The sequence below is a fragment of the Papaver somniferum genome, chromosome 9 (genome assembly GCF_003573695.1).
Source record: "Papaver somniferum cultivar HN1 chromosome 9, ASM357369v1, whole genome shotgun sequence".
Taxonomy (NCBI): Eukaryota; Viridiplantae; Streptophyta; class Magnoliopsida; order Ranunculales; family Papaveraceae; genus Papaver; species Papaver somniferum.
This window is the reverse complement of record NC_039366.1, coordinates 7,417,024-7,486,409: the sequence shown is the minus strand read 5'-3', so window position 1 is coordinate 7,486,409 and position 69,386 is coordinate 7,417,024. Positions and strand designations below refer to the sequence as shown.

Genomic DNA, 69,386 nt, shown 5'->3' with positions numbered 1-69,386 from the left:
TTGCTTCTTCTTAATACCCCTGTCCTTGTTTTTCCCGTTTCAGAACTGAATCTAATATTTCAAAGATTCAGCTGTCTCTAGAGAGGGTGGCCGGATCAAGTCGGAGCACCAGGGACTGGAGACAGTTAGTTAAGACGGGAGAGAAGAGATAACATCATATCAAAAATGATGATGGATTCAGGAGAGAAGCGTCTCAATGAATTGGGTTACAAGCAAGAACTCAGAAGAGAAATGGTTAGTATGTTCAAGCCAACAGCTTGCCGGCTTCTTGTGTGATAAAATTTTATTTTTTTGTCCAATTTCCATTTGATAAGTTTTTAATTATCCTTGGTTTGACCTTCCTCTTAATCAGACGCTATTCAAGACGCTGGCGATATCATTTTCAACCATGACGTTGTTCACCGGGATAACACCTTTGTTCGGATCCAGCCTTCAATATGCAGGACCGGCAAGTCTTGTCTGGGGTTGGGTGGTCGTCTCCTTCTTCACCTGGTTTGTTGGTATTGCCATGTCCGAAATTTGCTCCTCTTTTCCGGTAAATCATCTAATTTTTTTTATCATACTCTTTATGTTAATTGTTTTCTTCTGCCATGATGCAAAATATTAGTATAAATTTATTTGCATGTGTAAATGGGTCAACGAGTCACTAACTAGCTGACTCACTCGACCGAGTTTGACTATTGTCAAACCAAGTCAAAGGTGTTTGACCACAATAGCTGGATCTTGTCTCCTGAATCCTGATGGTTAACGTTTTGCCAACCATGTAGACAACTGGATCTCTTTACTTCTGGGCAGCTCATCTTGCTGGTCCAAAATGGGGACCTTTCGCATCATGGTGTTGTGCTTGGCTTGAAACCATTGGCCTTGTTGCTGGAATTGGTACACAGGTGAAAAAAAAAACACATTCATTCAACTCACCATAGCATAATTTTGCACTAACTTGGTAAAATTGGAGTGCTAATCTAGTGTGTGTAAGTAGGCTTTTGCAGGATCACAGGTATTGCAGAGTATAATTTTACTAAGTACTGGGACAAACAAAGACGGAGGATACTTGACACCCAAATGGCTATTCTTGTGCATGTACATCGGATTGACCATAATTTGGGCAGTCCTCAACACCTTCGCGCTAGAAGTTATTGCGTACATAGATATCATTTCTATCTGGTGGCAGGTAATAGCATAATAAGCAACTTTCTTTTGCACATTATTGAAGATGCTCGGCTATCTCATTATAATTTTTGTGGTCGATTCATTGTCAGGTTGTTGGCGGCACGGTAATAGTAATTATGCTTCCTTTGGTGTCGTTAACAACACAATCTGCTTCCTACGTATTTACTCATTTCGAGAAAGCTCCAGAAATAACTGGGATAACAAGCAGCGCATACGCAGTTGTTCTATCTCTGCTAGTGAGTCAGTACTCTCTTTATGGGTATGATGCCGCTGCTCATCTTACAGAAGAAACAAGAGGCGCTGACAAGAATGGTCCTATTGCAATCCTTTCGAGTATAGGGATTATTTCGGTTTTCGGATGGGCTTACATCTTAGCCCTCACATTTAGCATTCAGGTATATGCTTAGATTCATTTTTCATCAGTACATTTCCAGATGCAAAAATGGATCATTCTTTCCTTCTTATTACTGTTTCTGATTGATGTATAAACACACAGGATCCAAAATACTTATATGATCCAAGCAATGAGACTGCCGGAACATTTGTGCCGGCACAGATATTATATGATGCATTCTATGGAAGGTATCAGAGTGGAACCGGAGCCATAATTCTGCTTTTCATAATCTGGGGTTCTTTCTTCTTTGGTGGACTGTCAATCACTACCAGTGCAGCCAGGGTGGTATATGCACTATCAAGAGATGGAGGGGTTCCGTTTTCTTCCGTATGGAGAAAAGTGCATCCAACACGCAAAGTCCCCGCGAATGCAGTTTGGTTATGTGCAGCCATTTGCATTCTTCTCGGGCTTCCCATTCTGAAAGTTAACGTGGTCTTCACTGCCATAACTTCGATAGCAACAATCGGTTGGGTTGGAGGGTACGCGGTCCCGATTTTCGCAAGGATGGTGATGAAAGAAGAGAACTTCAAGCCAGGACCGTTCTATTTAGGAAAAGCAAGAAGACCAATCTGCTTTGTAGCTTTCGTATGGATATGCTATACATGTTCAGTTTTCCTACTTCCCACTCTTTATCCTATAAGCTGGGATACCTTCAACTATGCACCTGTTGCAGTGGGGATATTTTTGACGCTCATTATGCTTTGGTGGGTGCTGGATGCAAGGAGATGGTTCAAAGGACCTGTTAGGAACATTGATCAGGTTTCTGATCACGATGATATCGATGTCCACCAGAATGATGCGATCAATGGTCATGTTCGTATGCGTAGTGGTGTTCATAATGGTTTGTAAAAAAAAAAAAAAAAAAAAAAACTGGGACTCATATATATACCCAGGTCAACGTGTTTGTCTACATCGGTTGTTGTAATTAATATTATCAAACACTCGGATCGATCTTTAAGAAAACACTTTAAAATCTGGTAAAGATAGATTATTCTTCATTTATTTTCTTGTTATTTTTGCTCCATCCACGGCCTAAATACAGTTCCTCAAGAAAAAAAAAAACAAAAAAAAAAACCGTCTCTTTGGCTAAGAAAATGCCATCCCTTTTCAATATGTCAAGGCGAGACTTAGCTTTATGGCACTGTAATAACTCCACAAGCACATGATTACCTTCTTGCTAATCCAGCCGATGGGCTTGGACACAAAATTGGGCCACACCAGTTTTGTGTTGTGCTTTCTTTGTTGTAAACTTGGTATTCCTTTGTTTGGTGAAGATAGAGGTGTGGTAATTGAAGAATGATTTTTCAGGGACCATGGTTTTTTTGAGGGGACCATGATTTTATTAGGTCACCTTCCCTATAGTGATAAGGGGTGTCCCAAAACGTTGAAATGACTAACCTACTCTTAACCTAATTTAATTTAAAACCAACCTAATAACCACCTATATATATAACCACCTCCTACCACCACCACCGATGATCACCACCACCACCACATCTGATTATCACCACCACCAACCACTGATTACCACCACCACCACCGATTACCACCACCACCACCTTCGATTATCACCACCACCAACCACCGATTACCACCACCACCTCCTCCCACCACCACCACCACTGCCTATTTAAGAAATGTAACAACATCAATGCAATCACAATTAAGTTCGGTTACATAATAATTTTATCAAGTATAAAAGACGCCAGCCGTAACCTGATTCTGCAATGGGACCACTACGGAGGTATTTTCCAACAAACCCTTCGCTTTAATTTGATTTTGATTGCTTCAATCGAATAGAAATCATCAAAATAGGATTTTAATAGGAGTTACATAGCCATGTTCGGTTAGGTCGATTTTCCAAAAAACCCTAGTTTACTAACCGAACTTCTTGAAAATGAAGAACACAAAGAACAGTTCGGTTCTATTGGATTTAAAACTAAGTCGCCGAACTCTCTGTTCAGTTGTTTCGCAAAAAAAATTAAAATTACAAAGTAACCGAACTCCACCCTTAGAACCGGAAAAAAAAACAAATCCAGTCTAACTGAACTGTGTTGTTGTGGCCACTATGTTGAGTTCCAAAATAACCGAACTTAGCCAATAGAGTTCGGTTTTTCGCAAAAAATTTTAAAACTACAAAGTAACCGAACTTAGCCAATAGACGCTGGAACTTCACATTTTTTTTGTTTGTTAAGTTCGGTAACTTCACAATTTTATCGCAGAAACCGAACTCAGAGTTCGGTTGGTTAGCTGTTAGGTTCAAGTTTGCGAAAAAACCGAACTTTGTAAACTTATATACTCTTTTATTACGTAAAGTTCGGTTAGATCAAAAGTGCATGCAGTTTGCGAACCAACCGAACTTTGTACACCAAAGTTCGGTTAGTTGAGAACCAACCGAACATAACGCTGTAAATCCTAGAATTTATTAGAGAGTTCGGTAACCTGCGTGTTTGGAACAAGTAACCGAACTACACTTTCAGATGAGTTCGGTTACTTGTTCATCTCACGGGGCAACCGAACTACAGCTTCAGATGAGTTCGGTTACTTGTTCTTCATATAAAGTAATCGAACTGTTCAAAATCTAGTTCAAATCCGGATCATTTTGAAGATTAACAAATATTCTAGGAGAGGATGGAGATGAAGAATCAGATGAGTTTTCATCATTTGAATACTCAAACTTAGTGAATTGGAAAAAAATAATTATTTTTCATGTTTTTCTCCTTCATCTTCTCTAACTCTACTCTCTCAATAATTCTACTCAACTAATAATAAACCCAATTTTAATTTAATCTCACTAATTGTTTTTAACTAAATCATTCACTAATGATAACCTAAAATTAATTAAGAGGGTAGATTAGGTATTAAATAAATAACTAGATATGGGGTGACCTAGAATTACTTCTAATGCCTTTACCCAAAATAAAACCATGGTCCCCCCAAAAAAACCATGGTCCCCAAAAAATCGTTCTAATTGAATATTTGTCCTTACTTTTGATGGACTTTACAAATATCCTTATCACACAATAAATATGTCTGTCTTTATCTATAAGCCCATCAGGGGTCCACTAACGTTTTTTCTCCTTTCCATATTTATCCCTCCCACTTTTGGATCGGATCAAGGTTTTATTTCTTCTGCTTTCTCTTCTTCCCTTCAACATTTGCAACTACCATCACCACCAACTCCTCCGTCGCCGCACCAACCTCCACTATAATCAGTTGATCTATCAATATGTTTATGTTCGATTTTCAACATGTTAATTAATGTTCTTCATCTTCTTAGGTTAAAATTGATTTTCTAGATTCAGGGATCGATAGATTTGTTTTTGGTTTTCGCTTTCATAATTTCGAGTTGGAGATTCAGGGAGATCTTTGCATGTTCGAATTATTGAAAGAAGATACTTATTTGGTATGTATGATTTTCATTTTTGTTGCTGAAATTTAAGATTTGAGAGATAGAGAGTTTTGTGATTGAAACAAATCAAACCAAACCACTCCCACCACCACCATCTTCATCGTCACCAGCTCTGCAACTATCAACACCTTCTTCGCTGCCAACTGGTTAGGGATTTTGAAGATTAATTTTCAAAATCAGATCTGACGAGATGGAGATTTGATTTAGGATTTGGTATTTTCTCAATTGGTTCAGATGGTTCGAATTGGTGTTGAAGCTTCATAGAAGACAGTGGAGGTTGCTGCTATGGATTATAAATGGTGGTTGATGGTTCTGTTGGTGGTTACTGCAATGAAGGAGATGAAGCTGTTGTTGTTTAATTATGAAGCTACAGGTGATGATCAATTGGTGTTGTTTATATGTTTTTATGGGATCAACTGTTGTTGTTGACCAAATTTTTTATGTGATCAACTACGGTTGTTGATCCATTTATGGGATCAACTCTTGTTGTTGACCCAATTTTTTGTTGGATTAACTACTGTTGTTGATCCTTTCAATTCCTATTGTTGGAAATATTTCCTTGGATAAGTATAATCGTGCTTGTATTTTAAATCATGCTTGTAGTATAAATCATGTAAATTTCTTCCAATGTTGAACTTGTGGTGCAATGGTAACATGACTGACTCCATGTCAGATGATGCATGTTCGATTCACGCCAAGTTCACTCCATTTATATGGATCAACTTTCATTCTTGATCCAATTTATGGGATAAACTACCATTGTTGATCCCCTAAATTGGATCAACTTCTACTATTGATCCCTTTTTTTTGGATCAACTACCATTGTTGATCCCCTAAATTGGATCAACTTCTACTGTTGGTTATATTTTTATTTGGATCAACTAGTGTTGTTGATACAAAAATATCTGAACCAGTGGTGGTGGCGGCGGCGGCGGACTAGTGGTGGTAGCGACGACGAACTAGTGGTAGTGGAGGACTGGTGGTGTAATGGTGGTGGTGAAGGAGTGGTGGTGGCGGTTGGTAGGTGGTGGTTGTTGAAAGGTGATGGTGGGATGGTAGTTGAATGTTGGTGGAGATGGTGCTAGTGGTGGTGAAGTGGTAGAGGAAGAAATTTGTTGCATTTTGAAATAAAGAAAAATATTATATGGGCGAGGGTATTAAGGGAATCTAATTTTAAATGGATAAGGTAATTAAAAAGTAGGGACATATTTATTGTTGTATAATGATATATTTATTAGGTGTCAAAAGTTGGGACATATAAATAATATACCCAGAATAGGGGAACGTTATTCAAATACCCCTCAAAGTCCACCCTTTGAAATTTACCCTTATTCAACTAAAAAAATATCAACTAGCACAGGTTGTTTGTAAAGTGAAAGTAACTAGCATAAATTGCTTCCAAAAGGAAGTGACTAAATACAACCCATTGGTTTAAATACAATCCAAATTACACAAATACGTTTTGACTAAATACAACCTGGAAAAATACAAACAGCATATATTGACTTTGAGAAAAAAAGACTCCATTTAGGGTTTCCCAGGAAAAATATGTTGGCTAGAGTTCATGTAAGGGAATTGAGATATCAGTAATTATTCGGGGTTCGCCATTATATCGCAGAGATTTTATAAATAAATTATGTTTCTTCAAAGAATAAAATTGAGTAGTTCAATGCCTAGAGGTTATTTTCGCTAGTATTTGATTCAAATAAATCATTTTGATTTGATCAGAGATGTTAGATCGATGATCTTCAAAACCAATCGTTTGATCAACTTTTATTTTACTATCATTCCCTAATAAAGGACAAATCATACTCTAATGTTCATCTTCCATTAACAAAATTAACAATGATGACCTGTATTTTACTATCTTCATCATCTTTAAATAAATAAAAATCGATGGAATCATCATCAATCTTTCCACACATGTTTCCATCTACAATTTATGTTCTTTAATCTTAACTTCAGACTTCTTCAAACCATTAATAACTTACTTCCCTCTGGTGTGTACAGGGAAGCCCAGCGTTTTTAGGGACCATTCAAAAGAAATTAGGGACCAACAATAAAACAAAAAAGGTCACCCAATCCTAAATTGTGTTCACCCCTTATCTCCCATATTTCGTAATGACAAAATTACCCTTCGATATTTGGTAGTTTGAGCAGGATTCGGGTGATAAAAATTTTTTTTTTCTTTTTTTGCTTTTTCGAACTTTGGTACAACCATAATCGGTAGTAAAGTGTGTTACTTTAACTTCCGAATGTATATTGGTCCCAAAATGAGATTTTTCCCAAATCCTTTAATTTTCGACTTTGGTACAACCATAATCGGTAGTAAAGTGTGTTACTTTAACTTCCGAATGTATATTTGCCCCAAAATGATATTTTGCCAAAATCCTTAAATTTTCGAACTTTGGTACAACCATAATCGGTAGTAAATTGTATTACTTTAGCCTCCGAATATATTCATTTTTTGAATCTTAGTACTGCCATAATCGGTAGTAAATTTAGCTTCCGAATGTATATTGTCCCCAAAATGAGATTTTGCCAAAATCCTAAAATTTTCGAACTTTGGTACTACCATAATCGGTAGTAAAGTGTGTTACTTTAACCTCCGAATATACTAAATTTTCGAATTTTAGCACTACCATAGTCGGTAGTAAATTCAACTTCCGAACGTATATTGGCCCCAAAATGTGATTTTGCAAAATCCTAAAATTTTCGAATTTTGGTACTACCATAATCGGTAGTAAAGTGTGTTACTTTAACCTCCGAATATATTCAATTTTCGAATATTAGTACTACCATAATCGGTAGTAAATTTGACTTCCGAATGTATATTGGCCCCAAAATATGATTTTGCCAAAATCCTAAAATTTTTGAACTTTGGTACTACCATAATCGGTAGTAAAGTGTGTTACTTTAACCTCCGAATATACTAAATTTTCGAATTTTAGTACTACCATAATCAGAAGTTTATTGTGTTAATAAGTGATGCTTATTATCTGCCGATTGTGTTCATGGCCTCAAATTCAAATTTTCAAAACTTAACAAAAGTTTCAAAATTTTCTACTTTCACAATCGGTAGTTAATGGTGTTCATTATCTATCGATTGTGCGTAACTTTTTGTACAGAGAAATTTAATTTTTAGAATCAAGAATAATCGGTAGATATCGATCAATTTACCTACCGATTATGACTGATTTTCTTAAGAAACGAAGAACATCAACCATAATCGGTAGGTAAAGTAGATTATTATCTACCGATTATGTTTCTGCTAGTGTAAATCCAAGAACATCAATCATAATCGGTAGGTAAAATAGATAGTTATCTACCGATTATGTTTCTGCTACTGTAAATCCAAGAAAATTTTCGGATCAAATTTTTGATTTCAAGTAATCAAATCCTAATTTTGAATCACAACTACTATCATCTATTCGTTTTGTTTGTTGAACTCCTTTTTTTTTATGTTCTAAGTTTCAATTTTAAGGTTAATGAATTTTGGGTTTTAATTTTAAACAATCAATCATAACATTTGTTTGATCGATGATCTTTGTTTTCAATCAAAATTAAAATGATGGAAAAAAATTTCAATGGGTGGGAAAGAGAAGAAGTGGAATGATATGATTATGAAAATAAAGGATATAGGTTTAGATTTAGTATAAAGGTGAAGGACAATATAGACAATGTTTTATTTTTAAGACATCTCTTAACCTCCTTCAATGGATGGGAATAAAAAAGTGGCCCCTAATTCCTTTTGGGTGGCCCCTAAAAACGCTAGGCAGGGAAGGAGCTGAAAAACAAATCGAGAAAGAAATGGAAGAAGGAGAGGACGTGTTTGGAATATGGGCTGTATTTAGCCTTTTCGTTTAGTAAAACTGAAAAGTAAAATGTAGGTTATATTTAACCCAAACATGGGTTATATTTAGTCATATCTTTCCAAAATGTGAAATCAACTTTCTCAAGTTGACTCCAAAACTGGAAGCAATTTTCTCAAGTTGATTCCGAAAAAAATTATATTTTACCCCTCAAGGTATTTGTGCAAGATCGACCAAAATGGAGGGTATTTATAGCATTCCCACTTTCCCTTTTGCTGGTGTGCAAGCATTTATTCCGGGTCTCGCCTTGGCTAAAGCCGTTGAGCGCAAGAGGGTTAAGTATCATGATATTTGTATAACCAATGGATATAGTTTTTGTACCTTAGCCTTTTCTACCTTGGGTGAACTTGATAGTAAAAGTATTGAGTTTTTAAAAAGATTGAAAAACTACATGGCTATGCATGATGTAAATATTAATGCTGGTAATTTTCTTTTCATGAGAGTAGATTTAGCTATTCAAAAAGGTGTTGGAACCCAATTTGTTGCTAGTCTTCCATCTAGTTTCTTGTAAAACACTCCTTTTTTTTTTTTAAACATCTAGTTGTGTTTAAAAAAAAAAAAATCTATTCACTGCTCGATGATCCATTGTCTCTATAGGCTAGTACCTAAATCTTGGAATATTTTGTTTTAGTGTCCACTGGCACGCTGCATGCGTGCTTCATGTTGCATGCATGCTTATGTCATTTTTTTTTTTTTTTACTTTTGAAGCGGCTTGTACCAGTCCCACTAGAAAAGACAAAAAGGGTGTAAGAAATGGCAATTGATCAAAATAATACCAGTAGGTAAATTAATTTCAAGTTGAATGAAATTAGGTGGAAAAGAGATGTCGATTTAAAACCAAGATAAGAAAAGTGATCGCACCACTTGAAAGTCTAGGATTACTGGAAGTTGCACTGCAGCTTCCTAGATGCCCACTACTCATTTCTGACGCAAACGTTATACCAACCAATTACGCAGCCTTAATTACGCAACCTTAACTCCTGTAAATTTCCTGGATATATCTCTGCATTTATCACAATCTAGACTTGTGCGCAATCGTGTGTGAACTGCTTGCACTATCTAAAAGATACCCGATCTTATATAAATACCAACCATTTGGCAGCTCTTGGTATCAACATCCATTTCCTTGGATTCTTCTATCTAATTAAATGGCGAGTGCTGAGGTTCCAAAGCAATCAGCAAAATGGTTGTCATCGTCCTCTTCAAGGTTCAAAACCAAGAATCTTAAACTATCAAGCATCCCTAGCCGTCTTAAAAGATCGTTTTCATCTTCTTCTTCTTCTTCTTTGGGTACACCGAGAAATACTACAACTCCACCGTTGTCACCCCTTCGAGATAATATTTTGTCTGCGAAAGAAAGAAATGGTAGAATTAACAGTAACAAAGAAGACAGGTTTAAAGAAGTTTTTCGTTATTTTGATGGAGATGGTGATGGGAAGATATCGAGTTTAGAACTACGTTCTTACTTTGAGTCGATAGGAGAGTATCTGTCACACGATGAAGTTCAGAGTGTGATAAATGATCTCGATAGTGATGGAGACGGTTTATTAGGCTTCCAAGATTTTATGGTTTTGATGATGAAACAACCATCATCACCACCATCGTCAAATGGTGCTAGTGGTAGTAGTACTTCAGTAGTAGTAGATGATAACGTTGAAGATCTGAAAATGGCGTTTGAGATGTATGAAGCTGAGAAAGGGTGTGGATGCATAACACCAAAGAGCTTGCAACGCATGTTAAACCGGCTTGGCGAGGACAAATCTTACCAACAGTGTGTTTCCATGATACAATGTTTTGATCTTGACAAAAATGGAACACTTGATTTCCATGAATTTCATCAGATGATGGTTTAATTATCCGAAAAGGCTTTTAATTATCTCTATGTATTTAGTGCAAGTTCTATATTTATAGATATGGTGCATCATTTTCAAAAGATAAGCTTAATCTATTGAAATAATGCAAGATCGGTTGGATTCCAGTAACAACTCTGGAAAAACCACTTACCAGTTACCAAAAAAGGATGGACTATGGCTATATTAGCCAAGGTTTGGCTCAAATGTTTTTTAACCGTGGTCAAACCTTTTAGCTACGGGAAAATGTACGGTGCTTGGCTATGTTCGGCCGGAAACTAAGTATCCGATCCGATCCGACCAAAACATTCATTCATTCGCAAAGCTTTTCTTGTTTTTAGGATAAACTAGTATAGGAAAATAGCAGGGCCTTCGTAGAAAAAGAAAGCATCACCTGAATCGATTTTCTGGTAGCATGTTCATTTTCTGCGGACTCTGATGTCACACTGTTTGTTTTTTATTTTGAGTCAGATCCGACTCGCGATCTGAGTCAGACCTAATCCCTGACTCGGACCCGTTTGAATCAGATAGTAATATACCCCTGACTCATGGGAACAAACCGCTGACTATTTTTTTTGAATCAGACGAGTCGGATCTGACTCAAAAAAACAAACATTTTGAGTCAGATCCATCCAGATGAGTCAGATCTGTGCCAGTTAGGAGAAAACAAACAATACTCATAACAATTAGGATTTTTCATAATTGGGAACACTCATTATGCTTTTCAATTATCGGAAACACTTCCATGCACTTTGGCTTCATAATTGAAGGTATCCCAGCTTATTTGCAATTATGCACCTGCCTGGTGGGTATTTTCTTAAGCACTCGTTATGCTTTGGTGGGTTTTGGAAGGAGATGGTTCAAAGGACCTGCTGGGAACATTGATCAAAGGTTCTGAACATGATGATATCAATGTTCAGATTCGAAATGGTTTATAGAAAAAGAGAGACCCAAATCAATTTGTTTGTACACATGTAAATAATATTCCTACTAGTTTTACAACTGAAAATTTTACCTATACTTTTGCTTCACCGAAAAGATACGAGTTAAAGACATCCCCTCCCTTAACATACCACCTATTATGGGCAGAATCAAGGTGTTGAGATGCCACAAATCTTTGAAAATGGCAGGGAGTCCGGGATCATCACACTGTTGCATCAGTTTTAGTTTAAACCACAGGAGGCGTCATTACAAAAGATCCTAGCTTTAATGGAGCATGACGTCAACTTCAAAACAGCTCATGACATCAATTTCTACTGATACAGAAATACCATGTGGAAATACCATAAGTACAACAATGGAAGAAGAACTGCTCAGATGCCTGCCAGGACCTAAAATATCCGACGCCTGTAAATATTTTACTAAGGCTATGGATGCCCCAGTATGCTTTAGCCATCCTCATTTAACAATTGGGTTTCAGATCTGATGATTCCAATGCAGACTGGTTCTTATTGATTTTATGTGTCCATTACAATATATACAAATGCTTTGTTCTAGAAACTAACGCGGTAAAAACAGAAAAAACATCCAAATACTGGAAATTATTCATGTTACAACATCTCAAGCAATCTAACCTTTCTTCCCCCATTTTTCCCCTCACAATAATGGGAATAATGGCAATGACTGATAGTCATGCAATCATATGGCCTATCAAAGAATGTTAAAGTTAGCTACGTACATGCATTATATATGTTTATGTGAATACACTATAAAATCTGTATTTACATATACATACAAACACATACATGCATTGTCAAGAAAGTATCCTATCAGGTGAGGAAAGCTAACCTAACAAAACTGGGTGAGCATGCACATCTGTACCTCCCATTTCAAGTTGGTGATTCTGCCAATACCAATGTGTGCCACCAGCCGCAAGCAATGTTCTTTGGGACAAAACCATCCAGTGGTACTTGAGACGGCATATTGCGGTCAATCACATCACCCAAGCCAAGCTGCACATTCAATGTCTCCCATGTAAGAAACTTCTAAAATAAGTAATAATCTCTACATTTTAGGGGTTCAATAATGAAAGAAATGCCCGAGAATCAGCACCTGACCATACTTGTTCCATCCCCAGCAAAATACCTTCCCGTCATCTTGAACAAACACAAACAAAGAACTCTGTCAGATGGTTTACCAGACAGCAATTTTGTCATCCCCAAATAAAAAGTCCAAGTGAATACCTGTCATTATAGCACTATGACGAGCACCACAAGAAACAAACTTTGCATTCTCATTTTCAATGCTTGGAGCATCCAAAACTTTAGGGACTATCTGAAACAGGAGAAATGCTAGGGCTTAGCTGGATTCCCAAAAATGTAATGCTCGATATTCTACAAGAGTACCATAAGAAACATATGGATGGACGAGAATGTACCTCAGCTGTATCTGCACCAGTTCCCAATTGCCCAAATTGATTTCCACCAAAAGAGTAGACACCACCTTCTGCTGAGATGCATAGTGTATGCCATAGCCCAGCAGCGACACCTTGAATCCTAATACCCAAAAGAGAGGATACACAAGTTGGACTTAACTCGTCATCAGTACTCCCTTGACCACACTGGATGAAAAACCAACACATTATTAGAACTGGGCCAATATAACTTCATTTGAGGGATGGGAGACTTGTTACAAGCAGCATAAAGAGGAGCAAAAAGGTTAGAGGTCCGGAGATGAGTTGGCAGCTTTCTTATGATTAACCATCTTGAATTCAGTGTGCTCTCTCTCCACCTTTTTATAGAAGTCCTACATGTTGATTCTAGAGATAGTTAATAGTTCGAAAGAGCATGGGACAATTCAATTGATGCACTTTATGAATACAGAGAATACTCAGAATAGAATGTCCGAACCATCTAATGACTTTCTCCAACGTACTTGCCGTGACTAGTATTACGAAGCAAGTTAAGTGAAATTAAGGAACATTCACTCGAGTTCTCTAGTACAAGCGGACAGCAGACAATCAGAACATCTCCGAAACAAAGGTTTACTCCTCGATGCACAAATTACTCCTTGATGCCAAAGGAAATATTTATGTCTGAGAGACTAAAGAAGCTAACCTGTCCATACAGACCCCATCCAAAAGTAATCACGGCTCCAGCATCTGTTGGTGCATAAAAGAAGATAAGTTGAAAGTACTGCACACGGCTATCAGTATGCATTTGCGTGGAATCAAAAGAATCACATGGTTCTATGCTCTTATAAAAAGATTGCGCCGTGTCAGATAGCTCGACTATAGCGACATAAAGTGCATGAATGTTTAACAGTCCAAAAATGCCAAACATGCTAGAAACCTAGACAGGGGACTAATATGTTATGAATATGCCATTTCTTAAGCACCGAGTCTGGCATGTACTTTGGAGCTTTGTTAAAGAACACACATAAACATGAGGTGGAGTTCTCCTTCCACCTCCTGGATAAACTAAAGATGAAATGAATATCTACTTCACAGGGCAGTAAAACCCGATAAGGAAAAATACACAATAATAACAAAGAATCTGAAATGACCATATTTTCACCTGTTATTACTGCACTATGCCGACCTCCACAGGCAATGCTTGTTATGTAAGTGCCGGGAACTTTGTAATTTGGTGTCTCAGAAATCATACTTCCTCGAGGAACAATCGATGAGACCCCTTTGCCATAAGGTTCTATGCAAGGAATAGGATGAGGAGAAGACACCATGCGGATCCGAGATCCCAAACCTAGTTGCCCTTCTCCTCCATAGCCCCAACCCCACACCTGTCCTATATCTGAAACATCAAGAAACACAAATGCTTCAGGGTGGTATCTAACATTTATCATGGTAACCCTTCTGCAGTTTTATCCCTTCCCCTTATCAAATGGAACCCAAAACAGGGAGCTAATTGCAATAACAGCACTATTAACTTGAGGCAAAATGGATTTACCTGACAGGGCTAAGGAATGTCGGCCACCAGCCGCAACAGTGATGATCCTTACTCCTGGACTCAGTGTAACCAGACATGGTAATGCCGAGAGATTCTCATCTCCAGATGTTGAACTATCGTTCGTCTGTTGCTTAGCTGATGATACTCTTCTCCGCTTAGGTTTTTCTTCTCCAACTCCCTTTGTTTCTACAGAGGATGAAGCTCCACCAGTAGTTCTGGTAACTTGGGACGACTTAGGAGGACTCACTACAACAACACAATCCACCCATTTACTGAATTTCTCCCAACAAAAACAGAACAATTCCAAATAGGCGTGTTAAGTAAATTTTACCTTGTTCGGTCATCAATGAAGTCTGCTTATCAAGAAATTCTTTCTCCTGATTCATCCCTCCTAAAGGTTGATCTCCTCCGATAACTTTCCCCGTAGGAACACATTCTTTCCATCCCCATGTGTATACTTGTCCATTCACTACACATCCAATAATAGTGAAATTACATATTTAATACTCAACAAATTCAATAGCAACGATTCAATAACACAAAATCAATTCCCAATTAAAATTACCAGACACTGCAATACAATGTGCCCATCCAGCTGCAGCCCTTACAATTGAAGCTTCATTTGGAAGAGGAAATGCCTCTGGAATTTCCTAAAATTGAATTCACCAAATTTAACTAAGAAAAACAACTCCAATTTGAAACATCATAATAATGAGAATTTCAATAGACTCCAGCTCAGTAATTACCCCATGTTTTCCAGAAGTGACATAGCTCTGTCCCATATCATCAGTCGAACCCCAAGTAATCAACTTCCCAAACTCTAATTACACACAAAATCAAATAAATCCCCAATTTTAAACAGTCAAATTCACACAGAAATTCACCAAAAATCACAGAATAGAGTTACCAGAAATGGCAAGGGCGAATCCGCAACCACCACCACAAACATCCTTCCACAAATCCCTCCCTCTAATCCCTCCTCCAGAAAAATCAGAATCAACAACAACAGTAGTAGGAAGATGAACAGAAGCAGGTGAAAGCAGTGGAGACCGTCGAGGTGTAGCTCCAGGTAAATATCCCCACATCAACACCACCAAACCGCCACCGCCACCGCCACCACCTGAAGTAGTCGCCGTGGTGGTGGTTGATTTCTCCTCCTCTTCGTCCTCCATTTTCATGAGATCATCAGCTCCTTCCTTCATCTCACTGTGAAAAACTCTGAACCCTCAACTTCTTCTTCTCTGTCTGTCTGGTTTTTGGTATGAGTTGAAATTTGAGTGGTGGTGGTGGGGGCAGCCCTAACCCTAGAATAGTTGTTGCGTATCATTTCCAGGCTTCTTTGTGTCTCCACGTAAGACTGCCAAATAGGTCCACCTAGTTACGTGGCACTTTTTACACCGCAGAGATTGTTCAGCCAATACCAACCAGGACTTTCCGCTGGAAACTTCCTAGTCGTATGTGGTGGTTTCCTATTGAGACACGTACGTGCTATAAAAGCCCACAATGATTGCGTTTCGACACGTGTTTTATTCTCAAGTCGACCAAAATGGAAATCTGGGACATGACTTGATTTGGACTGAAAATGGCTCGGATTGAGTGAGACCCCCCACTGCTGGGAATTTCCGGCGAAGAATTGGTGACCAGAAAATGTGGAATATTAGGGGTACGTTTGTTTGCGTCTGACTGGCAATCTGTGAGTCCTAATTCCACCCGAATGAGATGTTGGATCGTTTTGTTTTTCTTTTTGAGTTTGAGTCAGATCTAGGGCATAAAATTCCGCTAGTTCATGAGACGGGTTACTGGTTTGCATATTTTTTTGAGTCAAAATACATACATATAAAGTCAAATACAGATAAGTCGTGATTTTAGTTTGAGTCAGATTTGACAAACGCTCTGACTCAGACCTACTCCATGACTCGGACCTGTTCACATAATTTTGAGTCAGATGAGTCGAGTCAGGTCTGACTTGAAAACAAACATAAAGTCGAATCCGAAAACAGAAAAAAAAGATTATGATGATGGAGGAGGAGCTCATACAGCTATTTATTGGCTATAATTCACCAGAAACAGCATATAGTGAAACATAAACCAAAGTTTTCATTTCACCAAAAGGTTCTTATAATACAACATACATATCAAGAGGAGGTTACCGTTAAGCTAAACTTTCCCTTAGAATGTCACAAGTTACAGCCCGCCTTTTCCTGCATTCCCCTACTCCTGCCTGCTACAATTTTACCCTATAAGCTGCAGTCTTGTCTTCTTATCAACATACATATCAAGAGGAGGTTACCGTTAAGCTAAACTTTCCCTTAGAATGTCACAAGTTACAGCCCGCCTTTTCCTGCATTCCCCTACTCCTGCCTGCTACAATTTTACCCTATAAGCTGCAGTCTTGTCTTCTTATCAACATATCTACATTCCCAAAATGTTGATCAGCTTTTTACATTCTTAGATTACAACATGATATTAGTATTCAACACAGCAACCTGTTTCGGTTGTGCGGGAAATTTCTAAATGTTTAGCCCATTGATTGCTGCACAAAAAATATCCAGGGCATTGGCTTTCACCCTACTTTTTCCTCCTGCAATGCTTTATATACACATGCACAGAGAGAAGTGACCAAAAAATTTACAACATGGAGCTAGAGCTTTTTATGCTATTGTATAATCCACAAGCTTCGTTCCGAAGATTCGGTACGTTCTGCTCCCCCATTGATCGTTTTTGTCCAGGTAGTACGACTTTAAGCAACACTGGATCCACGGCGGACTTATAACAACCCTCTTGTTCTCCTCGACTTCGTCATCTATTCCAAGCAATTCATTTCTCTTCTTTCTTAGTACATCTACAGTGGGGTAGCCGCCAAAAAACTTCACCTGTATTAATATTGATGACAAGTTCAACAAAGAAAAAAAATAGCATCACATGCTATGCAAAGATGGAAAGTATAAAAAGTCCAGCAATACAAAGAAGATTTTACCCCGTCTTCATCATAGAGGTAAGCATGTATTCTGGCGGTTGGATCCTCAAGGGTGAACCTCATCACATACTTCCCAGAGGTTGTCTCACGAAAATTTTCAGCACAGCAAGAATAGGCACCAACCACACGAACAACACATTTAAATTTCGCGGTTACCTGTGTATGTGAATCTGATTAGTTACAAAAACATGTAGAGAGGTAACCTTCCATATATGAAATTTAAGTGGTCACTTAAAATTTGAAGTATATTTTACAAATTTAAAGACGAATAGCAAACCTCCGAATAGTTGACAACATCAAGTAGTGTAACCAAAGGCCCGGAAACACTGATTATCTCTGAGAACAAAGGACACAAAAAGTGTCAAGCGTTAGCTATTATATGTTCAGAAAACAATGTTTCGTTCGACAACAGGAATCAATACGTGCTTGATGCTCCTCTAAGAAACGGTACAAACAACAGCGCTAACAAATGAACATGGAATACCTGTAATTGGTGAAGGGATGGCAGATACACGACCAGTATAAGATGAAATTCTATCATTGTAGCTCCTACAGAAGAGAATTACCAAGTCGGGCACGAGAGGATTGATACTTATCAAGTTTCAAATATTCACTTATTCATTACTCAACAGTGGAAAATAGTAATTACCCCAAACGATGTATAACAGTGCTATCCGTGTCAGATAAAAACCGTATCTTGGAATTATCAGTCAAGTCAGCACCCCAAAATGATGACTTTCTGCGACAAGTAACAGCACGCAACCTCACCCACTGGCCACCGCAAACTAGATGAGCATCAAATTTTATACACTTCACAGACACCCTCAAAATGCTTCCCACGGTAGGAAAATTGCGTCGGACATCTCTTGACAGTGGAGGATTCGCTGGTTCTAGTGGTAATTGCATCTCTGCTGCATCTGATAGTCTGTGAATGCAAAATAAAACAACTCATATTTCTGTCAAGGATATCACACTCTGACAAACAAAACTATATCTTAGCTTACGTAATTTCGTAATTCAGTGCAGGTGTATCAGTTCCATCCCATACGAGGAGCGTCCACTCACTTGCCGACACTTCATATGAATGAAGTACCTATTTCACAAGAGAAATAACATAAAGTTACGCAATTTCAACAAACTTATTGAGATACATTACAATATGAAATCTGGTTTGGTCAGTATACTATTTACCTTACAGATCAGATCGAATTCTTCCATGTTCATCTCTTTTATTGGACGTAATTTCTTGTTTGTTCCTGATAGAACAACAAATAGCTGAAGATTCCAACTTATATTTAACAAATGCGTCGAATATTGCATTCACGATTGGAAGAAAAAACGCCATTGTCAAAGAAATATTTCTTAAAATTCGTGACAGCATACCTGCGCCAAGTTGAAAAGTAGTCAACCAAGTCCTAAGAACCTTCACACCCTCTATGTGCCAATTTCTGACGCGATATAATGGACTGACACAATATGCAGCACATTCATCCCCCGGTTTCCCATCATATAGTGCAAATGAAGATTCTCTTTTTTGGAACAACCCATAAAATTCTTCCTTACTCTTTTTAATCTGCATTCTCAATCAAACACATCAGCAAACTAGTATGCCAAACCCTCATTTGATGCCAATATACGAGAGGGACATAATAATTACCTTGACATTAAACACCAGAAGCAAATCTCCAACAGACCCAACAAGTGGAAAGTACTCTACTTTTTCAGCAAAGAAATTAATCGCAAAAGCAGTATCCATAAACCGCTCGTCTACAATCTTCAGCGTATACACAAAATCTGCAACAATAGACATTCAATCCAAAATAAACCCACACATGGTAACATTCCAATTTACACAAAAATTAACAAAAATTGAAAAAGCCCCATTTTTATATTAATCCTCTGCAACTACAATTAACATCCCAAATGTGAAAAGGTGTGACCTTTTTCTTAATGTTAGGGTTTCTGATTGTGAAAACCCCATTAAAAAAGCTTCCTTTTTTTTCCCCCTCTTTTCAAGAATTGAATCATGATCAGTATACGCAAAACCCTCAATTGAAAAATTGATCAGCATTGAAGAGAAATCAAGGTTTAGGGTTTTTGAAATTTACCAGTTCCTCTGCTTTGTCTTCGAAGGCCAATTTCAACAACAGAACCAATGAGATTGACTTCCGTCTCCACTCTAGTTGGTGCGTCGATTAGAGGAGTGAACTCTCCTCCCATCATCTCTTTCGATCCTTTTGATTTTCTTTGATTCGTTTGTGACTATCGGTGTGAAGAAAACGGCACTTGTTTGTTTAAAGGAAGGTTTTTTTATTGTGTCAACGTGGTACCGAATCAGACTAGTTTGGGTAAAGTACTATGAAAGCTTTGTAATAACCATTGGGTCAACCACTTCAACACACTTTCTCTTTTTTTGGTCTCAGGTTCAAGTACCTAAATTGAATCGAAAATGATATTTCGGCCGAATCAAACCCACCGAGTTTACATCTTGTGAGAGGATGGTGGGGCCCATTTCTATCCCACCCCTGTCCCAATGCAGATAAGATACATTTGATACCATGTGATCCCTTCTCGGTATAATTCTCGGTGCAACTTATCTGTGGATATAGAATCACCCAGATTGAATAGGCTTTTTCCTGGCATACAGTAATTTGATTTTTGTTTGTCCATGATAGCTATTGATATAATAAAGTAATTGATATTTTTTTACGTTTGCGAGAGATTGCAGCAGAAAGGGCATGTCCTGGGATGTAGTTGCGAGTGGCGCTACTAGCGAAGGGAGAAACACCGATCACATCAACACTTTTTTTTTTGCTTGGTAATATAATTTTCATTAGGACCAAAAAGGATAATCAAAGTTACAAAAGCAAGTCCATTATAGTTAGGCTTAAAGCAAAAACAATGAAAAAAAGCCCAATAAAATTTCTAACAAGTTCTGTAATATGTCTTCTCTGGGATTTCCATTGTTCTCATGAAATCAGGTCTTGAGATATAACTTCTTCTTTCTCCTTTTGCTAGATTATCTCCTTTCTTTGCCATTGAGTCTGCTGAAAAGTTTATCTCCCTAAAACCATGAGAAAAATACTATACTTGGAGTGAGTTTTTAATTTTGTTCCATCTTGTCATACACCACCATGAAACTGCTCCTGACTGAAATGCTTTCATTGCTGCTTGAGAGTCAGTTTGAAAACAAACTTTGAAGAAGTTGTTATTAACAGCCCATTCTCCTGCACTTAAAATTGCAAAGATTTTTGCAATGAAATTAGTGGCTAACCCCAAACCTCCAGACACTGCATATAGATACTCTCCATCCCATTTCCTGCACACAAATCCATATCATGCATCTCCAGGATTGCCCTTTGAAGCTCCATCACAGCATATAAGAATGAATGGGGCAGCTGGAAGTATATCTCTATTATTCTTGTTATTTTCACCTTTCTACAGCTTAGCTTAAAAGTTTTCAAAATCTGCAGATCATAAGTTGAATTCCACATCTTTCCTGTCATTCTCACTTCACATTCTTTTGTAAAGTGTAGAATTCTTTGCTTCAGAGAGTCTATTTTCATTTCCTCTTCCTCAAAGACTATTCTATTTCTCAAGAACCATATCTCTTTCAGAGTAATCAGTGCTGCCACTTTTCATAGTTCTTTTATAACTGGACTTTTATGTCTTGCAAATTGCAGAATGTCTTCCAATGATTTAGGATTAGTGAATTTGAAGATACCTCCTAGCCAACTCCATATTATTTCACTGTAGTCACAGTACCAAAGAATGTGTTCCAAATTTTCCTCTTCTTTTCTGAAAAATGGGAATCTTGATGCTAATTGAAATTTTTTCTTCTTCATTTTTTCATCTGAAGGAACAACTCCTCTCACTAACTTCCAAACATTACCTGATATATTTGGGTGGATACTTTTGTGCCATACTGCTTTTGCCCACCGAACAGTTTGGAAATTTTTTTCTTATACATTCTGTAGCAGAAGAAACGGTGAACTTACCAGTTGATGTAGCACTCCATATTCTTCTATCTTCTTTGTTGTCTAAGACTGGTAGTTCTGCAGGCTCAAATGGTTCAAGAAAATTTGCAGGTATTTATCACATCAACACATACATCTTTTCCATTTTCCCAATTGTGTACCAGGATATCCGCAGGTTTCAAGGTGTTGTAGCTATCTGATATGATTCCTAAGGAGGCTTCTTTCCTAGGGGAAACATTGGCTTTGTAACAAATATCGATTAAGACATCCAGTACCAGGTCATGACGAAACTTGAGCTCAACGTCGTTGGCGCAATGTAGGGCATGATCTCCGTAAACATCCATGGGTTTATTGCAACTGGAGAAAGTGTTGTCTTTATCAAAGAGTTGAATACCCATACGATAACTTAGCACAGCTGAAAATTGTTGCGGTCCTATACATTGGTGCAACCCACTGATTGGAATGGCTAGCAGATGGTCTTGTGCGTGTTTGATTTTATTACATTGCCACAAGATAGTGTCGCTCTCTGTCATCTGGAATTTTGTAGGAATGTCCTTTACTATAGGGTTGAAGTATAAAACCGCCAGGGCTCGCATAGGATGTGGGGCGGTGTTGAAAACACTGAGAGTTGAAGGAGTAATGTCACACGATTTCATGAAAGTATGTTGGGTCTGCTGCAAAACTACACTTGGTATAGAAGCATAAGTATCACCTAGTATTGATTGTTATAGGGAGTGTGTCTGTATATGTGAGGCTATAAAACAATATTTAATGGTATCAGCCATAGAGTAGATGCCGAGCCCACCACGCTTGATAGGGAGTGTAGCTAGTCTTTGCTGTAACAGACCAAAACCAGGACCATCTCCTACTATTAGTTGTCGCAGGTAATGGAAAAGATGGCCATCAAAATATACTTGTACCTATTGAAGCGTTGTAGGTTAGTTGTGTGCATGGTAAAATATAAACGAGACACACCTGAGCAACTGCGTAATAAAATAAGCTCAGATTGGGGGTCTTGCAACTTTCATATGGAAGTCATTAGGTATACAGTATTTTCCACTCTGTGCTGGACCGAATCAGTGCAAAATTGGTCGTCCATGCTGACTGGGATGCTAAGTAGTTTGACGCCGGCAAGAGGTCGTTTGATGTTTGTTGGGAACACATTTCTGGAATCCGGTGTGGGACACAAAAATTCTATTTTGGTAATGTTCAGATGAAGACCCCTACCATGTCCTTCGTTTTGTATTATTTTCAGGGCCTTAGAAACCTCAAGGGTATCTCCTATCAGCGTGCCTTCGTCAAGATAACAAGGGGTGGAGTGCCAAAGCAAATAATAGAGCACCGAGCGGGTTGCCTTGTTGGACACCAATTGAAGAGAATAAGACAACATTGTTATAATATAGTCTTGCGGGGAAGCGTAACATAATTCTTCCCAACTGCTAATGGAAGGACATTTGGCTCTCACTTCCCGAAGGATGGTGGTTATGTCAAATAATTTAAAGGTGTTGGAAAAGTTTATAAGATACATAATCATGTTCTTGTGTGTACCTATCAACTCCAGCAGCTTGTTAACTGAATGCAAGATGCCTACGTCCCCACAAGGTACTCCTACTCCAAATTGATAATCACCAAGGTAATGAGCCATTTCTTTGCACACTTCATATGCTGCAATTTTGGAGACTAACCTCTGCCAGATAGTACCCACAACAATGGGTCTAATACCCCCATCAGGTTGGAGGAGAGGGGCCAATGGCGCGCTTGCGATGTACTCACCCAAATAAGACGTACACTTGCACGCGAGCAATAGATTTACAACCCCTGAAATTGAAGAAAGAAGCTCATCGGCCACAACAGCAGCCGACCTATTGATGTCATCCAAGAGATGTTGAGCTCTAAGGAAATCTCTGCCGCAAGATGTTCTTTTAGGGAAGATTTTAATGGCATTCAAAACATCTTCAATACCAACAGTGATCGAGGGTGTGGCTGATGAGTGCCAAATATTGTATATATTTGCACCTTTTTATTGGCATTTAACTCATCATTTGTGCACTAACGCTCCATTTTATCCCATATTTTGTGTTTTCGTTGTTTTCAAGAATAAATACTTTTCTCAATTAATTTTGCATTTTTAGGTACTAAATAAAGCCTGGTTAACTCACGGAGCTAAAAGAGCAAAGAAACTGCAAAGACTCCCGCAGAAAGGCAGCGAAGAATGATGTTTGCAAGAGCCGGATCAACTAGAAGTGGGATTGAAGAGGAAGAATTGTCCTTAAAGAAGATATGGGCTTGGCATACCCAAGGCCCAAAACACTTACCCAAATCCATTTCCAATATCCATACCCATTTCCATGAGAGCCGTCAGATTGGATCCATCACATCATCCAACGTTCGCCTCATCACCGAGCATCAAATCTTGAAGATCCTGTCAAACTTCATAGTACCTAACTCCAATCTAAGCCGTCAGAATTGTTGTATCACGCATCGAATGGTCGCTGCAAGCTTGTTCCATCTTAGTCGTTCGATTCAATCCAGATGTGATCATCCAACATATCATCTTCGCTGGACATCGAATTTGCTACAACCGCTCAACACTACAACACCTAACACCTATACCCGCAAAACAAACGCACCCTTCTCCAATTCTATAGACTCCATCTTCTCCCTCACCGTCTACAGAGAAAACTCTGCCATCACCACCACCTTACGCCACCTCGAGCTCAACCACCACCTTCCTCAACCACTCCTTTCAAACAACTACCAAAACCCATCATCACCATCACTTCCACCAAACCTCTAGCCAGCTATTTTATTTCCTTCTCCTCTATTCAGAAAACCCTAGGTGAGGAGTTGATAAGATAGCTCGAGCTAGAGACGCACATGGAGCAAGACAGGGAGCAGGAGAAGAAGAAAAAGCATGGGTCAAAGCTCTCAAGTGTTTTCAGTGATTAGGTAAAACTTAATTTCAATTTTTGGTAAACCCTAATTTCACTGTTTTAGGGTTTTTTGGGGGAAAGTTGTTATATGTATAAATTGACGTCTTGGGTGGGAAATTGGGTATGCCCGGATTAGCCAGTGCACCAAGCTGTAGTATTTAGGTTTATTTTTTCAGTTCTTATAATGTTCTAATTTTCTAACTAGGGCTTAGATGAAGCTCTTAATCTAATATCAGATAATTTTGGTTATGAATTTGTTCTTGTTGTGCTTAACTGCTTAAGGATAGATTTAATCTTTGTGCTACAACATATTACTTTCACCTTGTTTGTCATGCAACCTAGGTAGTTGGAACAATTCTATGTTGTTGTGCTGCAACTCATGCTTAAATGAATTGATTTATATTTTGAATAGTTGTGCTTTAATCAAACAATTATTACTTAGGATAAATATTTTAGTTGTGATTAGTCATCCATCTTCAGATCACCTTGAATAAGCGGAAGACACGAATCCTCAACGCTATTCATTAAAAGGACAAGAGTAATATCCATAACTGAATTATCTAGTGCAGGTTAAGCAGTGGATTCGACTGCCCTAGTGCTTTCTAATTGCATTCTAATATTGTTTGTGTAGTATAATCATTCATCTAGCCGTATCGGCAAGCAAAACCCCCTATTTGTATTACTTCTTGTTCTAAAATCAGTTGTGGTGAGACCATAGATTGAACTACACACAACAAGTCCATGAGGACAAACCCCTTCTTACCTCACTCTCTACAACTGACCCTGTATACTTGCAGGTCTAAGTTGTAGGTTCTTTTAAAACCACACCAGTGGCAGTGTTTTCAGATGGTAATGTAGGAGGTGCTGCTTGTGGTTGTTTGTTTCCCAGTTCATTGAGAGTTGTTTCATTACTTGGAGCAACACCATTCGAGGACAGTACTCAGATTGCCGCAGTGTAATGACCGTATGAAAGTTTCTTATGACAAGCAGTCAGGTTAGAATTATCCTTCTTCTTATTGATGGACGATTTTGTTTTCTTTGGTCTTCTACAGATCTCTGATAGTTTGTGTACCATATTTACACAACCAGACGGTTCCCTCCATTTGAGTAAGGCCTCATCGATGGAGGATATTTAGAGTCTTTCCTTGTAGAAGACCTCCCCTCAATAGATGATTTAGGTGTGTAGAGGTTAAGTGTATATACCGGCAGGAGCAGGAGTGAAATTCAGGCAGTGATGTCAGAAGGGTTTGACAAAACCTTGTCGAGAGAACTTTTGAGGGTTCTGTAAAAAATGATTCTGCATTTTGGGGGTATGCTTGCAACAGTAGGTGTCTGAATTTTTAGAATTTGGTTGAGGAGATCTAAAGAGAGGCAGATAGCTGTGGGAAACGTTGTCGACAGATTGTGGAGGTTTATCGATTCCAGAGATCAAGAAATATGCATCAATACCATTTAAAGGACATGCGATAACATCTCCACCATGTTCTCGTCAAGGTCTCCTCCACGAATGTATGTGTAAGCACCTTCCACAAAGGCAACACTGAAGTTGGGTCAATACGACTTTCGATGCAGAGTAAACATTGCAGTTTTTGCTAATTCGTTCTCTGCACATTGCCTTTTTATTCTCTGAAAAAAAGTGACACATCATTGAGAAGTTGACGAAAAGATTGTATTGCATACCCCCTGTCTGCAACACTATCATGGCACCCATCAAAGTCTCTAAACGGACAATGAAAGTATGTATCATCAGTTTCAAACGAAAGATCCCGTGATAAAGAAATCTGAGAATTGGGTGTGTTAACCATGGATGCTGGAGAATTGTAACCACCATAACCGCTACAATTAAGATACAGTAATGTACCAAAAGAGCATCAAAAGAAAGAGAAAACCCAGAGGTGTGTAGGAGATGCCTATCATGTTACCCTCAGATAGATGTAGGTAGTGTCATACTTCTCTAGTTAAATTGCATTCCATGAATAAATAAGTTTGAGTTTCTTCCCTTTCATTGCAGATGGGGCATTTAGGATTAATGTATGATAGAATTCTAGTTGTTCTAGCATTCGTAGGGAGAATAGTATGTGCACATTTCCAGTGAAAAGTTTTTATGGAAAGATCCAATTGTAGTTTCCAAAGATTTCTCCACATTCCTCCATTATTTTGGGTCTCGGTAGGTTGGATAGTTTTTGATATAGGGATTTCACCATGTAATCACCCTTGTCGGTTAGAGGACATATGATTTTATCTTCTTCCTTGGGGGAAGAAAGAGATATTTTCAATATTTCTCTAGCTATGTTGGCAGGAAACCATGTTGTTATACAGTTGATATTCCAGGTATTAGCCGATAACATTAGATCATTTACAGTATTGATGGTAGCCAGACAAGTATCTGGTCTGATGATCGGTGGGTGAAATTCCTCTAACCATTTCTCATTTCAGATATTTACCCTTTTACCATTACATATTTTCCAAATACATATATCTTGGATATTGGCTATACCAGAAATAATTCTTTTCCAAATCCAGGAATAAGCGTCCTAAGGTTTGGTAGGAATAGACATGAGATTCATATAATCATAGTATTTGTCTTTCAGAACTTGGATGCATAGCGAATCTGGTTGTTGCATTAATTTCCAACCCATATAATAACATCATTTTAGGTTTAAAGATTAATAATTCATAACCCTCCTTCTTTGGGTTTGCAAACAAATATCCATGCTTTAAAATACACTACTTTAGGTTTTCCTTTGATTTTATTCCAAAAGAAATCTCTTTGTATTTTGTTTAATTCCTCATTAATTGCTTTAGGGATTTTGAAACTACTCATCTGATAGATGCCCACCGTAGACGTAAAAGCTTCAATGATGATGGTTCTTGCTGCTATGTTTAAATCTATCTTTTTCCAATTACTGAGTTTAGTTCTCAAGTTATCTTAGATTGAGGAGAAAACTGCGATTTTTGATCTATTCGTGAAAAGGGGAGCCCCTATGAACCTATCATTGATAGAAATAGATTTAAATTGAAGAATTTGGATAATACTTTCTCTTTGAGATGGGATAGTGTTGTTACTGAAAAACCCCAGATTTAGAAAAAATTATGAGTTGTCCAGATCCTTGCTGAATCTATCGAATAAATTTCTGACATTAAGAGCCTCCCTATCAGTAGCCTTGCATAAGACTAGACAATCATCCGCAAATAGAAGGTGATTGATCAAGGGAGCTTTTTTAGTCACTTTTATACCATGGATGAGGCCTTGAGTTTCTGCTTCCAAAAGAGTTCTCGACAATGCTTCCATATATACATAAGATAAATAGGAAGGGAGATAGAGGATTTCCTTGTCGCAGTCCTCTAGTAGGGGAGTAGAAACGACAAGGGGAACCGTTTAGGAGAACAGCCAAGGTGCTAGTTGAGATGCATTGCATGATTAAATTGCACAAATATTGGGAAAATCCCCATATTTATTTAGAATATCTAGCTAGGAGGAAAGTTCATTCTACTTTGTCAAAAGCTTTGTACATGTCCACTTTTGTACCCATTAAACCTTCATTCCCATTTTTTTTCCTCATGATATACGAATAACCTCATGAACCCAAATTATCCGTAATTTGTCGACCTGTTATAAAAGAAAATTAATATGGAGATGTTATTTTGTGTAACAGAGGTTTCATGCGATTGGCAATGCTTTTTTTGAAATAATTTTATAAGTCGTATTGCACAACGCAATGGGACGGGATTCAACTGGGATAGTGGGATTTCAAACTTTTGGTATCAGAGAGATGAATGTAGAATTCATTTCTTTGAGAAGATAACCAGTCTTGAAGAATATTTGTATCATTGAAACTAGATCAGGACCAATGACTTCTAGTTATCTTGGAAGAAATTTGGGGGAAAACCATTTGGTCCTGGCGATTTATTTCTTTCCATAGAAAATAACTCTTTTTATTTCTATGCTACCAGGGATTTTAGAGAGAGTTTGTTATCATTATCAGAGATAACACAAGGAATGGGCTCTAACATTGCATGATTTAACTGAGAAGCGACAAAGGTAGAAACAAATAGGAAGTGTTGAGTAAGACAGTCGACGATATTTGTAACACCCCGAATTCCGGACCAGGGTCAAAACCATATGGAGATCCGAACTCGAAGCGTTACGGGTCGGAAAGAGAATTAAAGTTTATTTTTATGCTAAACATAATTAAAACTTTATATACATGATTTTATTCATATGAATACTAAACATATTTAACAACATTTTAGTTTAGATTTACATTTCAATCAATACAATGAAAAGATTCAAATCACTAAGATACTCAATCCTAATTTCCGCTGCGTAACTCTAATAAATCTGCAAGGATGTCGATTGGGGTGAGATGATAGCTCAGTAGAATGCATTACCAATTCTCTAAAGGTGCGCAAACATAATCATTTTTAGGCAAGAAAAACATATGAAAAGAACATGGTACAACTTCAACGAATCCATGATATATTCAAGAATCATAATACCAATAATATTTTTGATAAATTATCCAATATAGAATTCATTCTATGAGTTCATATCATTAATATTATTATCAACAAATCATCCATTTAAGTTTCAACACATCATTCACATATTAACATTGTCACCAACCAAACATGAGTTCATAATACCATTAACTAATCATCAATTTTGGATTTAACACATCAATTCACAACTCATCCATTTAAGTTCACACTTGAGTTCAACAATTCATTGAAATAGATTTCGCACGTGAGTTCACAACACTATTAATGTTTCCTACAAATACTTAAATTCGCATTTCAATTCTTGAGTTCATAAAACCAATAAGGTTTCCACTAATAATTCAATAGAGATTTCAACACACGATTCACAAATTAATATTGTCACCAACAAGCCATGAGTTCACAACATTTATACTATTATCAACAAATCATTTATGATTCAACTTATCAATTCACAACAACAATTCATCCATTTGAATTTCACAAATGAGTTCATAACACCGATTATGTTTCCAACAACTCATTTAATTTAGATTCCGAACACATTATTCACATATTTATAAGTCACCTCAAACCATGAGTCCACTAATCATCCATTTGGGATTTAACACATCAATTCACAATTTATCCACTTAATTTCAATAATTCATTGAATTATATTTCACACATCTCACCAACAAACCTTGAGTTCACGGTACGAAAACCTTGGTTCGTACACCCACCTATCGTTTATCGTCACGGACAGCCTCCATCGATGGACAAAAACAAAAGTTCCTATGGGGATCATACCCATATGCTATCGGGGATCATTACTCGTTTCATTCACAGTACGAAAACCTTGGTTCGTACACCACCTATCGTTTATCGTCACAGACAGCCGTCATCGATGGTCGGGAAACACAAGTTCCCATGGAGATCATTACCCATTTAATTCTCGGGGATCATTACCCGCCGTTAGCATGAAACCATATTCCATCTAACGGAAAAACATGAACTCATTTCCTTTTTAAAAATTATTTTTACAAACAATACAAGCAACCATGTCTTACAGCATATGACAAACAACAAGAGTTTCTTTTGGGCATTTATGCAAACAAGCTAACTGCATCCGTTTTACATCATACATCTCAGGATGATTTCTTTATCTGATCTTATTATATTTTAGGAAAACATACATAGTTCAATAAACAAACACATATCAAAATTTCACTGTAAACTAACGGCTCAATCACAAGATAATGATTTTATATTATCAATTTAAAATATGGACAGATTACATGTTATTAGCAAACAATTCATGGTAAATTCATAATAATCTGAAATTAACCCAATCCAAAGCACACTGATAGATAAATCTCAAAGCTACAACTTTTGTTCAGAAATAAAATCATTTTAACATCATTAAGACTTCCTAAGAATGTCAAAAACACAGCAAAACGGAACTGTTCAAGGAACAACAACCTAAGACACGGGGTCAACTAATTTCGGTATAACCCGACCCAAAACCGTAACTGAAAATACCGGGTATCACAATATTTGTCCTTTCATTGAGACAAATACTATTAGAGTGTTGTAGGGAGTCCACCATATTCCTTCTGTCTATTTTTTTTATAGCAGAGTTGTGGAAGAAATGTGTATTTCTATCTCGCAAATTTATGTAATTGTCTCAATTTTTTTTCTCCAAAAATCTTCTTTTATTTTATTCCACATGAGTAATTGACTTTTTAAATCAGAGAGAAAAGAGGCGACATGGTTAAGAGAGGGTAAAGGAGAAAGTCTAGGTTAGACTTTTTGTATGACTTTGAGTCATAACTTCACATCATCACTAGTTTCTAAATTTAAACAAAATTTGGTAGATAAAATTGCCGAAATGTTAAGCCACGATTTTATCTTCTATTAGTTTTATAATTATTTTTTTTTGTCATTTAACTATTAGCCACTAAAAGAAGATGTTAATAAAATCTACGCGTAAGATGATGATCATGTCCCAAACATGGAGATGCTCTAACTATTAACTATTGCAATAACAACTCATCTCCCACAACTATAACTTGAGCCTTGTGAATCCACTCCATGAGAGTCATTTATTATTTCTATAATCTACCAGGACAGTAGCACACTCTCCGGCTATGATAGACTCATCAGAGCTGTAATCTGCTTAAACACTTTTCAAACTGTTTTAAACTGAGAAAAGAGTATGACAAAACGGTTCTATGGTGTAGTGGTTAGCACTCAGGACTTTGAATCCTGCGACCTGGGTTCGACTCCCGGTAGGACCTTTTTTGTTTTCAAGTCATGTAATTTTTTTTTATCAAGTCATCATGTAAGAACTCATTTGGATCAACTGTGATGATGTTGACTGCTAGTCACAGAATTTGGTATGAAGAACTCATTTCATAAACCAGAGAGTGATGTATAACTTCGTTTTTGAATAATGAATGGACGCAACTCCTAACTACTGTAATCAATTAATGCATTTTTCTACCAACTAAAAATATAGATCTAGCTAGTTCATACATTAACATTCTCATCATTGTTTTTTAAGCTTCTTATTCAGCCATGGAAGGAGAACATATTCTTCTACCCCATGTGATGGGAGAACTTAAATTGGCTGAAGGTGGCTCCTCGTTTAAAACATTTGCCGAGGTAGTAGTAAATGCGTGGAAAAATTACTAAATATCTTGCATTCATATATGCTAAGCTAATCACTCTTGCTGTCTTGCAACACCAAAGCTAATGCTAGGTTCTTCGTATTGTATTTTGATTTTATTGAGCTATTTAACTACAACTCTTGCTGCACCTATTCTTTGGATTCTTAGTAAGTTGTCTTCTATCTCCCCAATTAAACTTTCTTCTCAATACTTTGATTCTTTTTGGCACCATATTGTCAATTAGGAAAACATCTCAAGTTGCGATTTTCATCTTCAGATAGAATTTTTATTGCTCCTTTATGACTTGTTTTTTTTTTCTTTTTCTTTAAATACCACTTTCTTTTTTCCCGAAAATGAAGATTAAACCTCATTTATTTCATAAAACCTCTCCTGAGACGTTGTAGCGAGGAAGAGAGTTGATTACAGTTGCATTTCAGAATTGGAATACTAAATTATCTAAAAGGATTCTAAGATTTTCCCCTGTCCAATATTTGGTGATACCGTATCTATTACAATAAGTAGACATATGGGGCTGCTTGAGCTGTATCATCAAATCTATTTGTCAGGATGAAACCTTGCACTTTAATGTTTATGCAATTGTTAGCATTATATCCAAAATCTTCACTAATCTTGAATCTAAATTCTCCACCTTTTGCATGCATTCCCGCCAACAACCTGAGAATAGGCTCGGAGTCGCTTTGTAAAATGATGTTTTTACCATTTCGTTGTGATGCCCGTTGAAAAGCAGCTTATGCTCCCTTCCTTTACTTCGAGCTTTTCTCTAGTTCTGCAATCAGCATGTACTCCCCATGTTTCTGTTGGGGGTATCTGAAAAGCTATGAAGAGTCAGACCCACACTAGAAGTAGTAATGGGGCTCACCATCATCATTGAAATTGCAATGTCTATAGTTACTGACATGAATTTCTTATCGTCATCTGTTGTTATCATTAAGTTATTGTCATTCACAGGGTTACAAGGATTGCATTGTGTTATAATTTGCACTATTAACATTCATGAGACTACTAATGTAATTAACAAATGTGTTTGTTGTCTCATCACTTTTTTGTTTGTGTTTCTAAAACACAAGGTTGCATCTTGCTTTCCAAATGTGCAAAATGACAATGCTACCAAAAATAGAAAGTTGTTTTAACATTCCTATTTCTAAAACCCTAAGATTGAACAAAAACAACACAATCTAGCACATATATTCAGAACAAACATGACGGATTAAGATTTAACAATCAATCTATCTAGAAAACAATCAGATCTGAAATTTTCTAAGCAAAACTCATAAACAAAATCAGCATCTGAAAAAAGATTTGTTGACTTCTAGAAAATCAAATCCAAGTTTCAACAAATCAAATCAAAATATCAGTAACAGAACAGATGATGATATGGAGGAATCATAAAATCTTATATGTAAGAACTGGAAACCCTAATTTACCTGAGAGGAAGTGATTCCTATTTCTATCCTGGTTGTTATACATGTCATTTAGCCAATCATGAAAGTTGTTTGTTCCACTAACAGCATAACGCATGTCAAAATTTAAATGCATCCAAATTTGAGAAACAAAGTTATATTGCAGGAAAAGATGTGTAAGACTTTCATCTGCATAATTACATAATTTACATGAAGTATCTATGTTTGGCAATGTGACTGCCACTCTCATACTATTAGGAAGTATGAAATGAGATGCTTTCCAAACATACATTTTAACAGTACAAAGAATTTACTCCAATCCATATTGTCAGGACCTATAGAATTTATAGACTTGTACAAAGATTTAAAAGAAAAGATACCTGAATTGTTTAGGGTCCATCGAGGTTCATTGGATCTACATTGCAACGACTTACGAGAGGCATATATTATGCCCATTTAATTTCCATGGTGTCTAGCTAGCTAGGAAAACAAAAAAAAACAAACACAAACGCAATACCGGCATTGGTGTGCAGCGTGTGTTCCTCTTAGTCAGGAACTTGTTATAATTTCCTATAAAAATGAGACAATAATGGTTCTATGGTGTAGTGGTTAGCACTCAGGACTTTGAATCCTGCAACCTGGGTTCGACTCCCGGTAGGACCTTGTTTTTAGCTCAACTGATATTTTCATTTTGGCCTACTATTTTTACAAGCCAGTACATGGAAGAATTCCCTGTCAACTGCTTAACTTACGTTCACTAGTCAAGTTATATGTTTTCCACAAAGTCATGCAATTAATACATTTTTCTAAATATAGACTAAATTAATGTTCTATCGTTATTTTCTAAGCCCAAATTCTTATATTCATCCATGGAAGAGCATACCCCATGTGGTTATCATGCCGAGTCCAGGTATGAGTCATCTCATATATACCAATTATCGAGTTTGCTAAACGCCTCGTTCTTGATCATGGTTTCTCAGCCACAATCACTATCCCCACAGAAACTACCTCTCCAATCGAAGCAACAAAACTATCTCTTAAGTCTTCACCAAGTGCTATCAATACCATATTTTTACCTCCTGTTGATCTAATTGGCCTGTCTGATGATACTGAGATCGGTACTCGGATTACTGCGATTGTGAATCGGTCTCTTCCTGCTTTTTCTCACTCGTTCCGAACGATTACTTCGACTCACACAGTCGTCTCTCTTGTTGTTGATCTTTTCTCTACAGGTGCTATCGATATTGCTGATGAATTTAATATGAATGCTTATATTATTATTTCATCAACTGCGATGCTTTTGTCTTCGATTTACCATGCACCAAAACTAGACCAGGCTTACTCTTGTGAGTACAGAGATATCCCTGGCCTGATTCAGATTCCAGGTTGTGTACCGATCCGCGGGGTTGATCTTATGAACCCATTTGAAGATAGGAAGACAGAGGCTTATGCAAGTTTTTTACAATATTGGAAAAAGTTAAATTTGGGTAAGGGCATCTTCATTAATAGCTTTGAGGAAATTGAACATGATGCTATTAAGGCTTTGAATCGGAAACAATGGGATAATCCGCCGGTTTATGCAGTTGGACCGCTTACTAGAACGGGTGTCTGGGATGGCGGATCTGATGATTCAGGTTGTCTGAAGTGGTTAGATAATCAACCACCCGGTTCTGTCCTGTTCGTCTCGTTCGGTAGCAGAGGAACTCTCTCTGGTGAGAGCAACTAACTGAATTGGCTATAGGGTTGGAAATGAGTAACCAAAAGTTTTTGTGGTTCTTAAAAAGTCCTGCTCCTAGTGACAAAGCTGCAAGTACATCTTACTTGAGTGCTCAAAGCGTTGAGGATCCTTCTGCAGTCTTACCAGAAGGGTTCTTGGATAGAACCCGAAATTCGGGTTTGGTTGTTTCTTCATGCGCACCACAAGTGGAAATACAAATCAACCGGTGGGTTTTTAAGCCATTCTGGGTGGAACTCGACCATCGAAAGCATCGTGCATGGTGTCCCGTTAATTGCATGGCCACTCTTTGCAGAGCAACCAACCGATGAACGCAGTGTTGCTTACAGAAAACATGAACGTAGCTCTAAGGCCGAAACCCATGGAAAATGGGATGATGGGACGTGATGAGATTTGTAAGGTTGTGAAGGAACTTATGGAAGGTGAAGAAGGAAAGAAACTTAAGAGTAAGATGGGTGACCTCAAATGTGTTGCGACTAGCACATTGGCGGAACGTGGCTCCTCGTTCAAAACATTTGCCAAGGTCGTAAATGCGTGGAAAAATTATTAGATATCTTGCATTGAGGAGGAGAAATAAAAGAACTAGCCATGCATATTGGATATTTTTCATTCATATGTGCAAAATACCCCAAATTTTTAATTAATTTTCATAATGGATTTTTATTTCTTATGTGCTACGCAATTATTAAATCCCTATGAACAGGCTGACATTCTTGAACTAAACCTTTATATCCGCAATGAGGTGCAGCAAGCATTTCTGTTACAAGCTTTAACCATTGATTGATTGTCATTTTAGTGAGATAATACATCACCATATTTGGTATCCCATTAAAAAAATGCATTCTCCTGATTGAGTTCTGCATCCCATCTGATGGCATCAAATGCAGCATTACTCTTCTCTCAGTCTCCACTATGCGCCGTGTCACACGCCGATTTAATCGTCTAAAATTTTCATGGGACATGACCGGCAATGATTGTGGTTCAGTGAATCATCTTCACCGAAAATCATTCAGCCTTGCATACTTGCATCAAAGTACGCATCTTCCTTCACTCATAAGGCATTGCACAACGGAAGTCTTTTCTTCTTTCTCTCTAACTCTTCATGCCCCCATAAGCATAAGAGGTTCTGCCATGCATCAAACCAATTGACAAACTCTCACAATCCAACAACATAATGAACAAAAAAAACTAACACAATAAACCCATTTCATTGCATTAAGGAAGATTATACAAAACAGTCCATCACATGGACCGAACAGGCCATCACCCTCTTGGTGATGCCTTTATTATTCTCTCAAGTATGAGACTCCATGTCTACAAAACTCTCCTATGTAAGACTACGTTACCAAGAAGTTGTGAATCTTTTTGTTTTTCTCTTCACAAATTGCAGTATTATTTCAGGTATTGTTTCGTATAATATCTTAATCAACGCTCGTTGCGATGCTGAATGTGTTGATGATTCCTTGTATGTTTACAATCATATTCTCCATGATGCTCGTTTTAGTCCTTTAGCCGTAACTTATAGACATTTTACCAAATGATTCTAGTCGAATTACTTAAGCTGTCGCCATTCTTCGTGAGATGCTTATGGAAGGCCATGTTGCTGACTCATTGGTGTATAATAATCTCATTGCAGGGTTTTTTTGAATTGGGTAATCTTGAAATGGCCTTAGAATTTTTTGACAATAATGAAATATTCTAATAACCAAAGATTTCTCTAAATTCAATTTTGAATAACCAAAGATTTTATCTTAATGGAGATTTCTTTAAACTTTACAAGACTTTAAAGATATGCACCTTAAGTGCCAAATTTCCAAATTTCCAGGCTTCATCACTTGGTTATGGATTGACAAGATTATCGCCACCTTGACCGATATAAATAAGTTCATCTTTCGTATGTTTTTAATATGTTTTTAAGCATTTTCCAACCGTATTATTTACTGGAGATGATATGGTCTGCCACCTTTTTCATAAACATATGCAATTAGCATGTTGCAAAAATTTACTATTTAATTCTAATACCAAAGAGATAAAATGCAATTGTATGGAAGAAATCGGCTCTCTTGTGAAGTATAAATACATTACTCGGAGAATTGTTGAAATCACAGGAGCAACTGAGGAAAGAACATAAAACCCACCGGAACCAGTTGAAATTAACAAGGTAATACGAATGTCATAAATTTTATTGAAGATTAATACTCAAAAGTTATGGATACAGGATATTGGTTCTAAGGGAATAAATTTAGGGTGGAAGAGACAAAAAACATGAACTTTTATTATGCAAACCAAGAAAACACATGAATAACACAGGAATTTTTTTTGAAAGTAACAAGATAGTACAAGTCTTCTAGATTATATTAAAATTTAACAGAAAATAATGATTAAAGAAATTGTTTGAACAACAACTTTTACATCTCATTCATTAGAAAATTTCTAACAATTCTACATTCGCAGAAACTTCTTGAATTAAATTCTAAATTCAATGATGAAAGAATTGGCCGTTTTATCATTATGATTGGTAATGGCTAAAGTCGGTCGTAAATCTCTTAGACAAAAAACCCTTCGATTAATTCCCCTCTCATGTAAAGACTTGGATCATAAAAAGAACCTCTAAAACACTAGAACCACCGTACTTTTACTAGCTTCTATTTCTAATTCTAACATTTTTTTTGGAGCCGACTCATATGTATCTAACTTATCTGGATTTGACTCAATGTGTCTGTTTTTTGAATCAAATCTAACTCAACTGACTCAAAATATGCAAGTCAGTGATTTGATCTCATGAATGAATGACATTTTAATCTCTAACTCCGACGAGCCCTGATCAGATCTGATTCGAATAAAAAAACAAACGGTAAGACACTAGTTGTGAGCCAAATCCAGAAAGGAGTCGGCAAGAAAAAAGCAAACACCGTCGAAGACTTCCACCATGATTGTTTACTCCTGACCCATATGAGTCGTCTGGATCTAAGTCATATGATTTTGAGTAAAATCACATGACTCATCTGGATCTGACGCAATATATATTTATTTCGACTCAAACCTGACTCAACCGACTCAAAATATGTGAGTCAGTGGTTTGTTACCCGACTCAAGCGAGTCCGAATCAGAAATCTAGTCAGATCTGACTCAATTAGAAAATAAATAGTCTGACGGCTGACTCGGCACAAACTAGGAGTTGACTGATACCCCAGACGCCGAATCAGCTGCAACCAAACAAGGTGTCAAAGAAAGCCCAAACTTTAGATCTTCAATTTCCTCTGGATTTGCCAGTTAAATTTTTTTTTCTGTCGGAAAGTGACTGACCAACCATTTTTTTCTTCTTCCGGGAAATAACAGAAGCTAGATTATTTCATATTCATATCAACACCAATTGCAGTGAAAATATTCCTTCAAACAAAAAACACTCCTTTATTCATCCTTTCTTCTTCTTCACACTCCGACTCTACTCACTGAGAAAGAGCTAGAGAAAAACACTCAGAGAGAATGCAAAAGTAAAAGAAGAAATCATGAAGACATTAACCACCGGAGAATTCTTCAAATCACAATTACTCCTAAAGATCACTGGATTCACTCTAATCTCATTCGCATTCTTCTACTTAGGTAAGAATTGGTCTGATGGGTATCAACAATTAACCTTCTTCAACACAAACAACAATCTCCAATCAACCCAATCTTCATCTTCACCACAAATCTCAATTTCACCCAATGCTAAAAAAGAATTCGATGTTGCTGCTCTAATCAATCAAACCGATACCCATCCTGATGAAGCCCCAATTGATACACAAACCAATTCAACATCCCCTGAAGATGGAAATACTCAGCAATTACCAGATCCGGTTTCTGAACCTACCCCACCACCGTCAATTACTAGATTTGGGATTGTAGATGAGAATGGAACAATGACTGAGGATTTCGAAGTGGGTGAATTTGATCCAGAGTTTGTTGAGAATTGGGGGAATGATAATGAAACAGTTTCAGAAGATGAAGGAGGAGAGAAACCCAGAGTTAAAATCAAGAAATTTCAGCTTTGTCCTGTGAGTATGAAGGAGTATATACCTTGTTTGGATAATGTTGAAGAGATTCAGAAGCTGAATTCAACTGAAAAGGGTGAAAAGTTTGAGAGACATTGTCCTGATTCAGATCATGGATTGAATTGTTTGGTTCCTGCTCCTGTTGATTATAAAACTCCAATCCCTTGGCCTAAATCTAGAGATGAGGTAATAAGAATTTCATTTTTTGATATGTTTTAGTAGCTTGAAATGGCGTAGAATGATTCCAATATTGTGGGTTTGATTTGGGTTTTGTTAATGGTATAGGTGTGGTTTGTGAATGTACCTCATACTCGCTTAGTTGAAGATAAAGGAGGTCAAAATTGGATCACAAGAGTGAAAGACAAGTTCGTGTTTCCGGGTGGTGGAACGCAGTTCATACACGGCGCGGATGAGTATTTGAATCAGATTTCAAAGGTTTGTGAGCTTTTCGTAATTCATGTAACTCAAGTCCTGAGGTTGCTATTGTGTTTGGCACTGTGTTGAGGTTGATTTGTGTGTGTGTTCAGATGGTTTCTAGTGTTCAATTTGGAAGGCGTGTACATGTTGCATTGGATGTTGGATGTGGTGTTGCAAGTTTTGGTGCTTTTTTGATTCAACGCAAAGTGGTTACGTTGTCTATAGCACCCAAAGATGTTCATGAGAATCAGATTCAGTTTGCTCTCGAGCGTGGTGTTCCAGCTATGATTGCAGCTTTTGCAACACGGCGGTTGTTGTATCCAAGTCAGGCTTTTGACATGATACATTGCTCTAGATGTAGAGTTAATTGGACTCGCGATGGTACGTTTTGGGTTTTCTCCCTTGTTACTTAGCAGTTTGTAGCGTGTATGATCTTATCCAGGTGTTTGGAATTCCTAGAACTCTAGAAGATTTTGCATATTTGTGTTCTAGACATGATGCGTCTTCTGATCAACCGTAACTGCACTCACTACATTTGTTTGTTATTTTTATGCTACTGCAATGACATCTCTTTGGTCTTCTTTTGCTGTAGACGGAATTTTGCTTCTTGAGGTCAATAGAATTCTGAGGGCTGGAGGATATTTTGTTTGGGCAGCTCAGCCAGTTTATAAACACGAGGTTGCCCTGGAAGAACAATGGAAAGGTATTGGACGAGTCTTTATTGTTTTTAAGGATCACAAGGAATTTCCTTTCTAGATTAAGCATGCAAGTCGAAGACTGGGTACTCCAGCTGTGTCGTTACTGCTAAAAATCTGCCAAATTGATTTGTCAGAATGCCTCAAATTTGAACTTACCCATCACTGATGATATTAACAATGAACTTTTTCTATGACAGAGATGGAAGACCTCACTAATCGCCTTTGTTGGGATCTTATTGCCAAGGAGGGATACATAGCTATATGGCGTAAACCTTTGAACAACAGCTGCTATGAGACCCGTGAGATTGGAACCACACCTCCACTATGTGAACCAGACGACGACCCAGACAAAGTTTGGTATGTCCACTAGGACCCATACTTACCGTCATTCAGTTCTTCAAAGTTGAAGAGGAGTACACAGGACACTGTATGATAAAAAAACAAGCAAATAAATGAAAAGTCTGGCGCTACCAGAAATGTAATTATTATATTGAAATGTATTGCATTTGCAGGTATGTTGATCTAAAACCGTGCATCAGTCGACTACCCGAGAACGGATTTGGAGGAAATGTGACAACGTGGCCGACGCGTCTGCAAAATCCTCCGGATAGGCTACAGACGATACAGATGGATGCCTACATGTCTCGGAAAGAACTTTTCAAGGCAGATATGAAGTACTGGAATGAGTTAATAGGAGGCTATATTCGTGCTTTCCACTGGAAAAAGTATAGGTTAAGAAATATTATGGACATGAGAGCTGGTTATGGAGGGTAATCTTTTCTTCAACCCTTTTTCACTCTTTGCACTATAACAGTACCATTTGATTATTTTTATCAGGGGTTAACGTGTTTAATTGTGGACCAGTTTTGCAGCGGCAGTGAATGATCATGGCCTTGAGGCCTGGGTACTAAATGTGGTTCCTGTCAGTGGGCCGAACACCTTGCCTGTCATATATGATCGCGGGCTACTAGGAGTTCAACATGATTGGTATGAACTATGTTACCTTCTGTTGTCAGCTGTTTAATACTTGTTGACAGCTCAAATTTAATCACAGTTGACTAGCAAATTTGACTAAAGACTTGTCGTTTTGTTTGCGCTCTATTCAATCATCAATTTGCAATGCCATTTTCTAAACTTTCTATTGCAGGTGTGAATCGTTTGACACTTACCCAAGAACGTATGATTTATTGCACGCTGCTGAGCTCTTCACCAGCGAGCGGAAAAGGTATAACTATTGACCTGCCTGTTTGGATCCCTCTTCCCCAATTGGTTGCAATTTCTTATGCTTTCTTGTTCTTAGTTAGATATCCTTACATCCCATGATTTTTTATTTGCTCATCTATTGAACTTGTGCTGTCAGATGCAACATTTCGACAATAATGCTCGAGATGGATAGGATGTTAAGACCTGGGGGACGTGCATTCATTCGTGATACTTTGGCTATCATGGGTGAAATCAAGGAGGTGGCTGACGCAATGGGTTGGCAGTCAACTATGCGTGACACACCCGAGGGGCCTCATGCAAGTAGGAGGCTCCTGATGTGTGAGAAACGTCTATTACGTGCTTAAGAAGTAAAAAGAGGATAAATAGAAAATTAAGCTTCACTGTAGGGAGAAGAAAGTCGAGGGACTGACTAACCAATGTTCTGGCACCTGTAGATTTTGTTTTCAGAGTGCTAAACCAGCGAATCATCAGAAAAGAAAATCGTTCGTACAGGTACAAGAATATTCATCAACAGATCTATAATCTTCATTCGTCTGTGCACAGAATTACTGTTGTACGTATCCTTCGCTTACTCGCTCAACTGTTTAATTTGTAAATCACATTCTGTATTTTTTGTTTCTGGTTTTGTAGCTTATTCTTTTTATTCTTGTAATGTTTAAAGTTCGGCTTTTCGATCAGTTGTGTAATTTTGGAGTTGGTCAGTTTTCCTACTAAGATTTTCTTAAAGAAACTGTAAATTTCACCAGTAGCAAACATATAACTAGAACAATTCGCCATGTTAACTGATCTAGGCACAGATTAAAGTCTGAACTTATAATTCGAAAAATCAAGGGAATCATCCATATCCATGTATTCTTGTGATTCATCAACTGCATTACGCTCGTCGTTCGAAAGTTCAGTGGCCTCGCCATCATCTTCTGATGATACCTCACCTAGATTAGGCATTGCAGAAGGTTTTGGGGCTTTCAGTTTCAAGGTTCGGTCGATATTCTTTTCTAACCACGCAAGCCGCTTCTCAAACTTCAACGCAGCCTTGTGCATATACTGAACTTCAGCTTCAGCAACAAGAGCACAAACTCGAAGAAGTATGTAGTAGTCTGCATGAGCTGCAAAAGATCTTGCCCCATTGTTGTTCTTTGTCGCATAGTTCAGATAATCCACATTCTTGACCTGAACCCTTGGAGGAATGTAAATGAACCCATTTTCCTCCATGTGTTTGATTTCAACCTGTTTAAGGATCTATCTTTAACAGAAGCATCATCCTGTGCAGGTCCTTGTTCTCCTGCGCTGCTCTTACCAGTGCAGCATTTAAAATCCCCGTGCTTTTCATAATAATTCCAACAGTCTTCAATCCTATTCTTCTCTTGAATGTCTACTGCAGCTCCTGCAAAGACGACATCCTTGCACAATATGAGGTATGATGATCAGTTCACCGAATTTCTGTGTTCTTCGCGGATTTTCTCATACGTCATTTCAAGACTTCCAAGAAGTTCAGCAGTATGAGTATCATCAGACTTCCAGTTCTGAAAGTACGGTGAACCCAGAACTGTTTTCTTTTCCGGCTTTTTAAACGCCCTGACTTTTCTCTTCCCACGACACGACGAAGACGAAGATATAGCAGCATTTGCATTGGAATACTTCTCTTCCAGAAATATTTCAGGACAGCAGGAACCCTAAATTGGTTAAACGCACACTGCATTTTGGTATGGGCTACCTTTTTGGTGGCGCCTAACCAAAAGCTACGTATCTCATTGTAAGTACTTTGTTATTTTCTTCAGAACTTAGAATTATACATTTCCTTGTTTCACTCTTGCTGATGATTGTACGTATTTTCGTTACAGGCTCGAGGAATTTACAACATGTCTCATGGAGTTGGCAAGAAAGAATGAGATTATTATGATCAAGCTATCTCACATGTAGTCAATTGTCAGTCTTGTACAGTGGGTTTTATGTATGTGTGTCAGTAAATGTGCAAAATGAAATCAATGAAAGATCTGTATTTTGATTTACTTTGGCCAAGTGTTTTAGCATTAACTGATTTAAGCAAAGGGAAGATATCCCTGCTGCAGAATTAATTCATCATAGCCGTATAACTCGGCAAACATGCTCAGAATTCACCAACTCCTGTCAATACCACAAGGCAAACTCTGCATCACCTGGAATGCTTTTCATCATCTGACAGACTTAGGCCTGTTTCTGGTGTTGGCTTTGAGCATGAGTTGTGCTAACTCTCTGCGGATAGCGACAATTGTGGCTTCATCACTTTCAGTTTCCATATTGTTAAACTGATTCTGAGGAGAAGGCGGTGCATCTGATAGCGGACGGTATTTTGTACCATCTCCCCTGAACAGTCCTGATACGGGACGGTGTTTTGTACCTTCTCCCCTGAACAGTCCTGGACGGTATCTTGTAGAAGCTCCACTGAAAAGTCCTGGATTACTATGGGGCGAAATAACCTTTGTGCTGATTGGGTGTCTGACTAGACTGCAGATCAGAGAGGTTCTATCATGATTAGAGGAAACAAGTCCTTGATAAGACTCATCGAATACTTCACATATCCTGCTTAGTTCACTCATGGAAACAGTCCTTGCTGTATTATCCGCGTGCTCAAATGGATCTTCGATCTGACAAACAATACGCAGTAAAGTTGATCAGAATTTGCAGAAGCAGTCTGGTTCCTGTTATCTAATTCGAAATATCCAATTTGCAGGATTAGAGAGGACAAGAGAAAATTACAAATAGAGGATAGTCGTTTGTCCACTTAGTACTGTTACTTCTGTGTTCCCATCGCCCCGTGTAAGTGCAAATTGCATACTCTGATGCCAGCATGTTTAGATTAGAATACTGCAATATCAGATATAAATCAGCTTTGCGCAATAATAATGATGCAACTCTAATCTACTTTTGGCGCAATCTTAAAGCAATGCAAGAATTACCTTCCGAAAAAATGATACGACAAGCTCAGACAGGGAGCTTTTATTTACATCTCTGAAACTATTTGTTTTGAACCTTTCTATGTTAGCAGAACACGTGTCTTGGATAGCGCTTTCTGCGATGACCCTTGCACCTACAACAAAGAAGGGTCAAGAGTTTGCAACCGTATAAGAATTCACGTGAGTTATCAAACTTAAGATGGTATTACTGGTAAGCACCTGTAAGATTGTCCGCAATATTCCCCTCATAAATTTCCCTTAGTGGAGGTAAAATTGGAGGTTCGCATGTCTGAAGGAAGCAAAAACAGTTATGAGAATATCACTGAACCAGTGAAAGATTCCGCTATCATATAACTCGAAAATGCTTATTCAGACAAGAATAGAAACGAAATATAACCTGAAAATGGAAAATGACGAGCAAACAAAGAGAATGTGAGTTCAGTGTTCCATTTTTTGGGTCATTGATTTGTTGCGACTTTGCCCACTCCTTGATCTGCAAGGAAGAAACAAATAATAAGGTAGACGTATTCGTGCTGACATACAACAGAATGTACGTATACTAAAACTCACCAGTAAAACCATATCTCGGAAGCGCTCATCTATCCCCGTAATCCAGAAAAATAATTTGGATTTCATTTGGCACAACAGATTACTGATTGAAATATCACAAGAGATATTGTGGAGGTTGCTCTCAAATATCAGAACGGGGACTCTTGCATGAAGAAGAAGTCGCAAATCACGAACCAAACCTGAAACCAACATTCTAGGAATATGAAATGATGCAACATAGTGCATTATATGCTTCAGCCATTACAGAGCATAAGCTGGAGCGGTAAAGAATACATTAGAGGAAACAAGATCATCGAAATGATACAAGTGATTGAATACACTACCTCTCCTCCCCAAGACTTTCCTAATCTCCCTCAGAAAGTTCTGCTTATTTGTTTTGTCAGTCGATGAAACAAGTGAATCACAGGGTACTTCGATAGATATGTCCAAATCTCCCCATCTAGTGTAGAGATTGGACACAAATGATCCAAATGGCTCAACTGTTGCACCTGTTTACAAATGAGAATTATTGACATTTCAATCTATTAACAACTTAAAGCTCCAATATGAGTATTTCGAGCTGAAAATCAAATAAAAATTACCTTTTAAACCATCGATAGATCCGACAACGGTCCGTAAGTCATTGATGATGGTGTATCGAGCTGTCAAATCTCCACCTAATGGTTTGATAACTTTCAGTATGTCTCTAACGCAACATTCCAGGAGTTTTCCACAACCCTTTGTATCACAGGATGACAAAGAACTCAACTTCGACTCTGAATTAAAATAACAGAAATGACTGTTTGTTAGCTCACCACAGTAACATTTCCAATTCAAACATCTTGAGTTACTCTACAATACCTGCGCCCGTAGTTGCTGTAACTGGCTCCGGAGCTACCACTTTATCTATGTTGTGAGACTGGTAAGTCGCAGCAATCTTTGTTGCTTCTGCTACGACATGATTAGAAACAGCGTCATCCTTGATTATTTTTGCACTCCCTCTTCGAATTAATGGTTGAAACGCACTCATATTATATCTATTTGAGACACCATAATAAACCATAGTTGAATTAGAAACCTGAATCATGCTAATAATAATAATCAATTCAATCTGAAACTTGCCAAAACAATGCGACTCTATCAGTGTCAATTCATACATAAAAACTAAGAAATCAACCAAAATAGTGAAACGCAGAATTTTTGAGAACAGCATTATTAGTCACCTCATTAGGAAAAAACCCAGCAAAATCAGAATGCTTCATACCCATCAGGCACCTGAATAGAAATCTATACTTTTTTCGGCAAAATGTCTGGGGGTTAAACCCTAATCCCCACTACCACTAGCACCTAAAATTCTCAAAATTAACTGAAAAATCAAAGCCAAGATGAGTTTTTGATGATTTGGGTTTTGTAATTACATCAAATAAAAATGTGAAATTCGGTGAATACAGAAAGAATCACTCATGAAGAAGAAGAAAAAAAAAGGTTAGGATTTTTTAGGTTAATTGATTCACTCTTCTAATAAGATTGGTGTGATGATGATAAATAGAGGGTTAATCCATCCCAAGAAAGGGGTTTCTTTTCGTTTTCTGATTCCCTGAGAGCGACGGGTGAAGGTGTTGAAGCTCAGCTCAGAGTGTTTGCTCTAAAGATCTGTGTTTTTGAGATCTTTGATCATCATTATTTTTGTATGACCAAATTACCCATGGACAAACTTGGATGAATTCAGCAAATTGGTACAAGGAAACCACCTCTTGTAGTCGTGTTTCATGGGTTTGCCTATATAGGACTCAAGAGACCCTTAAGCTATCAACAGCTGCAATATCTGGAAGGAAAAACATAAATCCAACTGAGTCGTCAGACCCAGGGCTGCACATGGGTCGGTTTGGGTCGATTTTGGCCTCACCCACTATCCAACCCACTGATGGCGGGTAATAAAAGTTGTCATCCGTAACCGACCCAACATTACAGTGGGTCAGTTTTCATCCGACCCACATTACGGCGTGTTGGATCGGATGGGTGGTGGATATACCCGTTGTTTATTCTTGATGAAAATTTCTTTGGTTCATCCACCTTTTCGGTTTATAAAAACCATTTTTATAATGTGAAACCAGAAATATATTTTTTTCAGATATTTTCTTAGCGAAATATTCCACTCACATCCTGATTAATATATATTAGTCCTATGCCGGATCTGAAAATCCCATTAAGACAGAGAAACATAAAATGATTGTTTTCCACAAAAGTATTGAGACTACAGAACTGTCAAAATTCAATACCAGCTGAAGCTGCTTGCACAAAAAAACACAATAAAACACACTGTTGCTCTAGAGAAATTTGTTCAGATGAATACGGTAGATAAATTCATATCTAACCTACTAGTTTTTTCGTGATATAGCAGCCTATTTCGATGAATCAAGAATAAGCTCCTTACTTAGGGTCATTGAAGATATTGTCGGAGTTGGATAGTCCGGCTGAATCTCCTTGCCATCCTTTCAACTTTTGATCGAGGGATATATAGTGTTATCAGGTAGAGGACCGATTTAGCTTCTGTCAGATACAAATCACTCAGCATTATCCATATGTTTGCTAGCAAATTTAGCCGGCAGATCAGCAGGATAAGTTTACAGTCTTCACCCTCAATGAATTCTTGTTTTCCGAGTCCCCTCGTACCAATCCCATCAACATAAACCACGATCAATTTTACTAGCTAGGAGTTTTCGACTTTAGCACAGAAATTGATGATGAAAAAATGTGCTAAAAATTGCATATTGGGTTTTACGGAAGGATTGATGGTAAGAACATTAAAGCTTTAACGGTTGGTTTTATAAGAGAACTCAAAGGTTAGAGATATCGATGTTGAAGGATGAGAAGGGAACTGGAGAACAATATTGTTGATGATCAGATTTGTAATTTCTGGTGCAAAAAAAAAAAAAAAAATGAAAAATGACAGTTTTCAGAAAAATCCATAAGGTCATATTGGAGTGAAGAGAAGATTGGATTTTAAGTGGCTATTTATAAGCAGAATTGTGCCAAGGAGTAACGATAGAAAGAAAGAGTGAAGATTAAATGGTTAGGTGAGCAGTTGATAGTATGACTCACAATCTTACTACGCTTGTGCCTGACTAGCTAGCAGTGATGAGATTCATGAATCCAATCTCATTCCCTTATTTAGCCAAGACTAGTGGGTGGGAGGGGAAGACAGCTGATAGTAAGCCGAACTGGAACTATGACCTACTGATTAGTAAGAGTTGCAACCATATAGATCCTATACATGCATGTACAGATAAGCATGAGATATACGAACTCTGTCAATATGACTAAGATTACCAGAAGATTAAGATACATTTGAAAAACCAGAATCTATTACCAAATCTTATAATCCGAGATCATCTACAACTGCACATAGAGCAGATACGTTCAAAAGTTTCATCAGTGACTTCTAAAGCATGGGATGAACATAGCAACAAGAAATTATAAGAATAATTCATACATGATATTATATCAGCACACTGCTTAAAATTTCCAATGAAGGATCATTACACTTACCTAGAGATCTTTTGTTTTGTTCTGCGGCTTCTTCAGTTAATCACCGTTTACTGTCTCCTCACTTGAACTTATTATTTCAACGAATTCAATCGTTTTTGTATCATTCTCACCTAACTCCTTCAATGAAACTAACGTATTCTTGTGAGGAATCGCTTCACAAATTGACTTGCCAAAACTGATATCGATTTTGGCAGATGAAACTTTTGGATCATAACTGTAATAAATTCTGCTATTCCCATAACACAAAAGCCTACCACTCTTGGTAAACTCGAATGGACGTGAAATTTCACCGTTTAAACTGAACTGTTTAATCCAGTTGAAATCGTCATTGTCTTCATTCTTCTTTAACAACCATATGTCACAATCACCGCCATCCTCGTGAGTAACACTTAGAAGATCACCTAAAACCCCAAATTTAATAGAAAAGTAGGAAGCATTAGTTCGCGTCAAATAAGGTGGTGGTGCTGGAAGTTGGATAATCTTCTCATCAGCCAAATGGAAACCAAGAATAGTAGTTCCATGGTGTTCCTCCCAATAAAGAGCTCCGTTTGCAAACACAGCAGCACAGTATGAAAAACGCTGCATATTGATGTCAGTAGTTCCTACGTTTCTCCATCCACAGGCAGTACTCCCAAGAGTATACACCTGAACAACTCCAATTCCAATAGCTTCTCCATCTAGTCTCTTCTCCGGGATGTATATCCTAACAACCTTGTACTCATTTGTTTCAGGTATGTACCCAAATCCAGTCCACCTGAACTGTTGATCAATTTTTGGAAGAATAATGTATTCACTGGTGATTGGATTACAGATATAAGCAGGTCCATAACTCCATACACCAATTTTCTGTTCAACCCATGCATTGAAGCAAATTAAGCCATTGCATGAACCAACAAAAGAATAATCCAGAAATGGAGGTTTTAAATTCAACCTTGTTGTTCTATGAAATGGTGCCTCGTCATGACAATTCTCATCATATTCACTATAATAAAATTCTATAATGCCTAGATCATAAGTAAAGAAAATACAGCTTAACTTACCAGAAGAATCATTGAGATGATTCAAGTGCATCTGTGCCAAGGATGGATCCCGAACAAGATCTCTCCAACGTTTACAGACTAATTTGCATTCTAAAACAGATTCTGCTGGTAAACGACTTACAATGTCTAACATGATCTCATGTGGGAGCATATTAAGGTTTCCCATCAGAACCCTAAATTGACTAGATGAAGAGAGTTAGGGTTTCAAGGAGAAAAGGGGGGGTGTGTTGGTTGAGGAAACTGGACTGAGAATTGAATAGAAGCCAATATGAGGTTTTGATGATTTTTGTTTTGTAATTACATCAAATAAATGTGAAATTCAATTGAATTCAGAAAGAATCACTCACGAAGAAGGAAAAAAGAAAGAAGGTTTGGAATTTTTAGGTTTATTCATTCACTCTTCTCATAAAACTGGTGTTGATGATGGATAGATAGAGCGGTGCATATCAAAGTTTGCGGCTGTGTTTTGGTTAGAAAGGGGTTTGTTTTTGTTAAGAATACTGCAGATGACTCTCCTAAAGACTCTCAACAAACAGCACTCTGAGCTAGTATTACGCTCGCGTCCACAGCCACTCCTTACGACATGATTAGTCTTTAGAATTTGTTAAATTATCAAACAAATCTGTAACCAATCGTTGAATGCTTTTGAGTATAAATAAATCTGCTCTCTGCACATATCAAGTGTGGAAGCATTCACCCTAATTATCTCTGTCTAACTTGGTATCAGCCTTGATCCAAGCCATCTTCCAGAAAAATACCCAAAATCAAAAACCAAAAAAAAAAAAAAAAAAAAAAAACCCTAAAACATCATGGCAGATACAACAAACACTCTTCATCAGGTACAAATCCATCATCTAGTTACCTTGAAACATACTGAAACTAATCATCTCCTATGGAAAGCTCAATTCAAACCCATCTTAAAAGGGTATGACCTCACTGGATTTGTTGATGGAACCAGACCTAAACCAGCAAGAACTTTACCTGAAAGTGAAGCTATAAATCCTGAGTTCACAGCTTATGAACATCAAGACTCTCTGATTGTTGGATGGTTGAATTCAACACTAACACTAGAATTTTTAAGTAATGTAGCAAGTCTTACCACCGCAAAAGAAGTTTGGGATAAACTGGAATCTGAATATGCACCAAAAACCTTTCATCATTAGATGGATCTGAAGAAAGAGCTCCACAGCATGTCAAAAGGTAACAAGACTTTTAAATCCTACTTGAATGAAGCTAAATCTTTGTTTGCTCAGTTGACAGAGTCTGGATGCACTGTTTCTGCTGAGTAAAAAAACAGGCCATCAGAAATGGAGTTAACCAAAGTTATGATACAATTGTAACCGCGTTAAGTACTGTTGAAGGAATGGATATCGAAACTTTCTACTCTCATCTTGTCACTTTTACCATGAGACTAGAACAACAACTATCATTGTTGCAGACGCTTGTTGCCAATGTTGTTGTTACCAACTCGGCTTCATCAAGCAGAGGAGATCCAAGGAGGTTCAATAATCAAAATAGGGGTTCGTATCAATACACCAACAACAACACCAACAACCAATCAAATCGTCGTCAACAACAGCCTCAAAGGAATAGCAATTATGATGAACGGTGCCAGATTTGTAAGAAGAAGGGACATCTTGGAGACAGATGTTGGTTTCGTTATGACAAGCCAAACAACAACAACCACCGTGCACCAGCAACCTATATTGCTTTACCTGGGGGCATATGGACAATCAATGGGTGACAGACACAGGCGCCACTCATCATCTTAAAGCTGATATGCGAAATCTGACCATTCCCCATGAATACAATGGTACTGAGCAGGTTCATGTCGGAAATGGTAATGCACTGGATATTTCTAATGTTGGTAATGCATCTTTCACCATTAATTCAAGGTCTTATGCACTAAAAAAATATTTATCATGTCCCTAAAATCAAAACTAATTTGTTATCAGTCTCACACTTTTGTAAAGACAATGATGTCTATTTTGAATTTCACACTAGCTTTTTTGTTGTAAAGGACAAACGTACGAGAATAACGCCGCTGAGAGGGTTCAATAAGAATGGGCTTTATGTTTTTGATGGAGTTAATTTTCCAGAGCGTCCAATAAAACCGCAGGCACTGGTCTCCTCTTCTCTTCCTATATGGCACCAGCGATTAGGACATCCAATCCTGAGTACTTTTTCCAAGATATGTCATCAGTTTTCCCTTCCTGTCCAAAATAAATTTTTTGAGTTTTATGACTCTTGCCATGTGAGTAAAAGAAAGAAGTTGTGTTTTTCCCTTAGTAATACTGTTTATGATAAGCCATTGATCTTGATTGTCTCAGACATATGGGTCTCTCCCTCTTTATCAAGAACTGGTTTTCGGTATTATATATTGTTTATGGATGTCTTTTCTCACTATACATGGATTTTTCCTCTTGTCCAAAGATCAGATGCATTACACACTTTCATTATTTTCTGAAAACAAATTGAAAATCTCACAGATCATAAAAAAAAAATTTTCCAATCTGATAATGCACTGGAATATAAGAAGTTCACTTCCTATCTCAATGAGTCAGGCATCCAACATCGTTTTTCATGTCCTCATACGTCTCCTCAAAACGGTTTGGAAGAGCGTCGTATCAGACACATCACAATTTCTGGTTTAGCTATACTTTTCCATGCACATATGCCTAGATCATTTTGGGCAGATGCCTTTGTTACTGCTTGTTATCTTATAAACAGGCTACCAAAATCTAGCTCAGAAACGAAAAACTCCATTAGAATTGTTGTTCAACAAGTTACCAAATTACTCCTTCTTAAGAGTTTTTGGATGTTTTGTTATCCTTGTTTGAGATAATATAACAGTGATAAACTTGAACCCATGTCATTTCCTTGCGTCTACATTGGTTATAGTAATGCACACAAAGGTTACATGTGTTTTCATAGAGAATCAAATAAAATTTATATTTCTAGGCATGTTCGATTTGAAGAAAACTCGTTCCCATTCTTATCTCTCAAGCAGCAATCTCCGGTTCCAAATCCAGGTATTGTACCTTCTAGCACAAGTGTTTTCTTTAAGAAACCATTTCGAAGTTATCGTGTGCCTGTAATTCAGGGTGCTAGTCCACTACAATCTCTTGTTCAGAAAAATTCAGAGAATGTCAATCTTCCAGCAACCACTTCTGAAACTGCTTCTATGCCAGCTATTGCATCACCAATTTTTCCTGACATAAGCCTTGCAACTTCAGCTGAAAAAATAAGTCCAGCGTACAAGATTTAACAGTTGCTGCGACTGAGGAAGTACAAAGTGGAAGAACGACACATGACATGGTGACAAGGGGAAAAGATGGCATTCGCAAACCCATTCAGAAACTGTGCTTAATAACGTCAAAACATTCTTTACCAGATGCTGATTTTATGGAGCCAACGTGCTTTTCAGCTGCAAGAAAAATTCCGGAGTGGAGAGATGTGATGGATGTTCAAATGAATGCCCTGATTCGAAATGGTACATATTCTCTTGTCAAATATGAAAAGGGAATGAATGTGGTAGGATCGAAATGGGTGTATAGGGTTAAGAAGAACCCAGATGGCACTATTAAACGCGGAAAAGCGCGTTTGGTAGCAAAGGGATACAACCAACAGCAGGGGATCGACTTTGGTGAAACCTTTTCACCAGTTGTCAAGCCTTGTACTATCCGTCTGGTGCTGTCCATTGCTGTGATGAATCAATGGGAAATCAAGCAATTGGATGTGGAGAATGCGTTTTTGCATGGTGAATTGGAGGAGGATGTCTATATGCAGCAGCCTCAGAGATATGTGGATGAAAACTATCCAAACCAGGTGTGCAAACTGCACAAATCACTCTATGGCCTTAAGAAGGAGCCTAGAGCATGGTTTTCGAAGCTGAGTACCTATTTAATTTTATTGGGGTCCAAGGGTTCTTTTGCTGATAGTTCTCTCTTTATTCGTCAAACCCCAAACTCAATTTTATATGTTCTGGTGTACGCCGATGATATTATTGTCATCGGCTCACGGACGGATGAAATTTCTCAGTTGATTACAGATCTTAGTGCTGTGTTTGCGTTGAAAGATTTGGGTGATCTATCTTTCTTTTTGGGAGTAGAAGTGCTCAGGCAAGGTACATAGTTGATTCTCACTCATCGAAAGTATATAACAGATCTTCTGAAGAAGACGAGACTTGATGGGGTAAAACCAGTCAACACACCTTTTGCAGCTAATGTGAAAATTCAGATCTTTTGAAGATGCCACCTTATGTCTCAGTATTGTGGGTGCACTGCTTCATTTGACAAGACCTGACATCTCTGTAGCAGTCAAAAAGGTATGCCAATATATGCATGATCCTTATGAGGAACATTGGGAACTTGTGAAGAGGATCATCTGGTATCTCAAGAGTACTATCGATTATGGTCTTCATCTACGTCCATCAAAGGATTTTACTTTACAAGCCTATTCTGATGCGGATTGGGCTGGAAGTTTGGAGGTAACTTAATTTCATGGAGTGCAAGGAAGCAGAAAACAGTGTCAAAGTCCAGTACTGAGGCGGAATATCGTGGAGTTGCAATTGCCACATCAGAAATTATATGGATTCAATCACTCCTACAAGAGCTTGGTATTGCAGCTTTACCACCGACACTGTGGTGTAATAATTTGGGGGCAACATACTTAAAAGCAAATCCGGTATTCCATGCTCGTACCAAGCACATTAAAATAAACTACCACTTTGTCCGTGAACGTGTAGCTGCAAATCAACTTCATGTCAGGTTCATTAGCTCAAAAGACCAACTTGCGGACATCTTTACTAAAGGACTACCAGCTCCAAGATTTCAGATTCTACGTAGCAAGTTGCAACTTCGCCAGCTACGATACAACTTGTGGGGGAATGTTAAGAATACTGCAGATGACTCTCCTAAAGACTCTCAACAAACAACACTCTGAGCTAGTATTACGCCAGAGTCCACAGCCACTCTTTACGACATGATTAGTCTTTAGAATTTGTTACATTATCAAACAAATCTGTAACCAATTGTTGAATGCTTTTGAGTATAAATAAATCTGCTCTCTGCACATATCAAGTGTGGAAGCATTCACCCTAATTATCTCTGTCTAACTATTTTCTTCAGATTCCCTGAAGGTGTTGAAGCTCAGCAGCTCAGAGTGTTTTGTTTTCTCTCAAAATCTCCGATTTCCCCCCCTTTTGCAGAGCTTTGTTTTCTCTGTGTTTGTATGACTAAAATGCCCTCATAAAATGATTATCACACCCGACAAAAGGTTGCTTACTACACCTTCCGTCCTTTGGCTTGATTTCTGGGCTGTTGTTTCCCAAAAATCACTCTTTTGCTTGCAATTTTGATGGAACTGGCAAAAGTTGGTTCAGTGTTCAAAGATACAATGATTTATCCAGACAAGGAAAAACACTCGTCTATTCAACCTCGTTAAAGAGTAATACAATCATCTGGGTGTAAATATTACCCGAAAATAAGCGGCCTGTTTGTACCCGCCTGAACCTGCCTGTACCCGTTTAAGCCCGTAGCCTGTAAAGTCACGGACAGCCTGGCCTGGCCTATTTAGTTGAATTGGGCAGGCTCAGGCTTTCACTTTTTTTTCACTATCCGGCCTTATACCCGCGCCGTGCAGCCCGGCCTGGTACCCATGTTTATTGCCCGACACAATAGCTTTAGTCTACTAGTTTACTTTACATCATGTAATAATAAGAAACACACATCACCTTTACATATTGAATAAAGACTTAATAGTTACTTCCCATCGGTGTTGGTAAAATTCCATGGAATTGGTTCGCACTGAGATTAAATTCCGTAAGTTCTGATTCGGGTTTTCTCATTTGGATATTCCCATCCCTTCAGATGTGATTTCGCTGGATATTGAACCAATCGGAAGAATAGAACCCCGTCTGCCTCTAGAGACTCCAGACCTTTCAAGTATCAACAGTTTGAATATATCTGAAAGGAAAAATAAATAAAATTAAACTGATCGTCAGACCCACAAAAAGTGAGTACTCTACACGACTGTATCTGAATTACATTGCAAGAACAGATGCTCAAAGAATATACATATATTTGTAGGGGTGATAAAATTGTGCAGAATAAGTCATCACTGCCTAATGATTGTCAGTAACTAACTGGATCAAGTGCCAAGGAAATATGCCTAAGTTGTACAAATAGCTAGCCTAACCAACCAACACACAATCAGTTACCGAACACAATGGTCTCAGCTCTCAACTAGTCTTAACTTTTTTTTTTTTCTTGAAAAAGGAAAAATTCAAAATAAAAAAGAAAGGGTGCTAAGGTAGTACCCTCAAAAGATACAAGAAGAAATGAGCAAAGAGTATAGAGAGCTTACACCAACATTACTCTCTAAACAAACTCGCCCAATCGAAAACAAAATCCCCAAACTTGATATTCCTAAAAGAAACAACATTGATGGACCAACTAAATAACAACGATTTAATGTCTAAAACAAGAGTGCTCATCGGTTTTCTCAGTTGTTTCTTTGCAATTAGAATGTCATTTCTTTCCAACCACACAATCCACCATATAGCAAACGGCACACAATATCTCAGAAAAACTAGAGGCTTGATAGATATCTTCAGTTTCCACTTCCATACAAACTCGAGTACCGTCGTCGGATGAACCCAAACGATGCTCAACTGCTGTAAAACATGCTCCCAAATCTGACCTACGAAAGAACAATGCAGGAAAAGGTGTTCCACTGACTCCTCGCTACTATTGCAGAAAGGACACAAGATATTCTCTATCACAATTCCCCTTCTTGATAGCATAGAAAGAGTAAGAACAGCTCTAATTGCAGCTGCCCAAACTAAAAAACTAATATTTGGTGGAATAGTCTTATTCCAAATGTAGTCAGATGGAAATTTTATAGCAGCAATTCTTCCCTGGTCATGCATAAGCCAATTATAACAAGAACTTATAGAGAAAGTACCTTGAGGATTAGAGCTCCATTCCCGTTCATCACCAACAGCCAGCATCCTATGATTGTCTAAGATTCTAGTGAACTCAACAACCTCTTGAATTTCTGAATCTTTAAGCCTCCTGCAAGGATCTATATTCCAACCCGTCTGTTCTACATTTCCACTGGTCACATCTTCAACTAGCGCTTCTTTCTTCCTACTCACTTTCCATAATCCCGGAAACAACTCTTTTAGAGTTTTCTCGTGACACCATATATCATCCCAAAATTTACTTTTCCGATTGTGATCTTCGACCCATTTCTAAGGACTTCTAAATAATTTAGAATATCGCGCCATAACCCCCACCCATAAGTTTTCTTAGAATTTTTAGGAACCCAAGCCTCTTCAACACCACCAAACTTTTCAAAAATAAGTTTCCTCCATAAGCTGCTCTTCTCTTCTCCGTATCTCCATAACCACTCGGTTAACAAAGCAACATTAGTATTCTTCAAATTCCTTAAGCCTAGCCCGCCTTCACTCTTCGGAATACAAACTTTTTTCCAAGACCTCCAATGTAAACTTTTCTTGTTAATTGTGTCACCCCACACTGAAACCGGAATCCGGAAAAGAGATAAGAAGTATAAAGGAATAGCCGCCAACGTGCTATTGATGAGCACGACCCTTCCGGCTCTCGAAAGAATAGTCTTAACTTTTCACAAAAGGACCTGAGAGAAGGTATTTAGAATCCCTTCACCATTGCGCGCGTGTAAAACAGAAAGATGCAACCGATAACACGATTAAACTCTTTAACAATCCAAAGAACATTTCACCATGGTTGCTCCTTTAAAATAACTCTTTACTAGCTGTTACTAACCAACATCATTCCTAGAATAAAATTGGCATCTACTCTCTGTATATCTTCAAAACTGGGGTTCTCGCTTTCTCCACTCTTGGAGAACTTGGTGAAGACATTGTGATTTTCTCGAAGAGGTTAAGGAATAGTATAGCCAATTATGATTTTAATTACAAAATATGCAATTTTTTGTTCTATAAATTAGGCGTGGGGCCGAACTTGTTGTTATGTTACCCTCCTCCTATTCTTTGATTCTTAATAATATGCCCCTGGTGGTTCTTCTTTTTTACAAAATAAAAATAGATAAATAAATATTTATGTAATTAATTAAGGGTATTTTAGTTATCTCCACCATTTACAACACCCCAGCCCTTATAACTAAGGTAGATGACCTAATCCAATAATAGTCCCCTAAGAAAAATTAGGGTATCAAAAAGAAATCAGTCTTCTTCTTCTTTTTTCCGCGGGCTTTGTCCATTCCTTCATAGTCGCAGTAGCTGGGTCCTTTTTAACAAACGCTAGGATTCTAGAAACTAAAAAGATCAATGAACCGTGAAAAATATTGTCGAAAAAACCGTATACTCAGATGGGTGAGACCCAAAGCCCCACCCTCAGAAGCGGACCCCTCAAGTCTCTATGTGTGGATTTTTTTTTTCGAGGAATGATAGCGCTACCGAATTTAAATCCCGACGTGTGTTCCCGACACACACAACCTTGGCCCCAAGAGACTTATATAGCCTCACTGCACCCAAATCTCGCATCATAACTGCAAATAATTCTCTCTTCAATACTCTTCTATCATGGGATTATTTTTTTTTCCTTTTAAAACTCGTTCACGCGTCTGCAAGTGATTCTCCGTATCTGATGTTGGTTATACACACTAAGACACGCTACTGAATGTCATTGTTTGGTTCAAACACTCTCAAGACACACGCACAACACAGAATTCACGGGAAAGGGTGAGATATTCTCGTGCACACTGTCCATCTTTAACCCGATCAATATAGCCCAACTTAATCCAAGAAAAAGCCCATATCACGCCTGTCAATGTCCGTCACGTCTTCCTCTGCGGATCCAGCCATTCAGTCTCGCTAAATCATCCCAAATCTTGAACCAGAAATATGTTCTTCTGCTGCCATTATTTCCCGCCAAAACCAGAATTTTGAAACGATGAAGATGGGTATCCCCCTATCCAGAGTAGGGGTGCGAATAACAGCTGCCCAACTGAGGTGCCCCTTAGTAATTGAGGTGCCCCTTCACCAAAATGAGAGTCTGCATAACACATGTTCTCCAGGGTGCCACAGACAACTTTTCAAGCTGAATTTTCCACGCATGTTTATTTCTCCAAAAATATCTACAAACACACAAAACACCACAATAAGGACGAAAACGAGTACTAACAATACGAAACATTAAGGACAAATTAGACACATAAATGTGTTTATCAAATACCCCCAAACTTATTATTTGCTAGTCCTCGAGCAAAACTAATAAAATCGAGTTAATCTCGGGAGGGCTTACCTGAGGTGTACCCACAAAACCATTACTCCAGACCCTAACTATCTACGCAGACCTGTCGGATTTTCCAAGTTTCAGCCTTCACCCAATCACCACTTACATTGCCTCAAATAAGTTCTTGTTTTCTGAGTCCGCTCATACCAATACCACTAACAGAAACCACTATTTTGTTTCTTCTTTCTTTTCTTTTTCGTCATATATCGGGTTAGTCAAAAAATACTATCTATTTTATTGTGATACAACTGTAGCTGTGACTGTTTTCGGCTTCAGCTCAAAAGAAATTGATGATGAAACAATATTAGTGAAACGTGGTTGAAGGAGACCTGATGAGAACAGTATTAGTGATGATCAGATTTGTAATTTCTTGTGCAAAAAATGAATAAAATTATATTGTAGTGAAGAGAAGATTGGATGTTAAGTGGCTATTTATACAAAGGATTGGGTCAAGGTGTAAAGAAAGACAGAAAGAGAGAAGACTAATTAGTTGGTATCACCACACCATCTTAACTAATATCGTTTGTTGGAGTTTGAGTAAGGTTATTTGTACGTACTACGTTTGTGCCTGACTATCTACCAGCGATGAGCACCTAATTTCACTCCCTTATTCAGCGAAGACTAGTGGGTGGGAGTGGAACACAGCTGAGCTACATCCATTTGTGTTCTTAACTACAAAGAGTTGAGAATCTTTTTTTACAAATGTGGCAGAAGAAATTAAGCTTTCATTTTCAGTCTTTCTACCAGGTATTTTTTATTTATAATGACGCATTTCATATACATCTACCAAAAATTTGTGCCATTTTGGTTTAGTTGATGATACGAATTTTTGGTTGCAGCCTTGCATATATGGAAAGAATTGGTAATTGGGGATAGGTGGTGTGACTGATGGTCCAAGTGCACATGTTCAACCGGCACAGGTCGGTCATGGAGGCAACCTGCCAGTCTTTTATTGCATTTCCCACTTCATATGCGGATATGCGTTGCATTTTCAGTGCTGGATTCTTGGCATATTTCCCCTCGTAGGCGTATCGCGAAAATTATATAACTGAACCATAGCAACTGATACTGAATATGTTATACCACTCAAGACAAGGGATGAGGCCGTAACTGAATATGTTATACCACTCAAGACAAGGGATGAGGCCGTGACGTCGGCTTTACAAATTGTGCTAAATAAACTGAAAGTCAAGAACAACTGGGTGGTGGGCAAAGTCTGGTTTTTGAAGAACTCACAGGAAATTTGTGGAGCGACAGCTGCTTTAGATGTGGGGAAGCGAGCACTGCGTATTTCAAATCATCCTCCCAGGCCTTCATGTTCAATTTCCATTAGTACCGTAGTTAGAGAAGTAACAAGAACGCGGTGCAAATATTTCCCAAAGTAGTTGAATTCTATCACACTTATCAAGAAGGAATTGTTGTCAGATAACTTTAAAATTGATACTTCTCATCGTATCACCAAAGTGCGACAGACCAGTAGCATGAAAGCCCTGAGGCACTCACACAATACATATATAAATAAAGAAACTACTGCAAAGGTGGGGATGATAATATATTTAGATGTTTTTCTGATGAGCAATAATGTATCTAGATGTTAAGCCAGTCAAGATAATAATCTGAGATATCTGACCAATTAGGCTCAATCCAGCTGCAGTGCAAGTGCTCCTTAGAATCACCATAATCATTAGCAGAATGTTCATTTCTGAAAGAATGATACATACCTGTATCAAGAGAGTAATACAAAATCCCTTCATTATGCAACCTCGGAAAGTAGATTTTGTTCTCCATGCGACTAGTCGGAGCCATTGCTGAGACACAAGATGTATTGCTAATACACAACATATGCTGTCCCAGATGCTTGACTTCAACCCAGATCATGTCAGTTTCATTCAATCTGAAAATACGAACCCATTTTCCTAAATGGCCTAACAATACAGACATAAGTTTTCCGTCACACTCCACCAAGAAACTCTTGTATATAAACTCGCAATTTGGCGGGGCTACCATGGCTAGGACTTCCCAACTTATGCCAGACCCAAATTTAAATACCCCCAAAATTCCGTTGATGTCTAAGGAATAGAAAACTCCACAGAAGAAAACTGGATTGTTAAAAGTTAGCTGGAAATACACAGGTTCCCTTCCGGGATGTAAATAAACGTTATTATAGACATTATGTGTCCAAGATTGATCTCCCCGTTGGATAGAAAGGATTTCAATCCAATCACAATCAAATTCTTTACCAATGCCAAAGACTACGCAATCTGAAGAAGTAGGCAAGGACGAGAATGAGATACCTGTGAAAGCATAATGATGGTACGAATCTGGCAAGACTGGAAGTTTGACGGTAGATCTCGTGAAGGGATTGTAGAAGAACAAAGTTTTTCCTTTTGACAACAGCAACCACCCACCTTTTGAAAAGCGAATTCTGAAACCTTTTAACAGATTGGGAATGTTCATGAGGTAGTTCTCTTTATTATGCATTGGATTTATGTAATTGTAGACGGCTTGATGCTTAGGAAAAACCAGCCATGGGGATAAATCTGTGGTTTGCACTGTCCTAGTAGATGAGGATCTTCTCAAATCTAACATCGTCCGATATTTTTTACTGACTCCACGTAAATGAACGTAATCCAACGGATGCAGATAATTAGATATCAACCACACCATATGGTCATCGCTAAGCATGATCCATGGTCTTGCTTCTTTAACATCCTGTTTCTTGTTCTCACCATCCTTATCAACTGTTCTGTTTTCAGTTACCCTAATAACTTTATGTATGTGTTCGTCCTTCCCCAACACATGGTCTGTTGTCCTTACACTGTGATTGAACCTACAAAACAAAAGAACAGAAAATTATTACAAATCCAGATGGTATCAAAGGTGCAAGTCATTATTGAACTAGAGAAACTAGCATGTCACTTTGGATTTGCGATAGCTTGTATATAGGAAAGGGTCTTCATCATACAAAGAAAAAAATAAACTCAACGTGGTAAGTGGAAAAAAACAAAGATATCTGGAAGACCAGATGGAAAACAACTCTTAATGACAGACCAATCCAAATAGACAACACTCTCCACAAGTAGGGTGAGTAACTAAGTGGATTTAGGTGGTCACAACTGGAACTTAAGCACTCAACCTACTCGATACAAACTTGAGTGGAACTAATATGCACAGTTCACCCCAAACACAAATAGGTAGGATACACTCAAATGGGACAACAGGAGAATAGGACTATAGGAGAGTCCTCAAGTAAGTAATTCCGTAACCTATTCGATACTACGTAATGATGTGTCCAATTACGTGTGACATCCCTTCTCACTGGACATGTTCCCTGACACTATGAAACAATTAACACCAGATGGAAATGAGTCCACTTGTATCTCTATTTACGCACAGTTTTGTTTAATGCAAAAAACCAACAAGGTAAATATATATTCAATTTGTTCTATGCATCGAAGTATGAGGGAAGATCCATCTACAGGTACCTCCTGCAAGTTAAATAGTTAACCATTAACAGACTTATAATAAGGTTACATGTAAAAGAGCGCTAAGTTTTTTGCTAGGCTGTCGTACAATGTGAGAAGATCATTCTGCGGAAAAAAATAAAATTAGGTACCCATAAATCCTGCAAAGTCAGCATTGTCAAATTTTGCCACTTTTTAGCAATAAATGTCAACAGATCCTCCCTCAATAAGCAACGATATAGAACACAAACAAGAATGTGTTATAAATCAAAGTCACCTTGGAGTTGCAGAAATCATCAACCACTCAGGCGCGTAGCATGGTGCTGATAGATTGGCACATGGTAAAGGAAGTAAAATACTATTATCTTCCAAGTCATATTTGTACAAGCTGATTTCTTCGTCATGTGCTGTATAATACACATAACCCTTTGACAAACCCAATTCTGAGGCCAAGCAAGACAGTTGTGTATTCTCACTCAAAAAGAATACATAGTCATCCATGCTTTTAACTTCCTCCCAAGTCATTGAAGAGAAATCCAATTTCGCTACTAGTATGCTGGTTACACAGTTTTCATAAGTACCTCTTGGAAAGTAAAATCTACAAATTTGAAAAACTTCACCAAAAGATTCAATATAATACAATTGACGATGCCGCTCCAAACCTGGTACTACCAATTCACGTAGGAAATTGTAATTGAAACCAGTTGCATCACTGACACTGAGAGTTTCGGCATCCTCAATGTCAGAACCATGTTGTATTGCTACCTCGATGTAACCATAATTCGAACACATTATAAATAACTTGCCCTTAAAAAAGAACATTGATGTAAGATGATCTCGACGATGCCCACCAAGAAATTGATGTTTTCTCCATTTTTTTTCACCAGGGTGACAATAAACAAGAACATCTAGATTTTCTCCATTAACATAAAGGATATAAACCATTGAATCAAAATCAACATTTTTACCACTGCTACTACTACCAGTACTAGTTTTACTGATCTGAGGAGGTGAAGACAAAACACAATCTTTGATACCATAACCACGACCATGCCGAACTAGATCTGATGGTTCCATAGGTAAGCGTATGGTCTCCAGTGAAGCAGGATTCCATAGAAACAATTTTCTATACTTGAATTTTGGGTCTCTGCTATAAATACTAAAACCAATTAACCATCCTTGATGAGAATTTTTTTGCCAGAATTTTTTTCCACTCAATTCTGGTATAAATTTGTTGTAAGATTTGTTAAAAGGATTATCAGAAATGTTATAGAAAGTTTGGAACTTACGATTTTTTCCATGTTGGTAGACAAGCCAAGGTGCTGATGCTCTCGGTGATAATGGTGGGAGACTGATTTCATCATTTCTCTGATGATCAGCTGATAACTCTTCTGATGTTGCCATTGAAAAATGAAAATGATTTCAGAAATCTCTTCAATTTGGGGTTCTGGATTAGGTTGGGTTTCGTGGACCGGGTGTATCTGGGAGGTGGGCTGGGCTCGTATCTACCTTGGTACTTTTATGTGAAAACTATCAGGTCGGGTGAATATTATGTTAGAACGATTTTTTGGGACCATGATTTTTTTGAGGGACCATGGTCCTATTAGGCCATCTACCCTATAGTTATAAGGGGTGTCCTAAAGCATTGAAATGACTAACCTACTCTTAACCTAATTTAATTTAAAATCAACCCAATAACCACCACCTCCTCCCACCACCACCTCCCACCATCGCCGATTACCATAACCACCAACAACCACCGATTACCACCGCCCACATCCACCTCCGATTATCACCACCACCAACCACAGATTACCACCACCACCAACCACCACCAATATATATATATATATATATATATATATATAGCTTAATTTAAAACATTAACAAAGATATTCTCACAAACCTATTACTTGTCATTCGTTTTTGGTTGAATAAATGAGAAGTAATCATTAAAATGAGTTGAAAATGGAAGTTGCAGAGAGGTTTAATGGAGGGTTTTTTTCAGAGAAAAGTTCGGTTATCAAGAATTAATTCTTTCTTAACCAACTCAGAGTTCGGTTGATTCGCAAAAAAATACTTTTAACCGAACTCCTTGTATTAGAACAACACAAGTCCATAAGTTCGGTTTCTTCGCAAAATAAGGATATCACCGAACTTTAGTTTACGAAAATAATGAGAAGTCCACAGGTTCGGTTAGTTCGCAAAAATGTTAAGTTTTCTTTGTAACCGAACTCTATCTTTGAAACTTCGTAACCGAACTCTACCTAATTCGCCAAGAAATAAATTCCGTAGTAACCGAACGTTTTCCTAATTGCATATATGCATATATAAGTCCAGTTCGGTTGATTCGCAAAATATGTTGAAGTTTGCGAACCAACCGAACTTCTAACACTAGGTTACTTTTAACCTGAAGTTCGGTTGGGAACTTGGTTGCGTTGAAGTTTGCGAACTAACCGAACACACAAGATGTACCCAAATAAATTGTTAAGTTCAAAGTTCGGTTACCTACCATTTTATCCTAGGTAACCGAACATTACAATGTATGACCAAAACCTCCATTAACGAACGAGTTCGGTAACCTGCGTGTTTGGAAAACGTAACCGAACTACACTTTCAGGTGTGTTCGATTACATGTTCTTGACATATGGTAACCGAACTGGCCCAAATCTACATAAAAATTTTCATTTTTTTGAAAGTTTGGAGCAATTCAACCAACATTATCTAAGTTTGAAGCCTACCTGGGTACCCAAATACCCTTCCTCCGGTTGTGGTTGGTAAAATCCATCGTTTTTCATGTTTTCCTTCTTCATCTTCTCTAACTTTACTCTCTCAGTAATTCTACTTCTTTAAAAAAAATCATCTGATTTTTTAATCTTACTAATTATCTTTAACTTAATCATCTCACTAATCATTACACTAACTATTATTAACACTAACTAATCATCACCCAAAATTAATCAGGTGGGTAATTTAAGTATTAATATAAATATCTAGATAAGGGGTGACCTAGATTTACTTCTAATGTCTTTACCCAAAATAAAACCATGGTCCCCAAAAAATCGTTCTTATCTTAGAATCATTTTTTGGGACTAGCCTTTTTTTGGAAACCTATTTTGAGGCATACTAGATAATGCCAAAATAGGGTCACTAAATAAAAAATAACATCACCCCTCATCCACCATTTTTGATAATGGCATAACTACCCTCATATAATTAGTGTAAGTAATTATGATTAGAATTGATTAATTATGAATTTTAAGGATTGATTATACATTAAATTATTAGTGGTGAATTAGTAGAAAAATCAAATTTATGTGAGAGGGTTGGGATTTTTGAGAGGAAGAAGAAGAAGTGAAGAAAAAAAGCTTGAGTTTTGACTTTTAAGATTTTAGTGATTAGAAGTGACCAAAATGTGTGATTCAAATCAGAGGTAAACTTCTATCGAGGTTTAATTTCCTTTTATAAGTTGAATCGGCCAAAAAATTGAATTTTTAAAACCGAGATCTGCTGACTAGATGAACAGTTTGGCTGATAACTTTTAAGCCGAACCTCTGGTTTTTTTTTGAAATTATACCTAGGTTCGGCTGATAACTTGTCAGCCGAACCTAGGTATAATTTCAAAAAAACAGAGGTTCGGCTCAAAAGTTATCAGCCGAACTTCACTCAGAAACTGAATCATCCACTAGGTTCGGCTTGAAAAATTGAGGTTCGGCTGGAAAATTGAGGTTCGACTGAAAATATTGTAAAGTCGCATTAGCCGAACATAGTGTTTCTCTAAATCATACACTAAGTTAGGCTCAAAATTGATACTGCAAGATCAGCCGAACTGATCTTCTGAAAACCCTAATTTCATCTTTGAAATCATATTTTACCGATCAAACAAAATAAAATCAATCAAAAACAAGATGGGTTTGTTACGGGTACATTCTAAAATACATCTAAGTGCAATTGAGATATGGATTTCGCATTCCAACATCGCACACTTCGATTCATGTTTCCTTTGTTTGATTAATTTCTTTATTGAATTGGAGTCCTAGATGTTTAAGTTTAAAGTTTATTTTGATTTTTAATTTTAAGTTTTTGAGGATAAGGGAAATATGACATATTGAAATTATTTAGGGATATATAGGTAATTACACTACCTTTAGACACCCCTTATAAATCCACCCTAGATAATATAATGGATGAGTATGCCTCAATAAAAATGAGTATGCCTCAAAATAAGTTTCTTTTTTTGGGACCATTGTTTTATAAGACCCCCTACCCACCATTGTTTTATAAGACCCCTACCCTACAATGTTAAGTGGTGTCCTAAAAATCAGGAGATTGCTAATTTTCCCATTATACTAATTAAAATTAACCCTAACTTAATAACCGCCTCTAATTTAATCTTAACAAAAAAAAGGCACCCTAAACCTAGTCGCAGAAAAAAATGTGGGGAGAAAACTGTTTTCCTGTTCTTTTCTGTTCTTCCCCATTTCAACATCGTTTTCGTAATCGTCGATTCGTAAAATTTTCATCGTCGATTAATCAATCGACTATAAGAATGGTTCTTCGAAAGAAAACCAAAAGACTCCCTTGAAAAGGTCCTGATTTAGGACATCTAGCAAATCTCCCAAGTGAATTTGTGAAAGAAGTGAAACCAGAAGGTAGAGGCATTATCGAGTATAAAATACGCAATAAGAACCCTGATTTTGCCATGGGACCTATCTGCAGGTATTTTTAACCAAACCCATTACTTTTAAATTGATTTTCATTCGTTAAATTGAATACAAATCATCAAAATACGTTCATATGGAAGTTACAGTGCCTTGTTTGGTTAGGACGTATTTCACAAAAACCCTAGTTTGTTAACCGAACTCCCTGAAAGGAAGAACACGAAGAACAGTTCGGTTCCTTAGGATTTTAAGTAAAGCTACCAAACTGCGAGAGTTCGGTTGGTTCGCAATAGTTTTTAAAACTTTATTGTAACCGAACTCTACCCATATTACAAAAAAAAAAAATTCAATCTAACCGAACTGTTCTATTTTTCCCACTTTGTTCAGTTCTCATATAACGGAACTTTTGCAACTCTGTTCAGTTGGTTCGCATAAATTATGAAAACTATATTGTAACCGAACTCTTCCCATATTACCAAAAATAAAATAAAATAAAATCCAATGTAACCGAACTATCTTATTTTTCCCAGTACGTTGAGTTATTATTTAACCGAACTATGCCCACTATGTTCGGTTTGTTCGTAAAAAAACTTGACAAACTGAACTATTCCCTAATTACATATTTGTGGAGTTCAGTTTGTTTGCAAAAAAGTGGGACTAACCGAACTCTTTTGCATCCGCTTGTTGATCTTCCGGTAGCTTACTAATCCCTTCAATTGCTTTCCTCTTTCGTGGACAAAGTTGAGGCTTGCACCGATTCATCACATTACACCATATATGGAACGTACAAAGCATATTATGTGCTAATGGGAACACTCTCTTTATTTTGTTCATTAATGCTACTTCATTGTCCGTCACTATAACCCCCTGGATATCATCATCTCGGTAGATGGCCTTCAATTGTTGTAGCGCCTAAGTGTAACTTGGTTAATCTTGTATGTGCAATCCATTATGAGAACTTCATGGAAACATTGATCCAATTGAACATTCTTCGGATGCGCAATGAAGAGATGCATTATTTCTTCTTCCAGACCTACCTTCTTTTGAACCGTGTATCCTCTCTCTTGAGCCAAAAAAAACATTTGTTGCATCACTTTGGTATCCCTCCATTCATTCCTTTTAATTGTATCAATTGCATTGTAAATGGTGGACAACGATAATATGTTATCCTTGTTATCATCCTTTAGTAAGTGAAGCATGTTAAGTGGTGAAATACATATTCGCCTATATTTAGCTATTTTCTCCATTTCTTGAGGAGTGAGCCTTGCGACCATTGTATGTCCTTCAATATCCTCCGTACGAGGGTGGTTATGATGACCTTCCACCTTATCAGATAGAACCCATCCATTCATTTTTTTTTTTGCACTTGATAAATACTAGCTTGGACGGACATTTAATTTTCTTTGAGCACGTTGTTTTCTTCCTAATCGTCTTTCTTTTATACACATAACCCTTCCTCTTGTGACTAGCATTCGGATCTCGACTTCTCTCACAAACCATTTCAAAACGAGTTTTGCTTTCTTTTCCATTCAAAACTAATACGAACATGGCCTTCTTGGCATGCTCTATAGCCCAATTCTTCGCATCAATAGGTAAGTCAAATACCAAATCATTGACATAGTGATGGGATGTATCTTCGAACAACATACCAACCAGAGAAGGTTGATCATCCATTAGTATAGGTTGGCATTCAATCTATAAGAAAAGGAACAACATCAATTGCAATCACAAAAGAGTTTGGTAACAAGATAAGTTTATCGCGGTAACCGAACTACTAGTTCGGTTGGTAGAGCAATTTGATATGTAACCGAACACACAAGATGTACCCAAATAAATTGTTAAGATCAAAGTTCGGTTACCTACCATTTTATACTAGGTAACAGAATATTGCCCTGTAAGTTTGGTTTTTTTTTATCGGTGAGTTCGGTTAGATACGTTGTTGGGTAAAAGTTTGTGAACCAACCGAACTTCTTACACTTGGAATAAAAAATTGTTAACGTAAATTTCGGTTGGATAGTTGGTTGGCATGAACTTTGCGAACCAACCAAACTATGTACAGTTGGTAAAATTTTATTTTCACGTAAAGTTCGGTTAGTTATTGTTTGCAAAGAAACCGAACTTCTAGACCCTAAAGTTCGGTTACATTGCGGGAAAACCGAACATTACTCTGTACGACCAAAACCTCCATTAACGAGCGAGTTCGATAACCTGCGTGTTTGGAAAACGTAACCGAATTACACTTTCAGATGTGTTCGGTTACATGTTATTCACATATGGTAACCGAACTAGTCCAAATCTACATAAAAAAATTTATTTTTTTGAAAGTTTGGAGCAATTAAACTAACATTATCTAAGTTTGAAGCATATCTGGTTACCCAAATGCTCTTCCTTTGGTTGTGGTTGGTAAAGTCCATCGTTTTCATCTTGAGATTGAGTTTGGAGAAGAATATATACTCACCATCTAAGATATAACTCATATCCGGATCATTGTCAAGATTAACAAATACTCTAGGAGAGGAAGGAGATGAAGATTCAGATGAGCTACCATCAATTGAATCATCACTTGAATACTCAAGATAAGTGAACTAAAAAAATAATTATTTTCCATGTTTTTCTTCTTCATCTTCTCTAACTTTACTCTCTTAGTAATTCTACTTCTTTAAAAAAAAAACTCATCTGATATCTTACTAATTATCTTTAACTTAATCATTTAACTAATCA

At 37.6% G+C, this 69,386-nt stretch overlaps 10 protein-coding genes and 2 non-coding genes across 19 annotated transcripts in view; 6 read left to right on the top strand and 6 right to left on the bottom strand.

Annotated features, from left to right (window-relative positions):
- Window positions 1-2,542, top strand: part of LOC113309253 (amino-acid permease BAT1 homolog) — a 2,974-nt gene extending 432 nt beyond the window's left edge. For both annotated transcript variants that reach the window (XM_026557667.1, XM_026557668.1), the window contains exons 2-7: window positions 44-234; window positions 353-535; window positions 768-887; window positions 980-1,171; window positions 1,260-1,565; window positions 1,667-2,542. In XM_026557667.1, the coding sequence (XP_026413452.1) occupies window positions 166-234; window positions 353-535; window positions 768-887; window positions 980-1,171; window positions 1,260-1,565; window positions 1,667-2,413 (1,617 nt within the window). In that variant the 5' untranslated portion in view covers window positions 44-165 and the 3' untranslated portion in view covers window positions 2,414-2,542. The remainder of the gene's footprint in view (window positions 1-43; window positions 235-352; window positions 536-767; window positions 888-979; window positions 1,172-1,259; window positions 1,566-1,666) is intronic.
- A 7,322-nt stretch (window positions 2,543-9,864) lies between these two features.
- LOC113308956 (probable calcium-binding protein CML41) lies at window positions 9,865-10,866 on the top strand. The gene has a single exon (XM_026557395.1). The coding sequence runs from the start codon at window positions 9,997-9,999 to the stop codon at window positions 10,699-10,701; it is 705 nt and encodes a 234-aa protein (XP_026413180.1). The 5' UTR covers window positions 9,865-9,996; the 3' UTR covers window positions 10,702-10,866.
- A 1,255-nt stretch (window positions 10,867-12,121) lies between these two features.
- LOC113310075 (ultraviolet-B receptor UVR8-like) lies at window positions 12,122-15,886 on the bottom strand. 3 transcript variants are annotated; one of them, XM_026558627.1, is made up of 12 exons: window positions 15,511-15,886; window positions 15,350-15,423; window positions 15,169-15,253; window positions 14,935-15,072; window positions 14,604-14,849; window positions 14,214-14,447; window positions 13,755-13,798; window positions 13,076-13,258; window positions 12,882-12,972; window positions 12,751-12,794; window positions 12,487-12,650; window positions 12,122-12,345 (listed from the first exon to the last, which is right to left on the bottom strand). In XM_026558627.1, exons 1-11 carry the CDS (start codon window positions 15,803-15,805, stop codon window positions 12,528-12,530), a joined length of 1,557 nt encoding a protein of 518 aa, XP_026414412.1. In that variant the 5' UTR covers window positions 15,806-15,886; the 3' UTR covers window positions 12,122-12,345; window positions 12,487-12,527. The 3 variants fall into 3 exon arrangements, with proteins under 3 accessions (XP_026414412.1, XP_026414413.1, XP_026414411.1); XM_026558628.1 differs by having other exon boundaries at window positions 12,520-12,650; XM_026558626.1 differs by having other exon boundaries at window positions 12,122-12,650.
- Window positions 15,887-16,889: 1,003 nt separating this feature from the next.
- On the bottom strand, window positions 16,890-19,890 carry LOC113310076 (protection of telomeres protein 1a-like). The gene is made up of 10 exons (XM_026558629.1): window positions 19,689-19,890; window positions 19,238-19,374; window positions 18,964-19,153; window positions 18,772-18,836; window positions 18,585-18,673; window positions 18,230-18,505; window positions 18,065-18,129; window positions 17,858-17,916; window positions 17,581-17,736; window positions 16,890-17,476 (listed from the first exon to the last, which is right to left on the bottom strand). Exons 1-10 carry the CDS (start codon window positions 19,801-19,803, stop codon window positions 17,255-17,257), a joined length of 1,374 nt encoding a protein of 457 aa, XP_026414414.1. The 5' UTR covers window positions 19,804-19,890; the 3' UTR covers window positions 16,890-17,254.
- Window positions 19,891-31,197: 11,307 nt separating this feature from the next.
- TRNAQ-UUG lies at window positions 31,198-31,269 on the top strand. Its single transcript has one exon. It is a non-coding gene; the product is annotated as a tRNA-Gln (tRNA).
- A 2,384-nt stretch (window positions 31,270-33,653) lies between these two features.
- Window positions 33,654-33,725, top strand: TRNAQ-UUG. The gene has a single exon. It is a non-coding gene; the product is annotated as a tRNA-Gln (tRNA).
- A 234-nt stretch (window positions 33,726-33,959) lies between these two features.
- On the top strand, window positions 33,960-35,581 carry LOC113311276 (hydroquinone glucosyltransferase-like). Its single transcript, XM_026560117.1, has 5 exons — window positions 33,960-33,972; window positions 34,064-34,739; window positions 34,847-34,961; window positions 35,093-35,323; window positions 35,501-35,581. The coding sequence occupies exons 1-5, from the start codon at window positions 33,960-33,962 to the stop codon at window positions 35,579-35,581; spliced, it is 1,116 nt and encodes a 371-aa protein (XP_026415902.1).
- A 2,507-nt stretch (window positions 35,582-38,088) lies between these two features.
- Window positions 38,089-41,880, top strand: LOC113310269 (probable methyltransferase PMT11). Its single transcript, XM_026558881.1, has 9 exons — window positions 38,089-39,017; window positions 39,117-39,266; window positions 39,359-39,629; window positions 39,841-39,951; window positions 40,144-40,303; window positions 40,459-40,716; window positions 40,811-40,933; window positions 41,094-41,171; window positions 41,307-41,880. Exons 1-9 carry the CDS (start codon window positions 38,307-38,309, stop codon window positions 41,512-41,514), a joined length of 2,070 nt encoding a protein of 689 aa, XP_026414666.1. The 5' UTR covers window positions 38,089-38,306; the 3' UTR covers window positions 41,515-41,880.
- Window positions 41,881-43,152: 1,272 nt separating this feature from the next.
- On the bottom strand, window positions 43,153-46,376 carry LOC113307615 (protein HESO1-like). The gene is made up of 10 exons (XM_026556066.1): window positions 45,876-46,376; window positions 45,514-45,689; window positions 45,255-45,428; window positions 44,997-45,161; window positions 44,674-44,852; window positions 44,501-44,596; window positions 44,323-44,392; window positions 44,107-44,237; window positions 43,907-44,014; window positions 43,153-43,794 (listed from the first exon to the last, which is right to left on the bottom strand). Exons 1-10 carry the CDS (start codon window positions 45,878-45,880, stop codon window positions 43,342-43,344), a joined length of 1,557 nt encoding a protein of 518 aa, XP_026411851.1. The 5' UTR covers window positions 45,881-46,376; the 3' UTR covers window positions 43,153-43,341.
- Window positions 46,377-48,237: 1,861 nt separating this feature from the next.
- On the bottom strand, window positions 48,238-49,374 carry LOC113311275 (F-box/kelch-repeat protein At3g23880-like). The gene has a single exon (XM_026560116.1). The coding sequence runs from the start codon at window positions 49,372-49,374 to the stop codon at window positions 48,238-48,240; it is 1,137 nt and encodes a 378-aa protein (XP_026415901.1).
- A 6,240-nt stretch (window positions 49,375-55,614) lies between these two features.
- Window positions 55,615-56,494, bottom strand: LOC113311274. Its single transcript, XM_026560115.1, has 2 exons — window positions 56,469-56,494; window positions 55,615-56,392 (listed from the first exon to the last, which is right to left on the bottom strand). Exons 1-2 carry the CDS (start codon window positions 56,492-56,494, stop codon window positions 55,615-55,617), a joined length of 804 nt encoding a protein of 267 aa, XP_026415900.1.
- A 3,077-nt stretch (window positions 56,495-59,571) lies between these two features.
- LOC113310418 lies at window positions 59,572-63,432 on the bottom strand. 5 transcript variants are annotated; one of them, XM_026559088.1, is made up of 3 exons: window positions 62,282-63,432; window positions 60,262-61,370; window positions 59,572-59,932 (listed from the first exon to the last, which is right to left on the bottom strand). In XM_026559088.1, exons 1-3 carry the CDS (start codon window positions 63,406-63,408, stop codon window positions 59,838-59,840), a joined length of 2,331 nt encoding a protein of 776 aa, XP_026414873.1. In that variant the 5' UTR covers window positions 63,409-63,432; the 3' UTR covers window positions 59,572-59,837. The 5 variants fall into 5 exon arrangements, with proteins under 5 accessions (XP_026414873.1, XP_026414874.1, XP_026414876.1 ...); XM_026559089.1 differs by having other exon boundaries at window positions 59,572-59,851; XM_026559091.1 differs by having other exon boundaries at window positions 59,572-61,370; window positions 62,282-63,151; window positions 63,294-63,397.
- Window positions 63,433-69,386: the final 5,954 nt, after the last annotated feature.

Coding starts and splice junctions, on each gene's coding strand:
- LOC113308956 (XM_026557395.1), top strand. CDS start 9,997: ATGGCGAGTGCTGAGGTTCCAAAGCAATCAGCAAAATGGTTGTCATCG.
- LOC113310075 (XM_026558626.1), bottom strand. CDS start 15,805: ATGAAGGAAGGAGCTGATGATCTCATGAAAATGGAGGACGAAGAGGAG. Junction 12,973..13,075: donor CTGGTGCAGATACAGCTGAG/GTACATTCTCGT, acceptor CTCCTGTTTCAG/ATAGTCCCTAAAGTTTTGGA. Junction 12,795..12,881: donor TCATAGTGCTATAATGACAG/GTATTCACTTGG, acceptor TGTTTGTTCAAG/ATGACGGGAAGGTATTTTGC.
- LOC113310076 (XM_026558629.1), bottom strand. CDS start 19,803: ATGATGGGAGGAGAGTTCACTCCTCTAATCGACGCACCAACTAGAGTG. Junction 18,837..18,963: donor TACTTTTCAACTTGGCGCAG/GTATGCTGTCAC, acceptor TTGTTCTATCAG/GAACAAACAAGAAATTACGT. Junction 18,506..18,584: donor GCACTGAATTACGAAATTAC/GTAAGCTAAGAT, acceptor TTGCATTCACAG/ACTATCAGATGCAGCAGAGA.
- LOC113311276 (XM_026560117.1), top strand. Junction 34,740..34,846: donor CAACCACCCGGTTCTGTCCT/GTTCGTCTCGTT, acceptor GTTCTTAAAAAG/TCCTGCTCCTAGTGACAAAG. Junction 35,324..35,500: donor TCAAAACATTTGCCAAGGTC/GTAAATGCGTGG, acceptor CCCTATGAACAG/GCTGACATTCTTGAACTAAA.
- LOC113310269 (XM_026558881.1), top strand. CDS start 38,307: ATGAAGACATTAACCACCGGAGAATTCTTCAAATCACAATTACTCCTA. Junction 39,267..39,358: donor ATTTGAATCAGATTTCAAAG/GTTTGTGAGCTT, acceptor GTGTGTGTTCAG/ATGGTTTCTAGTGTTCAATT. Junction 40,304..40,458: donor GACGACCCAGACAAAGTTTG/GTATGTCCACTA, acceptor TTGCATTTGCAG/GTATGTTGATCTAAAACCGT.
- LOC113307615 (XM_026556066.1), bottom strand. Junction 44,853..44,996: donor GAAAGTCTTGGGGAGGAGAG/GTAGTGTATTCA, acceptor TGTTGGTTTCAG/GTTTGGTTCGTGATTTGCGA. Junction 44,238..44,322: donor TATTGCGGACAATCTTACAG/GTGCTTACCAGT, acceptor TCTTTGTTGTAG/GTGCAAGGGTCATCGCAGAA.
- LOC113311275 (XM_026560116.1), bottom strand. CDS start 49,374: ATGTTAGACATTGTAAGTCGTTTACCAGCAGAATCTGTTTTAGAATGC.
- LOC113311274 (XM_026560115.1), bottom strand. CDS start 56,494: ATGGGTCGAAGATCACAATCGGAAAA. Junction 56,393..56,468: donor CGAAGATCACAATCGGAAAA/GTAAATTTTGGG, acceptor GAAAGTGAGTAG/GAAGAAAGAAGCGCTAGTTG.
- LOC113310418 (XM_026559087.1), bottom strand. CDS start 63,408: ATGGCAACATCAGAAGAGTTATCAGCTGATCATCAGAGAAATGATGAA. Junction 61,371..62,281: donor ATGATTTCTGCAACTCCAAG/GTGACTTTGATT, acceptor TTTGTTTTGTAG/GTTCAATCACAGTGTAAGGA.